The sequence below is a fragment of the Syngnathoides biaculeatus genome, chromosome 10 (assembly GCF_019802595.1).
Source record: "Syngnathoides biaculeatus isolate LvHL_M chromosome 10, ASM1980259v1, whole genome shotgun sequence".
Classification (NCBI taxonomy): Eukaryota; Metazoa; Chordata; class Actinopteri; order Syngnathiformes; family Syngnathidae; genus Syngnathoides; species Syngnathoides biaculeatus.
The window spans coordinates 31,504,986-31,577,074 of NC_084649.1; the positions used below are offsets into that span (position 1 = coordinate 31,504,986).

General features: G+C 43.0%; 1 protein-coding gene across 1 annotated transcript; it reads right to left on the bottom strand.

Moving 5' to 3' along the window:
• Nucleotides 1-759: 759 nt before the first annotated feature.
• ldlrad2 (low density lipoprotein receptor class A domain containing 2) lies at nucleotides 760-42,701 on the bottom strand. Its single transcript, XM_061833042.1, has 5 exons — nucleotides 42,567-42,701; nucleotides 30,961-31,446; nucleotides 16,603-16,752; nucleotides 6,478-6,612; nucleotides 760-1,470 (listed from the first exon to the last, which is right to left on the bottom strand). Exons 1-5 carry the CDS (start codon nucleotides 42,637-42,639, stop codon nucleotides 1,172-1,174), a joined length of 1,143 nt encoding a protein of 380 aa, XP_061689026.1. The 5' UTR covers nucleotides 42,640-42,701; the 3' UTR covers nucleotides 760-1,171.
• Nucleotides 42,702-72,089: the final 29,388 nt, after the last annotated feature.

Consider the following 72,089-nt stretch of genomic DNA (forward strand, 5'->3'; position numbering starts at 1 on the left):
TCTCTCTCACAGTGGACATCCACCTCTGAGGAAAATTTCAGACGCCTCCATGATTTTTAAGTAGGAGAACTTGCAATATAGCAGGATGTTCATTTTCTTCACTGTATCTATTATCACAAAGCATTTCCTATTCTCTGTGTATGTTTTGAACCAATTTTGTACAGTTCTGAAAATACGTGCCAAGTTCTCCAGTCGTTTGAGTAGTATATCATGGTCAACTGTATCATATGCAATAAAATTTTAACGTTTTGTATGAATGACTTTAAAAATGTCTAACCCAGTGTCACTGATGATGTGGTGGTACACACACTTGACTTGGTGTGGGCAGTGTGGAATCGATTCCCGGTCAGTGATGATGTTGATATCTGCAACTGAGAATTAAGGCTGGAGTCCGCCTTTCGCCTGCAGTTAGCTGGGATAGGATCCAGCACTCCTGCAAACTTTGTGAGGTTAAGCGGCTTGTAAAATGGATGGATGTCAACCTAGACTGCATCATCAATAAAGGTTTAATTAGGGGGTGTGTAGCTGACTTTGGCTGAAAAAACTGTGATTGGCTTGCTTTGGCTTTCATGGAAGACTGAAATTATGACAGCAGACTTGATTGACCCGAATCTATATTTCCATCATATACTGTAGTATCCAACATCAACACAACATTAGCAATTCATGTTTAATTGCTAATTGAAGATGTTAGGCAAACTATGAATTAACAACATTGTCATTGTTTAAAATTGTATGATATGCCGGCCCCCTGAGATTGACTAATATTTGGTTTATTTCTTATTCAGTCAACAAAGTATTAATCAGAGTACTGCGTTTTGACTAGTGCTGGAACCTACAAACTATTCTCGAAGGGAAAAAAAAGGGGCATAGGGGTTTCCAAACTGCAATCATATATTATGAGAAGCCCTAGAAGTGAAATACGCTATGAAGACTCAGATGTTTAATACAATCAAACACAATTCTACACCCTGCTTCTCATAAACACATCAATGTAAAGCACAAACACAAATATTCCAGTATTCAAATGCTTTCAGACATTTTATAGACACATTTCCCAAAAGGGTAGCTGTGCGCAATACAGTCAGTGTCCATGTTCAGTAATCTCTGATGACTGATCAAGACCCATTTTTAGGTTTGCCAAATGGGATCAAGCATACAGTCCTTTTGTCTAAAGTGCAGCAGTGGATAGAGTTTCATCTGCATTTGTGACTCCCACACCTGTTGGTGTCCCATTCGCCTGCGACTGTGGGCTGACCTTTGCCAGGCGGTGCTCCTTGCTTTGAGTGCAACTCTGAGCACAAAGTTGGCACGTGGCGCACGATGAGTTGCAGCACGGCAAAAAACGGAAAATGCTCATGCGCCATATGAACCAGCCTGGGGACCAGCAGCACCAGCAGAGCGCTGCACATCCTGCCATCAACCCCAGGATGATGAAGAGAACAAACAGGGGCAGAGAGCCTGGAGAGTCTGAGAAAGAGAAAAAAAAACGTTTTGATTTTTTAATGTTCTTGGATTTGGAACAAAACGTTTATGCACAGTATAACCTTTAAAATCTACTTATCGATCCATCCAATGTGTATACTGCTGATACTATTCAAGGATACGAGGAACTGGAGTCTTTCCCAGCTGATTTTGTGTGATAGGAAGTAAACGCCCTGGAGTGGTTCCCAGTCAATGAAAGGGCACAAGTACAAATACAACCATTCAGAATAGCATATGTGGTGCGACCAAGAATTGTTGTTAAGCAGCAGACTGGCATGGGTGTGTCCTTACTCGACGTCGAGCACACCTGCTCCAGAGAGCTGCGCGCCCACCTGCTTCTCGTTCACCTTAATTACCGTCTATATATATTGCCACGTGTTGTCTGGCCAATTGCCAGATTGTTGTACTTTATTGTCACTTTCCTGCATTCCCTTGTCTCACTGTTACTGACTTCTTGGATGATTGATCCTGCTTCATGTTTGACCTTGACACTTTGCTTACCAATTCTGTGATTGTTGCTTTCATGGACTGCCTTCCTGTGCTCCAACATGAACTGAATAAATTTTCTGCTCAAATTGAGAGCTTCCACTCTGGGTGGCTTATCGCAAACTTGCTCCCAGGTTCATTGACTGTTCCCTATCACCAAAGCAGTCAACCTGGTTATAATGCGATTGAGACACCGTAGGTCAACATTTCGATTGCGATCGACCAGTTGATCGCTGAGGTAGTTTGGTCAATTATGTGTCGGCGTGCCAAAAAAAAAAAAAGACATCAGCCTATTATCCATCTCGTTGCCTGATTGAGGTGTGGCAGCTACATCGTTTGCACTCACATAAAGACACGTTCTAGCAAGCTGGCCTCCTATTTATGGTCTCTCTTTAGTTTTCTCCATGGCAATTGCGGTGATGCTGGCGTGTCCCCCATTTGTACATCGCGAGAGACTGGCTCCTTCAAAGTAGAGGGGCAGGTGACGGGTGTCTCCGTTGGTCCTGCCTGCCTGCCCCACCGTTTCGCCACACTGTCCCCTACCCACATTAGAAGATATGACATCCAAGTTAGCAGGGGCAATGTATTTCAAAACCCTTTTGGGCCATCAAGTTAAGCGAGGAGTCCTCAATGCTCACAACGTTTAACACATGATATGGAAGGTATCGTTTCCTTAGGCTTTGGCAGTGTGTCCGCCCAGGACAAATTCCAGAGGAGGGTGGAGGAGACATATGCCTTCTGAGAGAGGCAAAGAGGCTTGTGTTGATGGTGGAGGAGAAGCATGAAGAGGCTTGAAATTCACTCAACTACAGCATTGTCACATGATGATTGCAAACACGATCATTGAAGAAGTACGCATAGGCGTCCTCTTCCAATTTGCTCCCTCCATCCCTCACTGATGAGATGAGGAAACTCTTCCTCCACGTAAAGACGAGCAGCACCATACAGATGCCATCCATCAATCCATCCATCCATTATCTCCCGCTTTTCCGGGTCGGGTCGTGGGGTAAGTAGCTTCATCAGCGATACTCAAACTTCCCTTTCCCCAGCCACTTCTTCCAGCTCTTCCGGAGGGATCCCAAGGCGTTCCCAAACCATCTGTTCTTTCATGTCACTTTCATGTCACTTTTCATGTCCTTTTCTCTAATGACTGGGCCCCTGTACGAACCATTATTTATCTATTTATTTATTTATTTATTTTGTCGTGATCGCCCAACCTACGTACCGCAGCAGAGCAACACGTCATGCGGGGGTGGCTGGCAGGTGATCCAGTACTTAGTACGGTTGACAATGGTGTACAGTCCCCGAGCCCATCGGGACGCAGAACACAATTGTAGGAATAATTGTGATCATAATTATCATACATCTGCTTCCAATAAAGAAATTCTTTGCTCTGCTCTAGATAACGTGGCAGCCTCCTAGCAGGAGATAGCAAGAACAAAAACGTCTAATCAACAGAACTGTAAGAACTGCTGCCTGTTAAAGAAATGATGACCATACATGTATTCAGCAATCTTCCACACATGCATACGCACGTGAACAAACATGTACACTTTGTTTCCAACTGTTTTGCTTGCCGTCTCCTTTTTGTAACGTCCATGTAAATAAGGGGCGTCTTAAAACTAAATAAAAACAGGTGCTGTAGTGATAATCAGAGAGTGCAGTGGTGAATTGTACGAGACAGGCGTGTAACGTGAGCCATGTTGTAGTGAGGAAAACTATAATTCAGAATATGAGACAGACAAAAGCATGCACAGATAACCATCCATCCATCCATCCATCCATCCATCCATCCATCCATCCATCCATCCATCCATCCATCCATCCATCCATTTTCTTAGCCGGTTATCCTCACAAGGGTCGGGGGGAGGGGTGCTAGAGCCTATCCCAGCTGTCAACGGGCAGCAGGCGGGGTACACCCTGAATTGGTTGCCACCCAATCGCAGGGCACATGGAGACAAACAGCCGCACTCACAATCACACCTAGGGGCAATTTAGAGTGTCCAATTATTGTTGCATGTTTTTGGGATGTGGGAGGAAAGTGTAGTGCCAGGACAAAACCCACGCAGGCATGGGGAGAACATGCAAACTCCAAACAGGCAGGTCCGGGATTGAATCCGGGACCTAAGAATAGTGAGGTCAACGCTTTCCAGCTGATCCACCATGCCGCCCATGCATAGATACTTTCCCATCAATAAATAATAATGTTATGTGCAATCCAATCCTACAAATTAAAGTGTATTCTGTTCTGACAACAGTCATATTCTCATAAATTTGACAAATAACCTTAAAAATATTAAAAATTGAAACACTGCACCACAGTTCTATGTCACAAGCAAAGCCAGTCTTTTCCTGGTATCAGGCCAAGATGTCGAAATTTGTTCTTTTTTTTTTTTTCAAATATCAAGAGTCAGTTCCCACATGGGTATATTATTTTAAAAAAAAAGACATAAAAGTGCTGAAAATGGCTCTCTCTTTTAATGTTAAGGACTAAACATTGTTTTTGTTTTTTTGGAAAGTAATACACCACTGACCAACCTATAGGTACACTATGATAACTGTTTGGGATAGGGACACTGATTTGTGCACCAGGCATCCGTTGAGTGTGCTGATAATTCTTCTAGCTATTATCATTCATTCACATCAAAAGGTTCCTGAAAAGAGATCACTGATATGAGTTTGATAATATTTTTCGACCAAGTACCACTGACTGACACTGGTTGGTCTGACAAAAAAAAAAAAAAAAAAGCAAAATCTGTGTTAGATTATTCCCAGAAAGTGTTTTCAATTAATGATTGAGTTGTTAAAGTGACTGATACACGTGCCTGACTTTGGTGTGGGCAGTGTGGGATTGATTCCCACTCAGTGATGGTGTTTATATATGTATGCTCTGTGACTGATTGGCGACCAGTTCTGGGTGTAGTCTAACTTTCAGCCAAAATTAGGTGGGATGGGCTCCAACACTCCTATGACCCTTTTGAGTATCAGTGGCTTGGAAAAAGGGATGTGGATGGATAATCATCTATCAAACATTTTCTGTCATATTTATTGCACCAAGTGTGGGTTGATCTGTAATTAAATCTTTGTTCTTAGCTAGTTCAAAGTGGACAAGATTTATTTATAGACCACAGTCAACCAAAACTCATGGTTTATAAACAAGTAAAAACAGAGCGCAAGCTATAATGACTGACAAAATTTTATACATAAAATGTATTTGTTTACAGCTTTCAGTATTTGTTACAGCAATTTTTACAATATTTAAAAAAAAATTCAAAGTCTGACTATTGCCCTTGTAATTTAAGCCCTATTTGTAAGGAACATGTACTGTGGTTTTTTAGATGAGCCGTAAAAAAAAAAAAAATGGTGTCAATCCCAGATGACTAAAGCGAGAGGTGGAGAAAAATCTGGAGTGGTGTGGAGTTAACATATTTTACGAATATAGAAGGAAGCTGAAGTACACAGAGGAAAAAAATCCAAGTCGGGGCTCATTGCACAGAGCTTTCCTCACAAACCCACTCTGTAACTCACCTATTTTTAAATAGCACAGTATTTTTTTAAATTAAGCGATAAGAGAAGTATAATGGCACTCTTCATCTAAAATAGATTATTTGTGTTTCAATTGATCCATTAATTAATGGATTAATAATTGAATAATGAAGATAAGTTCAGCAAAAGTGAACGAAAAACAAACTTGTTGCAATTTCGCTCAGAGAGTGTAAAGAGAGTGAGTGAAAGTGAGTGACAAACCACCTCCTCCACACACATCCTCCATCTGCCTTCTCCACCCTCCACCAGTATCCAAAAGTTGTCTCATTTCCAAAGTAAGTACACTTTATAAAAGCATTTTATACAATTTTATAAAATACAATACACTATTTGTTATTTTAAAATACACTTTTCTTATTTAAAGATGTGGAAAATAAAAAATGGGGTGGCATTTTAAAGGCCGGAACAGATTAATGCAATATACATGAATTTCAATAGGGAAATCGGCTTTGACACAAGAGCTACTTGAGAAAAGAGTTCAGTCACGGGAAGAATTAAACGCGTATATCAAGGCACCACTGTATATGCATGTGAGGTGCAGGTATTATATTTGTCCATTTAGGGTTGCCATTCCCACATTCTGTGTTCATCGGTAAGATTAAAAAATAGCATGATAAAGGAAGACAGAGCAAATTTTAGAGATGTTAAGTATATACTACCATAAAAAAACGTTATTGTGATCTACTTAAAACTACCGTACAAAATATTATTGGGATTCACATAAAACTATAAAAAGTAATCTAAACATAAAAACATGCAAGTGGTGATAGCTGTTGTGATGGTGGACACGACAGACTATGAATCCATAGTTTCATTCACGAATAATATACAGTAATAATCAGTTCAAGGTACACCCTGCCTCCTGCCCACAGTCAGCTGGGACAGCCTCCAGCATAGTGATCACCTTCATGAGTATAAGTGGAGTATAAAATGCATATATGCCGAAGTTATTCAACTTACCTGCCACCAACTCATAACTAGGAGTGCTGTCTGCAATGCCACAGTTGAAGTGTTTGGGATTTGACACTGTCGGATTTAAAAAAGATGGAGGTGCACTTGCTATTGGCGTTGGTGGCTCAGGAGGTAGAAGCTGACCTGGTGATGAAGGACAGACTTTGGTCAACAACCTAATCACAGAGGCAATGTTTTGTAGGTAAGAGTCATACACTAAACCCCTGTTTTGTGGTCCATAAGAACAAAAACAAAAAAGGTTTTACCACTTCCACACCCCTTTTCAAATCTATCAAAACACGATGTTATTAACACACTTTTTAAAACATTGCAAACATATTTGAATAGACAGATGAAGTAAGACAGTGAGGCAACAGTCCTGAAATTGTTTGGAGTGCTCTGAAATACTGTCAGTATCTAGCTCCGAAATACTGTAAAGTGTTGTCAAAAACTACAAATTTTAGTTTTCATCTTCAATATAATCCCTCGAGCATTTATAACTGTAACTTCAGCTCTGCAGTCAGTGAATGTTTTTTTCCACATGCTTTTGTATTCAGTACAAATTCTCTGTCAGATCTTCAAGCAAGAAGCAGTGTGTGATGATGATATCAAAGAATTCAGGGTTGCTAAGAAGAGTAGTCACCGGTGATGAATCATGGACCTTTGCATAAGAACGGGTGACATAATTCCAGAACCTTCAATGGGAGAATCTGATGTCACAAAGTCTGAATAAGTAAGATATTTGAAGTTCAAAGCCATGGAGATCAAATCTTCAGTGTGAGGGCAGTAAATCAGCCAGCCTGAATACAAAGAGATCCAGTGGTGTTTGTTTGTCCATGTCAGGGCCGCTGCTCCAACACCCTGAAATGTGTGTGTCTGTGTGTGTATGTATGTGAGCAAGGTAGAGTCCAACAGCTGCAGCTTATCAACCTAATTAACCGGACTGTTCTTAAGATGCTGTGGGACTCGAACTCAATGCCAGACTATCAACGAACCACGTCAAGTTTGGAGCCTAGCCAACTTGTGTTTGTTTCTTAAAACTCATGGGAATTTTTGCAGCCCTATCCTTTTTGTCTTTTTTGTCTCCAGTCTGCTGTCTGGATCTCTGCAACCACCTGCTGACCTTCTGCTATCAGGGTGCTTTGATTCATTTCCTGATCAATAAATACTTGTTTACAACCTTATTTCCCTGTCCTCTCTGCATCTGGGTCCTACTTTCAACCCAATCCATGACAGCATAGTCTGGACACACCACTGACCTACTGGAGAGTAACCCCATCCGCCAAACATTCACTAGACCGACCATCGTCCTTGAACAGCACGACCAAGCCCTCACCTTGCTGATACAAAAGGTACATAACTTTTCACAAGCTCTCACATCTCTCCGAGAACAAATCGCTTCAGAGAGTCCAGTGGCACCCACCGCAGCGTCCACCGTTCCCACAGCTCCAGTCACCCACGCAGCATGTGAAACATTTGTCCCAGCGGCAACTCTTTAGGACGGTAATCCTGGATCATGTCATACTTATTTGGTTCAATGTTCGCTCGTATTTGAACACCAACCGCAGTCGTACACCACAGATAAAGCGAAAATAACTTACCTCATTGGCAGTCACAAAGGTACCGCACTTTTGTGGGCCCGGGCAGAATGGGAGAAACAGTCTGCCCTCTGTGCATCATATTCCACATTTACCATTGAGATGAGAAAATATTTTAATCACCTAGAGTACAGAAGACAATCTGTAAACGGCTCACGTCCCTCAAACAAGGCTCTCGCAGTGATGATGATAATGATGACATGCTAAAGGAAGTGTTTTGGAGGACATTTAGTGAATCACTTAAGTATGAATTGGAATCCAGGGATTAGCCGAGCTCCCTAGATCCTTTTATTGATCTCTCGATAAAATTGGATTATCGTCTCCGTGACCGTAGAAGGGAACGTAACTCCCGGGCACAAGATTGGTCTTCCCACTTTCTTCTCAACGACACGTCGTTCACCCATTGAGATGCAGTTTTCATTGCCAGCCCTGCCTTCCGAGGCCAGTGAACCTGTACAACTTGACCAAACCAAACAGCTGTAGAAAGGATGCACAAGATGGCATCCAATACATGCCTCTACTGTGGTGAGGCAGGTCAGTACATTGCTTTATGTCCAAATGTCCAGGCTCTCCAATGAAGGAGGGGTTAGAGATTTTTGATATGAAATCCTCCCCATTGGTCCGTTTTCAAGTTTCTGCTACTTTTTGCTGGAATGACCTGTCTTTGCCAGTCCTAACTCGAGTAGATTCGGGAGCAGATGAGAACCTAAAAGACCTCTGTTTAGTTAATCAAATGGGAATTTATCAGTCGGCTCTGACCAATTCCAAAGGCGCTACGGCCCTTGATGGACACCTGATTTTAGCAGCAGACCGCTCCCATTTCCTTCAAATTGTCAGGTAATTTGAGTGTCTAAGTTTTCATGTGTTCCCTTCCCTTCAAGTTCCTATTGTTTTCAGTGGCTGAGGCTTCATAAACCCAGCCTTGACTGAACCATGCCCAAGATTACCTCATGAACCAATTACTGCCATTAAAACTGCCTGTGGTCAGCTGCAGTGCCCTCTAGCGGCCATACTCAAAGTGAACCCCTTGACTTGTCTGGTGTCCCTTCCATTTACCATGACCTTCCTTCAGTAAACAACAGGCCACTTCTCTACCCCCGCACAGACCTTATGATTTCACAATAGATCTCCAGCCCGGTGCCCCGTTACCTAGCAGCCACCTTGAAACATCTCTCACATCGAGCAGGAGGTCATGGAGACCTATATCAATGAGTCACTAGCCACGGATATCATTTGGCCTTCCTCATCCCCAGTTGGTAGCTTCTTTTTGTTGGAAAGAAAGATAGGACCCTCCACTGATGCATGGACTATTGTGGACTTATTAAGATCACTATCGAGAACAAATACCCATTGCCCTGAATTGACTCAGCCTTTTCCCTCTTCATGGTACAACAACCGTTACCAGGTTGGATCTGAGTCAAGCCTACCACCTGGCCTGCATTCGGGAGGGTGACGAGTGAAGGGCTTTTGGCTTTTAAAAGCCATAGTGGGCACTACAAAGATCTGGTCATGCCTTTTGGTTTGACCAATGCCCTTGCTGTTTTTCCGGCACTCATTAATGACATCCAAGGTGACATGATTGGGAAATTTTTTGCGTTTACCTTGATGAAATCCGATTTGACACTAATCACGTTTGACACATATGCCATGTGCTCCAGAGACTCCTCAAAAACAAAATCTTTGTCAGGGCTGAAAAATACAAATTCCACATCTCTAAAACCATCATTTTGGGGTTCGTGATTACAGAAGAAAACCCATAGTGGGCACTGCAAAGATCTGGTCATGCCTTTTGGTTTGATCAATGCCCCTGCTGTTTTTCCGGCACTCATTAATGACGTCCGAGGTGACATGATTGGGAAATTTTTTGTGTTTACCTTGATGAAATCCGGTTTGACACTAATCACGTTTGACACATATGCCATGTGCTTCAGAGACTCCTAAAAAACAAAATCTAGGGCTGAAAAATACAAATTCCACATCTCTAAGACCATTATTTTGGGGTTCGGGATTACAGAAGGACAGCTGCAAAGGGATCCAGCTCAGGTAACCTCCGTCACAGAGTCGCCTACCCCAACCTAAAAAAAAGAGCTGCAGCGGTTCCTTGACTTTGCCAATTTCTACTGACAGTTTATACGAAAGTATGATTGGGTGGTAGCACCTCTCACTACACTCATCTCAACCCTAAAACCTTTTCAACGACAATGATCTGGCATTTGGTGACTTTATAAGACTTTTTTTCCTCTGCTCCTATTTTTGTTCGCCCGGATCCTGAATGCCAATTCATCATTGAAGTCGATACATCAGTGGCATGGGTTGGTGCAGTGCTGTCTCAGTGTTCCCCGACTGATGGCAAGGTCCACACATGCACATTCCTTTCACGCAAGTTGTTCCGGCCAAAGAGAAATTAGAAATTAGAGTCTGAGACCGAGAATTTTTAGCAGTGAAGACGGCATTGGAGGAATGGTGGCATTACTTGGAGGGGGCCGTACACCCAGTCATTGTGTGGACTGACCACAAAAACATGGAATACATCAGTTCCGCTAAGTGAATAAATTCCTATCAAGCCACATGGGCTTTATTTTTTGATCGATTCACCTTTACCTCGAGCTGTCAGGGGCCCAGAACACCAAAGCAAATGCCTTGCCAGTTCACTTCAGAGGTAAACCCTCAGGGTCCAGAGCCCATCTTGTCTCACTGTTGCTTTCTGGGCACACTCTAGAAATCCAAAGTTTGGTAAAAGAGGGTCAGGACAAACAGGCAGATCCTGGTGGGGTTCCCTGGAACTCCCTCTTGGTCCCTGATTTCCGTCCGCCCCCAGGTGCTACAGTGGGCCCATTCATTACGACTCACCCATCACCCTGGAATCTGCAGAACACTAAAATTTCTCCGTAACGCTTCAGGTGGCTCACCATGGAGAAAGAAACCCAATTGTTCATCCACGTACACACACTGCGCTCGAAATAAGACTTCCTCCAAACCGAACTCAGTCTTTCTCCCTACACTTTCAAACCCCCAGGCGACCTCACCCTGCCCTTCATCTCTGGGCTTCCCTTGTCAAATGGGAACCCTGTCATTCTCACAGCAGTGGACAGGATTTCCAAAACAGCACACTTCTTGGCACTTCCCAAGCTCTCATCAGCCAAAGACACCGCTGATCTGCTGGTTCAGCACGTTTTGTGCTGAGATGGCATCCCATCAGATATAGTCTTTGACAGAGGCCCCCAATACACCTCGCAGGTTTGGAAATTGTTTTGCACCGCTATGCGTATTAGTGTCAGTTTGGCCTCTGGCTATCACCCTCAGACTAAAGGGCAATATGACCGCACCAACCAGCAGCTGGAAGCTTTACTCCATTGCATTTACCAGTCTTGCTCCGCTTCATAGAGCACATACCTAGCCTGGGTTGAGTATGGCAATAATTCCCTAACCAGTACCTCCCTAGCCATGTCCTCTTTTCAAAGCTCCTTGGGTTATCAACCACACCACTGTTCCTGTCACAAGAGCGGGACCTTTCAGTTCCATCTGTGCAGGTCCATATGCGCCAGTGCTCCAAGATCGGGAAGCTGGCATGTGCCACTGTTCTCTAGTCCTCTGCCAAGTCTCGAATTCAAGCAGACCATCACCGCATCCCTGCACCTCCTTACATTGTTTTTTAAAAGGTGTGGCTCACTACAAAACATCTGACTCTTAAGGATGACTCCAAAAAACTCTCCCCCCATTTCATTGACCCCTTTGAGAGAGTGCTCTGGTGTATCCTTAGGGTCCTCATGTCCCTCCGCATTCACCCCACCTTCCACGTTTCACAAGTGAAGCCGTTTTTGTCCAATCCTCTTTACCCCCACCCTCCACCCTTCCCCATTGGGGTCAGCTTGTGCTGTTTCCAAGTTCCTGGATGTGCATCACCTGGGATGCGGCCCCCAGTACCTTATCAACTGGGACGGCTGTGGTCCAGAGGAGCAGAGTTGGGCTCCAGCTTCTTTTGTCCTGTGCAAGTTGTTGATCCGCGACTTCAAAGCGTGCCCTCCCGGATCGATCTGTTCGTGGGCCTTGTGGTACCTGCAGGAGGGGGGATACTGTGAGGGCTGCTGCTCCAGCACCCTGATGTATGTGTGTGTGTGTGTCAAGATTGTAGCCTAGCCAACACAACTGTCTTTGTTCTTAAATCTCTTGGGAATTTTCACAGCCATCAAGGATTCATTGGTTTACTTCCTGATCAATAAACACTCATTAAAAACCTCACCTCCCTGTCTTTTCTGTATCTGGGTCCTATTTCCAACCTGATCCATGACAGTTCAATCTACAAGAAGGGTGATTTGAGTTCCTGGACCTGCAAGAATGTGTGGGTGGTTAATGAAGGCGCTGGGGATAACCCCTTCTTCAGACTCAATAATGTGTGGCATTGAGGTTAGGCTTAATAAACAGTTAACTTTCCCATGGGTCTGTTAATTGGTGACAAATTCACAACAACTTGGAACGAGAGCTTCTTCTATTCTGTCTTGTTGCGGTGGGAAAACACGCTGTGATGCATTATGTCAGAATAATAATGTCAGTGGTTGATCTGTAGAAGGTCATGACCAACGTCGGTTAGATATTTCTGCTAAGCACCCTCAGTATGTGCAACCACTGTTGTACCTTCTTGGTGACAGCCAAGGTGTTTCAAAGTCAAAGGAGGTTCTGCAGCGATCACAGTGCTAAGGAAGGTAAAGGTGTGGCCAAGCTCCATGTGGTTGCTATTGATGAAGAGGGTGGAAGGATCTGCCCTGTGCCTCCTTTAATCCAGGATGATCTTTTTTTCTATGACGTTTCCGGAGCCTTGTTGTTATCTAGGAAAACTGAAACATTTGGGGGTAGGGTTTGCGCCTCTTGCAAGTTAACCCTGTCTGTTTCACCTCCTGTGCCTGCATCAGCAAAGGGTTTGTGGGCAAAATCTGGCTACGATAAGAGTGATAGTCAGGTGGTAGTTCAACACATACAAAAAACATGCAGCTCCTCAGATAAAGGGAAGTTTGGGTTTCAAGTGTATTTGTCTGGTACCCAAAATTGCTGGTCTGCTGTACCACCTACCACAATTGCCTGGGGTTGCTGTTGGGGAGGTGTTTCACAATCTTCCATACGTAAACAGGTTTCTCTTTCGTAATTCCCCTTTTGAAGTCAGGTCTGACAGCTCACTACAGTTATCTGTCCGGAGGCCTCAAGGCAGGGTTGCAAGCTCTGAGGAGTAACTTGACCTGGCCATTCATTCATGGTTTTTGGTTCCCAAAACACCCAGATGTGCTCATTCACACTGACAATCCCAGTGCATATCTTAATGGAGGCTCGTACATACTTCTGTCTTCTGCCCACTTGCTGATGCTTCTGCTCAGAGGTGGTGTTCTTGTGCCCAGCGGTGTTCATGCCGGGATGAGGAACAAAGTAGAATGGCTGTGATTTAACAGAGTACATTGTCTGGTGAACAATGTGTGTGTGTGTTTGTTTGCAATTATTTACATTCTATCAGTCATCATGCAAGTACATTCAAAAACCACCCTCTCTGCTCTTAGTTTGTTGCTTTCTCAGTGAAGCCCCTAATAGCATGCTAGGTGTACTCCTCCCTGTGAATTCTGCCACATTTCTGATACAAAACAAAGGGCAATTTTGAACGTAGGAATTACCCTTCATGAGCAGAGCCATCATGTAAATTTTCTTGATTATGGACAAAGACCGAGCATTCTACTTCTCTAGTAATGGGGGGTTAGGGGGTGCTTGTGTGAATCCCTTTTTTGTCCACCAGAGCAACATCCATTCTTTAAATTCAAATTTTATAAATATAAATATGTATACAGTGAAGAAAATAAGTATTTGAACACCCTGCTATATTGCACGTTATCGCATTTAGAACTCGTGGAGGAGTCTGAAATTTTCATTGTAGGTGCATCTCCACTGTGAGAGAGAATCTAAAAAGATAAAATAAGAAATCACAATGCATAATTTTTTTCAACAATTTATTTTTGTGATGCAGCTGCAAATAAGTATTTGAACTCCTGAGAAAACCAATGTTAATATTTGGTACATTAGCTGTTAAAATAATCATCCATATATTCTCATTTTGTTCAAACCGTAGTTGGTTACACATCACCACCAAGCTTGTACCTTTGAACTCATTGTGTTGATGTAATCAATCTAACTTGATGTAATCAATCGAACAAATGTAAACAATCAAACAGTCTGACACATCTTAGTTTATGTGTCGCAAGCCTTCAATGGTTGTGACACACTCACACACACACTCATTATGTGATTCACTGAGTAAAAAGAAGCTGCAAGGAGACACAAGTTGGAGTTGGTTGGAAGCAGGGAAGTCCTGTCGCTCCCCTTGCAGCAAGTAGAACTTGAAGCCTTGTCTGTTCGCCTTCTTTTAAGAGAGAGTCAAGCTTTTAAACCTGACAGTAGCCTTTGTTTGCAATTACAGAAGTCAAACCTTTCTTGCGTTTCCTGTGTTTCGGGTCATTGTCATGTTGAAAGACTCAGCCACGACCCATCTCCAATGCCCTGACTGAGGGATAGAGGTTGTTCCCCAGAATCTCACAATACATGGCTGCGGTCATCCTCTCCTTAAGACAGTGCAGTCGTCCTGTCCCATGTGCAGAAAAACACTCCTAAAGCATGATGCTACCACCCCCATGCTTCACAGTAGGGATGGTGTTGGGATAGAACTCATCATTCATCTTCCTCCAAACACGGTTAGTGGAATTATGACCAAAAAGTTCCATTTTGGTCTCATCTGACCACAAAACTTTCTGCCATGACTCCTCTGTATGATCCAAACCGTCAACGGCAAATTTAAAGGTGAATTCCAGTGGTTTGCATTAACAATGTATCCAATTGGGCATGTAATATGTACTCTATCTTGACAATGTGATGTCAAATCCGCTCTCATTTAATAGTGTTTTGAGAAGATTTTTGTTGACAATTACAAATTTTCAAGGGCGCTGTGAAGACAGAGGAACACTTCCATACAGATTTGAACCTGTGGATGTTGAATATTTGGATGATTCTTCGGGCAGAATGACGCGGAGTCTGATGAGCTTGCTCCGCCGAGCTCCCCGTCGAGCCTCGGAGCTCGCTTGCGGGGGAGCGAGCTCAGCTCACAGCTCTGCCGCTCGGCAGTATTATTTACAGCCACATGTTCAAATCTGTTTGGAAGTATTCCTCCGTCTTCCCGATCAACCGATACTGCTATTTCATCATCAGACTAACAGGTCTTCGAGGGTCAGAATTCTAGCTGATAGACAGGTGTTCAAATACTCATTTGCAGCTGTATCACACAAATACATCGTTAAAAAAAGCATACATTGTGATTTCTGGATTTTTCCTTTTTAGATTATCTCTCTCACAGTGGACATGCACCTACGATAAAAATTTCAGACCCCTCCATGATTTTTAAGTGGGAGAACTTGCAATATAGCAGGGTGTTCAAATACTCATTTTCTTCACTGTATTTGTGTGTGTATGTATGTATATATATATATATATATATATATATATATATATATATTATATATATATATATATATATATATATATATATAATATTTTCTTAGCCACTTATCTTCACAAGGGTCGCAGGGAGTGCTGGAGGCAATCCCAGCTCTCAATGGGCAGGAGGCGGGGTACACCCCGAACTGGTTGCCACGGCCCAGATCACATTGCACCCAACCCCTATGGCCCCTCTCACAGGTGGTGAGCCCATGGGAAGGGGGACCCATGTTACCCTTTCGGGCTGTGCCCGGCTGAGCCCCGTGGATGCAGGCCCGGCCACCAGGAGCTCGCCTCCGAGCCTGACCTCCAGGCCTGGCTCCAGAGGGGGGCCCCAGTGACACGCATCTGGGTAAAAGAAACCAAGATCCAATTTTTGAAGTCATCATCGGGGTTTTGGAGTCGTGCTTTGTCTGGTCCCTCCCCGAGGACCTGTTTGCCATGGGTGACCCACCAGAGGCATGAAGCCCCAGACAACTTCGCTCCCAGGATCATCGGGACACACAAACTCCTCCACCATGAAAAGGTGACTGCTCGAGGAGGGGACCACACAGGGTCACGATTCTTTTGAAAAATTTTTGAACCACCCTTTGCTGGCTAAAAAGCCTCATCATTGAGGAGGCTAACCACAATGCAGGGTCCAACAAAATGAAAGGTGCCCTGTCCGGAGCCCTGGAGGAAATCCCTGTAGGTTCCACTGTGGCCATGCCATTTCCCTCACAATGTGGTTGATTCCTCCCGCTGGATCCCAAAAATGAAAAAAAGGCCCGTGGAGTAACAACTTCTTGGGCACCGCGGAGGAAGCTTTCGCTGGGGCACAACGCTGAGGTGGTATTGTTACCATGCATCCATTTTCTTAGCCAGTTATCCTCACAAGGAGAAAACCCATGCAGGCACAGGGAGAACATGCAAACTTCACACAGGGGGGGTCCGAGATTGAACCCGGGACCTCAGAACTATAGTGTCTTAAAGGGAGCTATCATGACCAAATAGAATGTTACCAACACATTACCTCACTAACCTTTGCACCTTGTTGGTAGATTTTCTTCCAGGTCACTTCCATCCCCGCAATTGTCAATGCCCTTATCATCACACACCAGACTGAGTGGGATACACTTCCCATTTCTGCATGTGAAGTAAGGCTCACTGCTGCACATTGATTGGTTGAATCCTGAGGAGAAAGTGTGTGACAGCTATATCAAAGTGGGGCTAGGCTAATTGAAACATATCGCAAAACAATTTGAGTGATTTTTAATTTTTTTGTTTTTGGGGCTGGTAATCACATTTACTGTGCATCTGGAGGGTATTCACATTACTTCACTGTTTCCTAATTTTGTTGCATTACAGCCATCCATTCATTTTCTGAGCCACTTATCCTCATGAGTGTCGCGGAAGTGCAGGACCCAATCCCAGCTGTCATCAGGCAGTAGACAGGGTACACCCTGAACTGTTTGTCACCCAATCGAAGGGGATGTAAGATTTTTATTTTATTTTATTTTATTGGGCCAGGGACAGGTTTTGGCAAATGCATTAAAAAAGAAAAAAGTCACATAAGGTATTTTCCGGACAACAGCATGCACTCGTTAATATGCCGCACCCACTCTTTGTGGAATTTTTTTTTCATACGTGAGCTGTGCCATGGCCATGTGCCACAGATAAATACCAAACGTGCCAGTACATTGAGAACATAATAGATGCATACAGACACACACACACCACACACACACACACACACACACACACACACAACACACACACACACACAACACACACACACACACACGCACACGCACACGCACACACACACCACACACACACACCACACACACACACACCACACACACACACACACACACACACACACACACACACCACACACACACACACACACATTCACGCACACCTGAAAATGTGAAGATACAGTCCTGTAAAAAGTATTTGGCCCCTTTTCAAATGTTTTTTTTCCATACTTTCATCACTTTAATGTTTGAGATCATCACACAGCTGAAAATTTCAGACCAAACAACCCAAGTAAACAAAATGTTTTCTTTAAATGCTAATTTTATTTTTAAGGGGAACCATTATTCAAAGCTATCTGATCTTGTGTGTCAACAAGTATAGAAAAGGTGTAGCTGCGACACCTAAAACATGGTTGGGCCACCCTCACAAGCAACTAAAATCAAGCCTTTTTAGCAATGAGTCTTTGGCCCACTCTTCTTTGCAGAATTGTTTTTTCTCCGCAGCATTTCGATCATTTTCAAGTCCAGATTTCGTTTTTATTTTTTTTAAGCCATTCAGAAGTTAAATTGCTGGTGTATTTTTGATAGCTGTCATGCTGCAGAACCAAATTACACTTCAACTTGGTCATGAACTGATGGCTGAACATTCTCCTTCAGTATTTTTAGGGAAGGAGCAGAAAATCATGGTTCCATCAGTCACAGTGAGTTGTCCGGGTCCTGAAGAATTAGCCCTAGACCTTTATACTGTCACCACAAGGTTTGACGGTTGGCATGATTTTCTTTTTCTGAAATGTTATTGAATTGACACCAGATATGAGACACGTGCTTTCCAAAAAGTTAAACTTTCGTCTTGTCAGTCCATATAATATTCTCCAAAAAATTTTGTGAATCAATCAGATGTTTTTTTTTCTCCAAAAGTAAGATGAGCATTTATGTTTTTTTTTTTTTTTGTTTTCTGGTCGGCAGTGGTTTTTCCTTTGGAACTCTGCCATGGATCCCATTTTTTGCCATGACCCAATGAGCACCAACCTTAGCTGAGGCATGGTAGGCCTGCAGTTCTTTATAAGTTGTCCTTATTTTCTTTGTGGGCTCGTGAATGAGTCATTGCTTTTTTTCTTGGGGTAACATTTGTAGGCCGGCCACTCGTGGGAGGTTTCACCACTGTTCAATGTTTGTTTTTTTTTCCATGTGAGGATAATGTGCTCTCCCTATAGTTCATTGGAATCCTAACGCATTAGATATGGCTTTTGTAACTCTTTCAAGGTGTTGATTTAGATGTCAATTACTTGATGTATCAAATGTTGTTGAATTCCTATGAATTGTACCATTTTAATACAGGTTTTTGAAATATTTTGACCGACTTTATTTTGTCAAACAGGTTCTCTTTCAATTATATCTTGATTGAATAGGTGTGGAGGTTATCAAGCTTGGGTGTGGTAAGCGAAAATGAACTTAGCCTTGGCAAAAATGTGTTTAGCCAATTCATTTATTATTTTTAACAAGAGGGGGCAAATAATTTGTTTCACAGGGTCAGGCAGGTTTGATGTGTTTTTTTCCATTTAATACAATACAGTTTAAAAACTGCTTTTGTTTACTTTGGTTATCTTTGTGATATTTACATTTGTTTGCTTAAAGTGGCCAAACTGCAAAAAAATAAAATAAAAACGACGTAAATCCTTTTTAATGGCATTGTACTTAAAGGGCCACTGATACCTAAAACATAAAATTTAGTATGTTGTTGACCAAAAAAAATCAGCTCAAATGGACTCATCACTTAGGCCTTAGCCGCTGTTAGCACTGAGTGTAGGTGGGCGGCTACATGCGGGGAGGAGAAAGGAGCTCTCACCCCCACCGGCCACTGGTGTCTGGGCACGCCTGAAGTAATTACTTCGCCCTGTATGGGTCTTCCTGTGCACGCTACATACACAAGACTTCTAAAGGAGTTGGGAAATCGAACAATTATAGGCCTGTCATTTTGAATATTTTATCGGGTCCCTCGTCCATCTGTCGAGGAGTCTGTTGTTAGTTGGAAGTGAAACTGGCTCGAAAAAGATGGTAAAATGTTGTTAAAATACCCCCCTGCCCCCCACAATCGTTTCACCCGCTTCTGAGATGTTCTCTTCTTCAAAAAGAGCTTCAATCTCAGAAGGTGCATCAGAAAAATCCAAAAATCTCTCTTGTTTATCTGCCATGGCAGGTGGCACAGCATGTTTTCTATGCCAACTTTCGCAGTGTGACATCTCTAAATGACGTTGCAGGCAATACGGCCGCCACTGGGATGTTGAGTGAGACTTTTGCAACTTTGTGCATTAATAAACGCTCTCCACTTTACATTTTTTCAAACTTGTATTCACATCAAAGTGAATAATATCATATGAAGCTAATATATATTTGGTAGGAGGCAGTCAAGGAAGCATATGAGCGGAAGTGGCTGAGGTATGCAGGACTTGCGGCCCAAGTGCAACAGCAAGGTTGGAGAGCAGAGGTACACCCGGTGTAAGTTGGCTGCAGAGGGTTTTTAGCCTCCTCAACATCCAGGCTACTCTGAGAGATGGGAGTCCGAGGAAAGGCCCATTGGCAGGCAATCAGAGATCTCTCCAAGGCAGTGAAAAAGGCCAGCCAGTGGCTGTGGATAAAGATGAAAGACCCCAACTGGGCTTTCAGGAGAATTGATGGCACGTAGGGGGTGAACCTTAAGCTCCAAATCTGTGTTTTTGGTTGGGCAAATGTTACCTCCACTCAGGGCCTGAAAATTCACCAGGGCAGGAAACAGTGACAGCGGGTAAGTCGCATTGACAGCTACTTTTTTGGGAGTCAGTCGGCAGAAGTTCAGCAGCAGGACACACACCACAGTCTGCAGGACATCAGCACCCCTGTCCCATTGGAGGAGGAGGAGGAACAAGGCATAGGTGCGCAACCTGGAATCCAAGCCACCACTAAAACCAACTGCAGAGAGGAAGATCCAGGGGCGTAGGGCATTGATCAAATGGCCAAAGGCCTGCAACAAGGCTTTGTGGAAGAAAGTCAACATGGATCTCTGCAGCCTTTTGGAAGGGCCACTGGGAGGAAGTGGACACCAGTGGCTGCAACTGAGCAGGCAAAGGCAGCAGTCAGACACAAGGACATCGTTGGCCGAGTGCAGAAGGGGAGGAGTGGCCTTGGGCTCGGGGCCAGTAGACCAGTATGGAGCAAGGCCACTACTGCTGAGCGGCGCAAGCTGGTGGTCCTGGAGGCACGTCGAGAAGAGGAAGCACAAAGGTGCGCCCAATCTGTGTTGCAGGCCAAGCAAGGGCAGTGGTTGGCCTGGGAAGGAGTGGAGACAAGGAAGATTACCTGGGAAGAGCTTTGGGAGATGGAGGCATTCAGGGCAAGCTTCACCATCAGAGCTGTATATGACGTCTTGCTTTCTCCCACGAACCTAAACCAGTGGTATGCCAGAGATCCCAACCGCCCTTTTATGCCCAAATCCTGCAACACTGAAGCACATCCTGGTTGGTTGCAAGACCAGCCTTACTCAAAGCCATTACACCTGGTGGCACAAATAAGTATTGAAGTGTCTCGCTGGTTTTCTGGAGGAACAGCGGATGAGGGTAAACGCCCTCCCACCCTTGTCAGTCAACTGTGCACAAGACTGGAAACTGCTGGCAGACCTGGACAAGAAGCTCTGCTTTCCAGTCGAGATTGCAACTACCACCCTATGACCAGATCTAGTGCTTTGGTCAGCCTCTCTCAAGCTCGTCTTCATCATTGAACACAGTGCCCTGGGAGGGGAGAGTCGAGGAGCCGTATGAGCGTAAGCGGGCTCAGGTATGCAGGACTTGTGCCCGAAGTGCAACAACAAGGGTGGAGAGCAGAGGTACAGCAAGTGGAAGTTGGCTGCTGAAAGTTTATAGCCACCTCAACTTCCAGGCTAGTCTGAGAGATGGGAGTCCGAGGGAAGGCCGATGGGCAGGCAATTAGAGATCTCTCCAAGGCGGTGAAAAAGGCCAGCCAGTGGCTGTGGATAAAGAGGAAAGACCCCAACTGGGCCTTCAGGAAAACTGATGTCACCGAGGGGGTAAACCTAGGACGCTGGGATTCACTGCTGAACCCTCTCGAGAGTGTCGTGGATCTATCAGCAAATCACTTGATGACAGAAGATAGCCCACTTGATAACCCGTAGGGTGCCATCACTTATTTGAAGATTCCACAGAGCCTCATTGGAGCTGAAATATGCATAAATAGAGGGATATTAACATCTAGTCTTACATAATACATCTTAAAATTGATATTTTAGTGTCAGTTACGGTTTAATTATTTTATATTTTCCAATGAATTTGTACTCTGTTTAACCTAGCCCTGATGAGTCTTGGCTACTCAGTGGACTCCAGGACCGAATCCTTATTAAGTTGATCCTAGATCAACGTTGAGAAATTAAATGCCTTTTGCGATTGGCTGGCAACCAGTTCAGGGTGTACCCTGCCTTCAGCCTGTTGACAGCTGAGATAGGCTCCAGCACTCCCCACGACTCTTGTGAGCATAAGCGGCTAAGAAAATGGATGGATGGATAAGATCATAGATCCTATCAGAATTGGAGATTAATTTTTATCATTATGTATCACAAAATACTATTCCCAATTGTTTCTTAAAAATGAAAATTGACAAAAGTTGATTTTTTTCAAGGCCAAAGAACTGTCTTTCTTTATAGCTTTAAGGGGAGTCATTCCATTATTTACACATCCTACATCTTCCATGGATGGTTGAAAAATAGATATTGCAATTGCCAAAATGACAAGAAGAAATTGATAATTGTAGCAGTAGTTTATCTGTAAAATAAGAATCAAGGAGACTGGGCTTCTTTTTGGTTGTTGAAGACATTTACAAATTAGTCCAAAAGGCTTCTTCAGGTCTAGATCTTAGTCACACTAAGCAACCAAAACACAAATACATGGCACAAATTAGGAGGGTGGGGTGCCTGTATTCTTGATTTCCATCTCAAAGGGAACGGAGATTCCTTCGAAGACAGCATTGTAGAAATGTTAGATAAAGAGGACTGACAAAGTATAAATGTCTTCCTTAAACAGAGGAGGTTTGCACCATGACACAGCACACTCTTTGCTAATAGGGATGTCAACAACTCTATAAGAGGCCTGCCACATGACGTCACAATCAGGTGATTTCCGGCCTCGCGCCATGTTGGAAGACAAACAAGTGTACCGGCAGCCGTAGCTCCACGCACAAGTGATCAAACTTGCACAAACCAACCAGCCTCCAGGGTTAGGTTATGGTTAAATTCTGCTCTGAAGTTGTCCCAGTTACTCGCCAATCGCCAGCCATCTTCATCTCCTCCAGCGATGGAATGTTCACTCCATGTTGACGTCGTGTTACTAAATCCTTCAACTGCTTTCATCGTTGCTTTTTTTTTTTTGCATCCTATGGTGAAACGGCGTATTAATCCACGGTATTGTCAATTGGTCTAGCCACTCCTGACACCATGTTTGTATGTGTGTCAACAAAAAACGACGTGAGACAGCTTTGAATGGCACGTGAGACAGCTTTGAATGGCACGGCTCTCCACATAACATTCCCACGCTTCCGCATATGCTACCATTGAGAGGAGGTAGACACTACCATTCCTTACAGTTGGCTGCTCCAACAGAGCAGGGCCTGAGGTAAACAGGTCTGGAGACAAGTTAGGATTCCAGCTGTTATAAAAAGGCAGGGAGAACAATCTGAAAACATTTCTTCTCAACGTCAGAGGGATTGGCTGGCAGCATTGTCCAGAGCAGATGTAAACACTACTAATCTTTCCCAGTATCGTCCTTGCTCAGATAATTTTGTCACTGGTAAGTGTTTTTTGTCAGTTGAGTTATAAATTGAAGAGTTTGTTTTCAAAACGAGACATAGGCATTTTTTTTCAGATTTACGAAACTCGCGCCAAAATTATCCAGCTCCGAATGGATAATTTTGGCGCGAGTTTCGTAAATCTGGAAAAAAAATGCCTATGTCTCGTTTTGAAAACAAACTCTTCAATTTTAGTAAACAGGTGACGTAGATCTGCAATCCCAGACAATGGTGGGTCATGTATGGCTGCATGGTGTGTTGGCACTTGGAACATGTGAACATTGAAACTGATACTTAACAGGAAATCATGCTTCCACTTCAAATCATATTAAATGAATACTATATATTACTTTCAACTGCCAGAAAAGAGGGACACATGGCACGTGAATGCCCCCTCCCTGACAGCCGGAAGGGAGGGAGCAACCGAGGACCATCAAGAGATCCCCCATTCAATCCACAATATGATCAATGACTATTAGAGGGAGAGGAAGATGAGGGTGATGAGCCAGAAGAACCACCAGACCCGGAGGAAGCATCATCAATCCAAGTTTTCGATAACTCCATCTTAAATCTGGAAGACCGCTTAAGACCCAAACCATTTCGGTGGCTCAAAGTTGGGCCATTTAAAAAACCAACAAAATTTTTATGTGACACAGTAGCAGACCATTCAGTCCTGATAGATCCAGTTAAGGGAGTAAAAGCTTCCAGAAGACAAATCATAGTGATAGGAGCTGGAGGCCTAGCACAACGCGAACTATGGTCTCACCCGGTGTTGGTAGAGGATGAAGATGGCCAACAAATTGAAACCAAGTTTGTTATGAGCAACACCTGCCCTGTGAATCTAATGGGCAGAGATCTATTGACAGCACTGAGAATAAACCTGATTGCCACGGAAAATGGGATCAAACCAATCAAATCTATGGAACAGATGGACGCCTGTGTCAGCCAAGGAAACGGACCACCGGATGAATTTTATTCACTGGACCTTGACAACGTTGGTCCAACCTCAGTTGTCCGTGACCTAGAAAGAACTGCAACACAGATGCTCACGTCAAAACTGGGAATTCCACAAGTGAAATGGCCACTCCATGTTACTCTCAAGTATTTCAAGGAAAAAAAAACAAGTGCAGATTGGGTCAAGAGGTTCAACCAACTTGGACCCACCAAGATCACCATAAATCACATAGTAGCCACGGATGAAGGACAAGCATGGGCAGTAGTCTCAATTCCTCCAAAAGCTGAAAGCCTGAATCCCAGAAAGTTGTACCATGTCTCCCTATCTCGGAGTCCAGGAATGAGCTGGAAAAGCATGGCGGGACTGGCCCTCACGTTCCAATACCCAGGCCTTCAGAATTGGAAGGATCATGGAGGAGGGTATTTCACTTGCACGACCTATCCCATGGGAGAAGTGAGACTAAGAAAGCTCTACTGGCAAACCACGGCCACTCCAACCAAACATCTCAATGCACGACAGGAGGCAGTGATGGCTAATTATGCCGCAACGGACTTCCCAGGAGTGCCATCCCAATTGTGGGCCTCATCCAAAACTGATGTTGGCTTGATGACAACTGCCATACCAGCAAAGATAGAACCAAAAACGACCTACAGACCACGGGTGAGACAATATCCATTGAAACCAGATGCTAAAGAAGGAATCAGACCAGTCATTCAGAATATGTTGACAGCAGGGATCTTGATTGAAGACGACACAGCAGAGTGCAACACACCAATATTCCCTGTGAAAAAGGCTGACTCACAATCATGGAGACTGGTCCAAGATCTAAGACAAGTGAATGCGGCTCTCAAGTCAAGGGCTCCTTGTGTGCCAGATCCACACAGCCTGTTAAACGAACTAAAGCCAAATCAAGAGTTCTTCACAGTTATTGACCTCAGCAATGCATTCTTCTCAATCCCACTGCATCCATCTGCTAGAGGCTGGTTTGGCTTCAATTTCGATGGGGTGAAGTACACTTACACCAGGTTGCCACAAGGATTTTGTGACAGCCCCACAATCTTCTCCACCGAAATCACCAGATGTGTCAATTTGCATCCACACGCACCAACTACTCAAGTCCTTATCTATGTGGATGACATCCTCATTGCTAGCCCCACAGCGGAAGAGAACCAGCAGCAATCACTGGCATTGTTCAAACATTTAGCAACTACTGGAAACAAAGCATCGCTCCCAAAACTCCAATTCTGTCTCAAGGAAGTCACATTCCTGGGACACAGACTTTCTAAACATGGCAAGAGACTCACGGATGACAGACGAAGAACAGTTCAAGAGGCTCCAAAACCAACCACAAAGAGACAAATGATGATGTTCCTCGGTTTGACCAATTACTGTCGAAGTTGGATTCCAAACTATGCATCAATGACTCAACCACTTCAAGACCTCATCTATGCTCACGAGATGGAACTCAAAGCTCCAATAACGTGGACACCACAAGCAGAAGAAGCTTTCAGTGAACTCAAACAGCACATCACCAGTTCCGGGGTGTTAGCCCTCCCGAACTATGACAAACCATTTATTCAAACCGCAGACTGCAGAGAAGGATTCATGACCTCCGTGCTGCTACAAGATCATGGTGGGAAAGCACGCCCTGTGGGATTCTATTCCAAGAGACTAGACCCCGTCGCTTCTGCACTGCCACCATGTGTTCAAGCAGTTTGTGCAGCAGCAATGGCAGTACAAGCTTCAGCGGAAATAGTCCTGTTTCATCCACTCACTTTGAAAGTCAGCCACGCGGTGGACATCCTGCTCACTCAGTCCAAGATGTCATTTCTGTCACCAGCTAGACACCTCAGCATTACTGCTACATTACTCTCACAACCACATCTGACCATACAGCGATGCAACACTCTCAACCCTGCAACCCTGTTGCCAACTCCAGAAGATGGAGACCCGCACAGCTGCACAGACAAAACTGAAGTCTGCTGCCAGCCACGCCCAGATCTCAGAGACACTCCATTGGGAGTAGGTCACGTCGTCTATGTTGATGGGTCCTCATCCAGGACACCTGATGGAAAGAACAATACAGGCTATGCAGTGGTAACAGAAGAGGCAATACTCAAAGGGGGAAAGCTCCCTGGCAACTGGTCAGCGCAGGCAGCAGAAATCGTGGCACTCACAGAAGCATGCAAACTCTTTCAAGGTCAAGAGGTCACGATATATACGGACAGCCAATATGCCTATTCAACGCTCCACGTCTTTGCTGCACAATGGGCCAGGAGAGGCATGCAAACATCAAGTGGAAACCAGTCCAGCATGCTGATCTGCTCAAAGCCTTACTCCAAGCAGTTCTACTCCCAAGGAGAATTGCTGTCTGTAAGTGCAAAGCCCACACGAAAGCCACAGATCCAGTCTCCCAAGGGAATGCTAAAGGTGACCAAGCAGCAAGACAAGCAGCGATGGGAACCAGCCACACCCATGTTCAAGAAGAAGCAGACAGCACAGATGAAGATAAGTGAACGAACGACACATCCTTCGCAGAAGCAAGACATCATCCCTCTCCAAGTTCTGAAGGACATGCAGGACAATGCCCCGCCGAATGAAAAGCAACAGTGGACTGCAGCAGGAGCAAAAATGGACGGCCTGGGCATTTACAGAGTTTTGGACAAACCCTGCCTCCCTCTGAGTCTTTTTCAAGCAGTGGCTAAATTGAGTCATGGGCCAAGCCATGTCTCAACAGGGGGGATGGTGGGGATAGTAGAAAATAACTTCTACTGTACCAAAGGCCTCATTACCTATTTTAAAAATTTTTGCAGATCGTGCCTCACATGCTGCAAACACAATGCTCAGGGAAATGTCAGACCTACAAGAGGGAAGTGCCCACAAGGGTCTTACCCATTTGAAATCATCCACATGGATTTCATAGAACTGAACAGATCCGGTCCACACAAATACTGCTTAGTAATAGTGGACTCATTCTCAAAATGGGTAGAAATCTTCCCAGCAAAAAAGCCAGATGCACTGACAGTAGCAAAAGCTATATGTAAAAACATCATCCCAGATCACGGTATTCCAAAAGTTATTTGGAGTGACAATGGGTCACATTTTGTTAACCAAATTATTGGAGAAATGGCCCAACATCTAGGGATCAGCCTAAAACATCACTGTGCTTATCATCCACAGAGTGCAGGACTAGTGGAGAGAACTAATGGCACTATCAAACTTAGACTCAAAAAGACCATGGAAGAAACAGGGAAACCATGGCCAGAGTGTTTGCCCTTAGTCAAAACATACATGAGAATAGTTCCAAAAGTAACAGGCATCACACCTTTTGAAGCAGTAAAAGGAAGACCTTTTCATCTTCCATTATGGGAAGCGTCAGGAGTACAGGAGGAAAAAGGGGAACTTGACCCCATGACAGACTGGCTGCTTAGACTTTTCCAAAATGACAATGTGAAAAGAGCAAATGATCTGCCAGGTCCTTCTCCCCCTTCCACACAGGAATCGCTGACTCCAGGAGACCAGGTGCTGATAAAGGTCATCAAGAGGAAGTGCTGGTCCAGCCCGAGGTGGGAAGGCCCATTCACAGTGCTCCTGACCACACCCACAGCTGTCAAAATCGCGGAGAGAGAGACGTGGATTCACCAGTCCCACACCAAAAAGGTCCATCCTGTCACTTAAAGCAGCTACTATGGTGACGACCCGGTGTAAATACTGACTGATTTCCTACAGTCTACGGGTGCGGTACTGAGAACCAAACCCCACCGGTGAGGACATGTGCTAGTAACCTCTGTCCTCCGCTTTCTTTCCCTCTTTATTTAGGTTTACTGTGTTCTCTGCCATTTTTTTATTTTGATTCCCTTCTCAGCCAGGCCATGAGGCTGTCGCTCCAAGCGGAGGGCAGGGGAGGAATTTTTCCCTATTAAGAGGGTTTTCGCCTCCCCCTGACTGGGTACCTATGTTGTGCATTATTATGATGTTGTGCTCTAAAACCTGTTATAAGACTGAGCTCAATTGATGTTCCAAAAATCCACAACAGGGGGGAAATGTAAGATAAGCTTACACATTTCACAGAGGCCTGTGAAATGTATCTCCTCATGTGTCATAAATCTTTTTTAATTACTCTGTTGCTGTGCAGGGATGTGTGTGTGTGCTGTTTGTCTATGGGAAGTTTAAGAGCTCAAGGTGACTGCAAATTTATGATAGTTGCATTCTTGTGGGTTTTTGTAACAGGAAGAACTGTGTCCACTCAGAGGACACCCGGCCTTGAGAAGATTAACTGTCTCTGTATAACAACTTTACTTGTCTTGTGAAACCTCTTTCCCCCTCCCTATGTGTGAAACTCAATAAAATGTGTGGTTTTGGGGGGGCTCGGAGAGAGTCTTACGTGCGGGTGTGGAGGATATGTTCTGCTCCTCCAAGCTCTCCCTAAACTGCAGTTTAGTAAAAAATAACTCTGCCTCTGTCTCAATCATTCTATCCTGGTGCTGTGAGCTCTAGGTCCACATTGAGCGAGAAGTCCGTGCTTTGGACCTAACAGTCCTTTTATTCATAAAATGATGTGAAGAGCATTCTTAAATGCGTGTCTTTGTGGAATTATATAATACCCAAGCATGCTTTATAAGGTTGAGCTTACATTGCATTATTCTTTGAACATTTTATTTATTCAAAGATAGTATCAACAGCTCAAAATTGAAAACAAAGAAATCTGTTACATTTGGAAGGCATTTATTGCAATTTATATATATATGTACACACACACACACACACACACACACACACACACACACACACACACACACACACATAGGTTTTGTTAGAAATACAGTGAGTAACTGTTACCAGTAGAACTAAACACAATTTTCAGGGTACAGAACACCCTGACATGTTAGATGGGGAATGAGACAATACAATTTTGAAGTACAATTGGTTTGTTTCTTTTTGCACTTACATAACATTGGCTACAGCGCATTTCTATATAAAAAACATGATTTTTTTTTTTGTACTGACTACTTTCAAGGAAGTGTTGGGAGCTTCCAGTATGCTTTCTCTTGCATGACAGTCTTTGAGTCCGGTATCCTGATGTTGGCTTCAACCCAAAACAGCAGGGCTGCACCATGTGAACAAGCTTCTCCCAGGCCGGCCTTGCACTTGCAATGTGCAGCAACAATTTTCCAACTTTGTTTAGCAATCACTCAAGGCTAAAGGGGCTTTTCTCACAATTCTTGAGAATGGAGAACCTGTAAAGGTAATATTAGAGTTTTTAACATACATGCATTTATACTTGTATTATCATGCATATTTAAATAATATTACTGAATTTAGATTTTTTAGGAAAAAATTTCAAATACTATGATTTTGAAAACATATGTAGTACAAAGAGATGGAATATAACAAAAAGAAATTAATTATACTCTTTCCTCCATGGCATTACTTAACTGTCAAATTATAAGTTGGAAATGATCATTAAATTACTCTTGGCCTCACAAACATTATATACATTTAAATGTACATGAATTAAATAATTGGATTTGCTAAAAAGCTGTAGCGGGAACGTCTACACTGAACTGAGAAAAGTCACAGTGTAATGAAATATAGATCATATGAAATGTAAACACTGACCTTTCCACTGACGAGTTAGTATCCATTTCTGACATCAGCTCCCACATGGTGAACATAGCCACACACAAACTGATTGTATGCATCTATGCTCTTGTAAGCTTTCAGGTCATCCATGGTATAAACACTTGGAGTGAAGATAAAACAGTTCCCAATGTCAGGGTAAATTACAGCAGGATAGTATGTCATATCTTTTTGTCCATTCCTGTTTGGGTAACTTGTGAGGGTCAAATCGATCCACCAGAGCAAGTTTTTCTTTGTAACGATTCCTTTTGACAGCTGGCATGGTGTCAACATGTTTACACTTGGCAGAAGGGTCTGTCATGCCTTGCTCGAACATGGAGATCAAATTCCAAGTGAAGAAACAGTGTAGAAACTAGATGAAAACTGACAACACCTAAAGCACTCGAACTTCCCACGGGTTTGTTTGTCTTCCAATATGACAAAAAGTTAATGCGCATGCTCGGTAGTGACGTCAGTCGCAGCCCTCTATAGAGCGTCTGCACCTACGACATCAAATCACGTCACCGGCCGGAAGACCTAGTGCACCTACCTCATCAAATCACGTCACTGGTCGGAAGTGTCGGTCAAGCGAAGCACGGGTGCAAAGGACGAGAGCTTCGTGGGTTCCAAATGACAACTACGTGTGTATACACCTACTAAAAAAATAATAGTTTGGGCCGGACCACGTAATCGGTCTCTCATAACGTAACAAAAGATCTGCGTACGTATGACAAGCGTGCTAAATGTGTCGATGTACGCGTCGGATGGCGTCAGGCTCCCCAGCGAAGACTGCCGCGTCAGCTCGTGGATGGCAGCGGCTATGAACAGCGCTCCCGACAATGGCACACTCAGCCGCGTGCAACGACAACGCTGTAAAGCACCCCGACTCGGTGGTGTTGTTCATCGTGGACAGGGGCGGCTATGAACAACGCCATGAAACGGCCCAACTCGGCACCATGATAAGCCACCTCGGCGCCGAAAATGAGCCACCCTGGCCGGCTTTGACGAGCCACCCTGGCCGTTGGCCTTGTCAGCCGGGGTGGCCCATTGCGGTGCCGGGCTGCGATGGCTCGTTAATTCTGGTACTGAAGAAGAGGATTTCAGTGGATTCAGTGGACAGAAGGAGGCTGAATAAAAACAACTTTCCTGTTGTGTTTGAGCCGTTTTACTGCATGTTTCAGTCAAACAAGGTATGTGATTAAAAATTTACGAAGTCTTTATGTATGTGTGCGTATGTGTTTACCAAGTCTGAATGATGTGAAGTCCCCCACAAAGTCCACTCTGGGCTGAGTTCCCCGGGTGACAAGTCGTAGGGTTAGGTAGTTTCCTGTCGAAAGCACTGGCCGAGGTGGACTCTTCCCACAAAGTGGAGGCCCAAGAGTTGGAGCGTTTCTGTCCCATCCATCATAAAACTGAACAAAAGAGCCTGCATGGCAGGGATCCCCTGGGTTTTTCCCAGAGGTTGGCTCTAGTTTGGACTTTAGAGGAGCAGAGCCATGTGGTGACTTGGGTAACAGAGGGGCTGGGCTCAGAGGGACTACTCGCAACAAACTGTAAACAAGAAAAAAGCGAAAGTGGAACTGGACCTTATCCTTTGGTGAGCTGGCCTGCATCGTGATGTGGCAATCGGTTCCCATTGTTACAAAGTAGTATTTTTTAGATTCCTGGTGGGAGTTAATGATCATGCCATCACCTCGAACAGTCTGACCGCAGAAGTCCACCACATTCACTGATAAGACAAGCACACAACAAATAAAATAGATTAACAGCAATTGCAATGACAGTTAAAACAGCATGGAATGGGCTGCTCGAACAAAGAAAGCAAAGTTTTCAAGGTTGCTGGCAAAAGGGCTGGGTGCAAGGATATAGTTCAGTAAGCAACAAACTGATCTTTTGGAGTTATAATGTTGTGTTGCTTTGGAAATAATCAAAGGTTCTGCCCTCATCCTTGGGTATGGCCTAAACTAAACTGGCATTCATGCTTGGATTTGTTTGAAGATTAGTAGTGAGGCTCAATCTTTACCACCATGACACACCTATTGAGACTAAATAAACAGAAGAGATCCAGTAATTCCATAATAGATTAACATGAAACATGTATAATTTTAGGCCAATTCCTGTTTCGCACGGTGCAGTGAAAAATTATGGAATGTAATGTATGCTTGACCTTCGCACTATTAAATGAAGGATTAGAGTTCAACGTTTCATAGATCATCAATAAGACTCTGCCAACACTCGATAAAAACTTGAGGGATACAGGGTTTTAATTTGGTGGTGACTAACACTAACTGAACTGACAAAGAGTTTCTTCAGTTGAAACCTTGAAATGTAAAAAATCCACCCAAATTGGAACATCCAACTAAAAATTGTGAACTTTCTTTGTTTCATAGCATTTTTTTCTTTTGTGTGTTCTGCCACATTGGACATGAATGCTATAAGCACACACCGCTGTCCACAGTCACTCCTTCACTTCTTTCATCCTGTATAACAGATTCGAGTGCCAGCATGGTCCACACAAAGCATATTGATGCGAGGCAAAGCAATAAAATCGTAATCGTAAAAGAACTTGGACATACGCGTCCTAATTGTTTTTCAGGCACAGACATTGTTGACATTGTTAATTGTTTTTCAGGCACAGACATTGTTGACATTGTTGACATATTTGATTTAGACTCAATTCTGATCATCTTCACCTTCCCTCTCTTGACCTGCCCGTCCGGGCAGTCAACTTTCACGCTCACCATTGTCAGGTACAAAGTCAGGTGCCGGTCTCAACTGCGAGTAATGATATCACTTATGACCCTTGGTCTCCAATTGGACGGCGTGTGAGGTTCTAGCCAGAACCCTAAACGGTCCTTTCCAGCGAGGGTCAGTCCACTTCCTGGACAGCACTCGGAGGTAAACTTATGGAGTAATGTCGGGATCCCGTGGTGTTGACTAAGTGTTGTGAACCAAGGTGGAGCTAGGACCTGGCATTAGGCGACTTGTTAACAGTTCGAACGGTGCGAACCCAGTAATTTTGTGAACAGTTTGGCGGACCACCAACAGAGCCATCCACATAACATGGGATGTAGGCTCTGCTATAGCCACACAGCCCCAAAAATAACAGCATGTCCTGCACTGTTTCCGGACGTGGGTGCCGCAATATGGAACTGGTGGGCATGGCCAAACCGGCTGGTGTGATTACGCGTCCCAAGAAAACCACAGACCTACGACAACACTGCAACTTTTTCCTCAACACCTTAAAGCCCAGCTCAGCGAACTTGACCAGCACTGCTCGTGTGGCTTCAATGCACTGTTGAGATGTCTCAGCTGCAATGAGGAGATCATCCACATACTGCAGGAGCACTGAGCCTTGGGGCAACTCACATGAGGACAGCAAGTCCTTCAGGACCTGATTGAAAATTCCCTTGTGGAAGTCTTTTGTACTGCAATTTCACTCCCTCATAGGTAAATGCGAACACGTGTCATATTGATTCTGCCAGTGGTAAGCAGAAATATGCATTTGCCAAGTCAATCACTGTGTACCACTGTTTTTGTGGGTCCAAGGATGATAGGATGCGGTGGGGATCACAAAAGAATGCAAAAAAATTTTTGTGAAAAACATTGAACAGTCACTGGAGTGGTTAATTGCAGGGCAGTTTCTTTACTCTTGAATCCAACAAGTGAGATGGTTTTCCTGGTAAGAGAGGTATCAGGTGGCAGGGCTGTTATAGTAGAATGCCGAGCTCCTGTGTCGACAATAAATGATAAAGTTAATCCTCCTACCGTCAGGATCATCAAAGGCTCCTGCAGGCCTAAACATGTGAATTCAGGGCACCATCATTGCGGAAAATGTCCACCAGAGCGCGGGAGATACTGCTGGTTTGGCACTGAGGGATATCCCTGTTGCTGCTGCTGGTGCTGTGTAAGAGATGTCCTCCCTCTTGGGATTGGTTGTAAACTCGTCAATTGTAGCCACGTGCAGGTTGTTGGCCTCTGCCTCTCCATCTGGACACCTGAGGTCGCTGTCTGCAAGCGCAGGCCCAATGACCAGGCCGTCCACAATTGAAGCACATTTCACTGCCACCAGGGGGCGCACCTCGACCTATGAATGAACCTGCTTGATACATCATGCACTCGGAACTGACAGAGGGAAATGAGATCACAGCATGAGTGGCTTCTTCCTGATTTTTCAGATATTGCAATTGGAACATAGCAAGTTGTGTTTCTGTACTTTTGTGTTTGTCTACCTGAGATTCTTTCTCTTTAGCATATCTCCTCAAATGATGTTTAAGATGTGACAACCACGGGTCAACCTCAGCACCAGGAAGGTCTGGATTGGCCTCCATGGCCTGCGCCACAGACTTGGGAACGGCCTTCAAAATAGCTGCTCAGAACACTTGTGAATGCAAGGCGGAGGCCGTAGGAGCGTGTCCTGTTTTCAGAGAATAATCAGTGAGGGCGCGGTCAACAAAAGCCGCGGCCTCCTCATCTGCTTTGGGAGCAAACACCATATCTGAGATAACACACTCGGGAAGTGGAAACAAAGCGTCCAGTGCTGTAGACAAGGTCAAATAATTTTCTCGTGTAAGAGCCTAATGATCGGGGAGAGAAGAAAAACCTGAATTTTGCATCAGAGTATTCAACTGTGAAAGTGGACATGATTGTGTAAGAAGGACATGGATATCACCTGCTGTTAACATTTGTCCTGTAACCGCTCTATGCACTGCTTGAAGCCAATTTACACCACCAGATCGCATAGGTGGAAGTTTTTACATCAGCACACTCACATCAGTGGGAGAGAAAGGTTTGTAAAACATAGCAGAGTTACCAGTAGCCAACAACTTTGGCCAACATGGGAGCCTGTAAGATTTGGGAACAAGTCACAGGCCGATGAGGAGAAGCTGGACCTTCAGAAGATTTCTCGGGGTCTTCAGGACCTCCGATTTGATCCAGAACAGAGTCGTGGGCACCTGAAAGATTCTGGACATGACACTTTAATTCTGTTACTTGGTTCTGTAACTGATCAATGTACAACCTGTTTTCCACTTCCCCACTTGAAGGGCCTCTTCCAGCGTAGACAGAAAATTCCTGTTCTCTCTTCAGTCAGGCTGCTTCTTGTTCTGCGCGGAGGGCAAGTTTCTGCTCCTCCACTTCAGCGTTCGCTCTGTCTTCATGTTCAGTGGTGATTCCCTCAAGTTGATCTCTAATATTTTGTGGAATCTCTTGGTGTCTATTTAATTCCGCCTTGTATATTCCTAGCCGATTCAAACGTGTAAATGGGTCAGCTCTCAAATCCACAACTTTGTCCAATTTTCCTTCGAATTCTTTAATGGCGGTGGTCACTCCAGCAGCCAGAGTTACTGCAACCGGATTCATGTTTGATGTTTGTTGTGAGTGAGTGAGAGACGTTTGATCATCTACATCTACTTCAAGTCGACCGGCAGTTACATTCAACACTGGAGCCTGAAATTTCCTGGCTTCATGGTAAGGTGGTACACATGGGTCATTTGGAGACAACGCCAAAAGATGTTCCTCCTCCAAGTAAGGAGGCAGCGTGGAGGCCACTTTGGGTGTTGAAGGTACCAGACCAACACTCTCTTCCTTGACAGCCAAACGGGACAACTTTAACACACATCCCATCGCCATCATCCTTGCTCTCGCTTTCATTTCCACAACTTTCTCAGCATTCTCTCTCACCTTTCTACCTTTTGGAGACAACCTGTTAGTTTTTTCCACTTCCAATTTGAGAGCTGCCGCTCTTTTAGCACAAGCTTTTTCCGTTTCCCTCATTAATGTCACCAAACACGCAGTTGAAGACATTGGAGGAAACCATCCATTCTCACAACATTTCCTCATCCATTCTTTCAACTTAGCACCACTTGTTCAGAATGGTTTGGTATTTGCCGCAAATCGAACCACTCACTTTCCCTGACAAACTCTCCCTGCATTTTGATTTAAATTGTCTTTTGTCAAAAGTGGTCGAACCTCTTTGATTTTTTTTTCAAAAGTACTCTTAAAATCTTATTTTATTTGAGGAATTCTAGTTTCTAGGATTCTTGAAAGAATGAAACAACCTCCCCTAAATTAAAATTACAATTGCGCAATTCACTGTTCATCCGGGTATTTCTTCTCAACTTTTTATAGTGCACACTTTGTCCTTTAATTTCGAATGAGGAATTCTAGTCTCTAGGATTCTCCGAAAAGAACGAGACAACCTCTCGATTCAGAAAGTTTTGTACTGGCTTCAAACCAGTGGTCTATCTGCAAGTCACGGGATTTACAACCTTTTTGTGTCGGCACAACCTCCGATCACAGGGTACTTCGAAACCCTTTTTAGAGTGGTACGCCCACACACTCTATGGCTTTTCAACCATTTAGGTGGGACGCGACGGTGTCCTACCAGGGCCTCTAACCCAGGCCTATACCACCCACAATTTCCCCACTGTTCAACCAGCCAGAAACTAATTTCACACTGACACAAATTCAAACGTGACACGGACCTCAACACCAGTTAACAAACAGAAGATCACTTTTGGAGGATAAATGTCCTCTCACCTTGTCAATTGACCACTCCGTAGAAATTGCATCATCCGCGTCGCTGACCAATCACAGGCCAGAGATCTGCATAAACCACGCCCCTTTTTTGGACCCGCAGTTTCCTCAGACAACGCTGCATGGTCCAGTATAGCTTCTGTTGGCGTTTTTTTGCGTATTTGGGTTCTTTAACAATAGATATGGTTAAGAGGTGTAGTCACGGACTTTATAATAGTGACGACAGGTATCCTGAAAGGCTAGTTGGTGGAGTTCAATTCGTACCCTTTCCAAAACCGAAGACCCAGTCCGAAAAATGTCTTCGATGGATCAAACTTTGTGGAAAACCGCATCATCAACTGAATCAATCTAAAATCAACCGTAACAGAAGACCGAGTATGAAAAATGTCTTCGATGGATCAAACTTTGTGGAAGACCGCATGATCAACTGAATCCATCAACCGGAACAGATATGTTTGCATGAAGGTAAGCCCTATATTTGAATACATGTCTCATATAAATGAATTAGCAGTTCTTCGCTTGCATAACATAGCTAAGTGTGAATGATTGACACACTTGATCTGTGTTGAGCGATATTTTGCGATGATCTGACTGCACAAATGTTTCCCTTTGTTCGCGGCTACGCGGCTACGGTAAACCGGACTGTGTTTGCACGAAGGTATGCCCTATATTTGATTTTCAATACATGTCTCATATAAATGATTTAGCAGTTCTTCGCTTGCATAACATAGCTAAGTGTGAATGATTGACACACTTGATCTGTGTTGAGCGATATTTTGCGATGATCTGACTGCACAAACGTGTCCCTTTGTTCGCAGCCAAGGTAAACCGGACTGTGTTTGCACGAAGGTATGCCCTATATTTGATTTTCAATACAAGTCTCATATAAATGAATTAGCAGTTCTTCGCTTGCATAACATAGCTAAGTGTGAATGATTGACACACTTGATCTGTGTTGAGCGATATTTTGCGATGATCTGACTGCACAAACGTGTCCCATTGTTTGGGGCTAATTAGCTAAGCTAAACCGGACTAGCAGTCCTAAAAGCCTTCGACGTGCACCGAGACACCAAGACTGAAGGAAGGATGTTTGAAGACACTAAAGTAGTGATTGTCGTACACGGTCGGGACTTACGTAGGTTTGGCACTAATTCAAGAATAATTATTGAGGGGAGCGCGTGATGTTACACAAAGAAAACGAGAGAAACAACTCGTAAATCAAGCCTCGCCTTCTTCTTTTCCTTCATACGGCGGTTCAGAAACGGCTATACAGATACACATACAGATTCTGCACACAAGTGTGATATGTAACACGAAAATAGGAAACTGTCAATGACGAATTCGTCTTTGAGTTATAATATATTATATTATGTGGCTTCTCGGTCTTCCTCTGATTCTGGAAAGATCTCGTGCTAATATCAATGGTTTCTTCGTTGATATGCATGTAAATACCATTGAAATACGCCTCGCTGAAATACTTGAAGCCCTGCTGTCTGCTTTTCAACGATATTTCACTGTTAGCTAAGAATGCGAGTGAGAAATCAGCCGGTAAATCGGACAGTTTCGCTCGATTCTTTTCTTGCTGCACCGCCCTTTTTGCTAATTCTTTGTCTGACGTAGGCACACGTGGCATGATGTCACTTCAGGAGGCGTGGTTAAGTGCCCTGTATGGAGGGGTCAATTGTTGGCCGGCCGATGTTCTGTCTGTCAACCAACACCTCAGTCCGAAATCACGTCGGGGTCACCAATTGTTGGAGGACGCTTTTTTTCCTCGCCGCTTGTTCGTTTAATTTCGGGTAGTGAGAATATTGGTTATCCAAATACAGGCTGGAGATGATGAACAGTTTCTTCGAAGCTTTTACTTACAGAATATTGTGGGCACAAATGAGTGACAGACAATGACTGTAGCAGATCAGAAGTGCAAAGATACAGAGGACTTACAGCATTCCCCTCCTATTCCGCATCACAAACGTATAAAGGAAAATAAAGAGCATCATCACAAATAAAGAACATCACAAAGAGAACCGCATCATAAAATAAGAGCATCCCAAACTATCTTCATCATGACTAAGCTGGTAATAACTGGTCTCTCCAGTAATGTTAACTGATGATTTGGCATGTGTGAGCAATGTGAGCAAAAGATACGCATCAATAAAGAGATACACATCAATCATAAAAGAGATACACATCGATAATACACTTCAGAGGAAAACGGAGTTTCCCGGAGAAAATCCATGCAGGCTTGGGAAGAGCATGCAAACTTCCACACAGGCAGGCTGGGATTGAACCTGGGTCCTCAAAACTGTGAGGCCAACATTTTATTGCTGCGACAGTGTCATGTTTACCACTGTTCCATCACATTTTCTTTTAAGAATATTAAATAAACGTTTGGAAACTGAGGATACTAATTGTTGAAGCTTTGTCGGTAAAATTCTTCAGTTAAGTTTCTCAGCTACAATATTAAATATCTTGTCTTTGTAGTGTATTCAATTAAATGTGTCAAACATGATTTGCAAAGCATTGCATTCTGTCTTTATTTAACACAACATCCCAACTTCATTGGAATTTGGGTTTTATTAAAAATAGAGTCAGAAAACAAAACCCTGGTGACTTAAATATGTCCATGGACCTTACTGATGTTCCTTCCAGTGAATGTTTGTTTCAGGGCGGTCTACCAAATTGCCAAACATGCAAGAGAGCCTTGCACTTGCATGAAATCAAAATACACCAGCATTTACGGTCAAGCGCACATTACAGTCTAAGTCTAAGTCATCAGATATATATTCATTTTCGTAGTCATTCTCATTGAAATCATTCCTATTGAAGATCTCTGGACAATCGTTTATGTTACGTGTATGTGTGTATTTTTATTCTTTATTCTCTTTATTTTCCTATTTTGCTTTTATGTTGTTGTAATGCGGCTCTTTGTGACACTCTTTCCTTTTATACGTTTAAGTCCTTATGATGTGACGCAGTTTCTTCTCTTGGGTCCGTGTGCCGCGAACTCTTTGTGTCCTTTGTGACACGGAAGTCTGAAATGTTTCAAGGATTACCTATATAAAGACGAGAAAGACGGATCACGAGGCTTCTTGTTACGACCTCACCGCTGCTCTGGGAAACCACACTGCTTGGAACGCTAACTACACAGACACCTGCCACCTTTCGTTTTTGGACCGGCTGGAATTTTGCTAACTTGGAATACCTGCTGGGACGAACATTTTCTTGTTTGAGAATACTCATTGTGGCTCAACTAGTCTGTTCTTGAACACCCCTTTTGTGTTAGCTATTTTATCGTGTTTGTGTTGTGTTGATATGTGTGAGATTAAATTGTCAGAAACACAATACAATTGCCTTGTCGCATTTTGCGTTTTTGAACAAAGGGGACGTTAGTCAAAAATCACACGTAACATTTACGTGACATGATCTATTCCGATCTGGTGTAAACGTGCCACATATTTAATCGAAACAGCCATTTTATGTGCAGATCAATGTACTGGCGGCTATGGGCCGCTAGGTAAAGTTATTTTTGCAGTAACCAAATCCTGACTATGACAGTTCGCATATTGGTGTGTCCTTGGACAAGACACTAAACCCTAATTTTACTCGCTTTGTACCTGGCAGCGTGTTGCATGGCAGCAGTGTCCCATTGATGTATGTGTGTGTGCGTGTGTGTGTGTGTGTGTGTGTGTGAACGGGTGAATGTGAAGCTTTGTAAATCATTTTGGTTACTACGATGGTGGTGTAGATGGTGCTATGTAAGTGCAGTCCATTTATCATTTACTATAAATGTCACATGAGTCATCAAGATGAAGGTTAGTCTATACATCACTAACATTTTTTTACACATCTATCAAAGCAACAGGTTGATTAAAAACAAGTCAGATGTCATATATTGCCCCGCAGGACACTTGTGCGCCCTCTCTCGCTCTTTCTCTCTCTTCCATCCCCTCTCTTTTCCAGCACCTGATTTCAATCAGCCATTATCACAACCACTATTTGAGGCTGCCTATTTCCAGAGATGGACGCCAAGTATTGCAGACTCTCCTAGCAGTCCTACGGCCCTTATACTTAGTCTCACTTCTCTTTTTTCCCCTCATTTCCGCTTGTCTATTTGTTCCTAGTGCTTCTGTGTTCCTGATCCATGCCATTCCTGCCACCCAGCTAGCCCAACACTCAGCAGTCCACTGCCTGCCACCTATCCACACAGCAGCCTGCCAACACATCCAGGACAACCTCTCCATTACCTTCCATCAATAAACTGTTCATCATATAATAGCTGCTTTCGACTGCTCTTGAGTCCAGCTCCTCTCAGTTCATAACATTACACTCAGTTCAAAAATATCTTTGTCAGAGACTAGCTTTGGTAAGAAGCAGCCATGTTTCCACATGCGTAAAGGATGTCATCACATTTACAGTATGTCAAGACAATATGCACCCATCCCCAATATTATTCCCAAGTAAGTTTCTTTCGGTTCATCCCTTTCGGGGTCGCCACAGCGTGTCATCTCAGATAAACGCACATATATGTTTGACACAATTTTTTACGCCGGTTGCCCTTCCTGACGCAACCCTTCTCAGGGAGTGGAGGGCCCAGTGAGATACGAACCCACAATCCCTGGTTTACCAAACCAGTGCTCTAACCACTGAGTTACGTATCTCTATCCCCAATATTATTGCTATTCACAGTTAAACTTTTAAACTTTTAGTGCTTAGAAACTCTGGAGCCATCTCTCATATGAAGATTTGATGCTTTTATATTCCTTAATTAGCTTTATTTAATGTGAACTGATTGTTTAAAAAATGACAAAATAGCAGGACAAGAACACACCTAAGCTATCCATCAGCCTTGTAAATCAGCAGTGTTGTTTTGCCATGGGCTGGACCAGGCTGGGTAGGTGATCAGATCCGGGTTTGGCAGCCCTGTCTGAGCTACTGGTCACCCTATGCCTCTGGACAATAGGGCAAATAATGACAAAATTTACAATCACCCATGGAGTTTATTAGCTCTGTTACCATGGGAGAGAGTTAGCTCCTCCTACAGTGACCTCCAGGAATGTCTGAAAGCCCTTGCTGGTGGGAAACATTGATCTCCTCCAACCAGCAGAAGTAAGACAGAAATTACAATTTCAAATGAAAGCCAGTTTCAAAAAAACGTTAGTGCACACACACACACGCATGCACACACACTGTGATTCAGTCTGGTCATTTCCAAAAGAATATTTGTAAAGAGATTAAATGCCAACCAATGTGGTGGGACATAATGAATCCATTGTATAAAGTAGTATCATGATATTGACATGTGGAAGTTACAGTTTCGGCCTCTCCTGCCTATTGTTTGTTTCCAGAAATTGATTCTCAAGTTGAAAGGGGGGAAAAAAGACAGGAACAGTATTTACATTGCTATATTATAGTAATAAAATATATTATATGGCAGAGGAAATGGTCATCTTGTAGGATTAATTTGAATACACAAAAACTATGAATGTAGCTTTTTAAGCAGTTTGATGGATATTGTTTTTCCATGTTGGTCTTGTAAACTGCTTAAGTATATAAAACTGATCAATCTTTAATAAATGTGTACATGAATAATAAGAAAATGGTTTCTTATTCTTTATTTATGGATAACACCAGTATATAACATTCATTTTTTCATATTGCAATTTTTATAGTTAAGAATAAGGAACTGGAATTTTTTTTTTTTTCCTTGGATCATCATTGATGAACAGAGGTGCAACAATTTAATGGTAAATCAACAGTTAATCATCTAATTATTTTGATAATCAGTTAACTGTTTAGAAACAATAGAATGCTTGGAATTTTATGATCACAACAGGAAATATTCTCTAATTTCTGTAATAAATTGAAAGCAGACCATGTGTTGAATTAAGATATTTGCAAATATCTGCTTTTAATTTGGAAAACAATGCTCAACATATTTGCCCATTTCCTGCTGTTACAGACCCAAACATGAGCTAAATCATAATCAATTACGGTTAGGTTTAGGTTTGTGTCTTTTGTGCACTGCCAATTTGAAATCATACCCCGTTTATGAAGAAAGTGATGGAAATTGCTACTTCAATATCGCTGGTCTCGGTTAGACAAAACAATTGTTTTAAATTTGTCTTCAAGTAAAGTGACATATATTTTAATATAAATCAAAGATTATTTTAGTTCTTAGAACTGTTAGTTGAGGCTTAACTAACAATTAAGCATTGTATTGCTTCACTGTTAAGCAATAAAATGCAATCAGTCTGTTCCATACTAAAGTTCCTCACACGTATCCCTTGCACTTCTCGGGCGAGCATGTCTAACCTGTGTCGATGGCTGACCCGCGTAGACTCAACAAGCAGAGTGATAGTAACAGTGTGACCAGAATCTCCATCATCCAGGCTGGCTACATGAATTAGTACAAATTCACAGAGATACAAGCACCATTCTCACTCCAACGTGAAATCATCCCAAAGTTTGGATTTAAGTGTGTAGGAGGATTTTGAATGATGACACAGTCCTCTACGACATGCAAACTAGAAGCTTTTCATCCAACTGTTCACCCCCCACCTATGTGTCCCTGCTGTATCCTAGACAACAGACAACCAATCAGCTGTCAAGGCCGCAGAATGTAAAAGAAAAAACACCAACTAAAAACAAACGATTCTGCTTGTGATTAGTTTTAAAAGAAATTGACTGATCTTACAAAAACAAATATCTTCGTCCCCCCTCCCTCCGTAAGTTACTCAAGGTTTCATGTCATTGAAATCCATTTCCCACCACAGTTTTATGCATAACATTGGTTAAAATTAATTTGACCTCGTTTAAGTTTGACATTGATGGGGTTGTTGAGTGCATGCAATAACCGACGAAGGAAGGAAAACAAAGTTGATCAAGTTGGGTGCTATTGTGTTGTACAGTCACATGTATGCTACTCATAATTCAAATATTTGCTATTTCATGGTTCTTCATCATTTAGGAAAAACAATTTTGCTGTTTTCGGGTACACTTAGTGGAGGATGACTTCGTAGACATGAGCTTTCACAAATGCTGAAATTATATTGTCACACATGCCAAAAATACATTTCTGTATTTTAAGGGAGTGCGTTCCAGCCATTAGCCACCATGCTATACAAACACAGTAAATAAAGGATACATGGGTTTAACAACAATACTTAACTCAATTGGTAAGTTATAATGTACCTGTGGATGATGATGATGATGATGATTTGGGGTGGGGCGCGGTGGTGCTGAGTTTATTTGTGCTGTGATTAGGGAAGGGGGGGTTGCGGGGGGAGGGAAATTGGACATCGCCGCTACTGCAGTGTAGCAGTCGACCATCAGCAAGAGTCAGATGGCAAATAAGAGGCTATCTTGCTAGAACACGCCTTTATTTGCACATGCGCAGTGACACATCAGCAGAAGCCAGGACTGGTCAAAGCGACTGTCAGTCAGTTGGATTTTTGTTGTGCCTTAATCAATTGAATTGTCATCTGAAAACTCCACTTTGCATTTCCTTGGTTGTCTTTAAATGACATTAAAATTCGAGGATTTGAAACATTTGTGTTTGATAGATCTGCCCCCCCCCCAAAAAAAAAAATCAGGAAGAGGGCGAATACTTTTTCATGGCACTGTACAATAGGTCCTCTTTAACCTTCTGTATGAGAAGCTGGGGGACCGTGCATGCAGTCTACACTGTATATGGCTCAGCATTTTCCTCTATTTTCTTTCCGGGTCTGTTTTGAGAGTAACTTACTTTACTGTACTTTAGTCTATTATAGCACTGCAGGAATGACAGGAATGCTATTTTGGGTATGTTGTAGCTCATGTATGTATAACATATCTGACAATAAAGTTAACTGACATTAATTATGCTCCCCAAATGGCCTTGTGCACTTCTCACTAGCTCAATTGTTTGCAGTTTGTTCGCAATTTGACCAAGGATGGCACACACTTGGAAAAACTAATGCTTCTCTTTGTACTATGAATCAGCCTAGAACTTCCCCATGGAAACAAATTCACTTCCATGGGTCTTCATTGGAGGGATATTTGACTGTAACACTTGCTGCTTCGGGGGATAGGATGTTCCTCTATTATATTTAGTTCTGCCCCAGGATCAATTTTAAATTTAACTGATGCCACTCGAGCCCATCTGGGCCGTGATCAAAAGAAAAAGATCCCGGAAACAAGTGGCCGAAATTACTTTCCTCCGCAGGGTGTCCGGGCTCTCCCTTATAGATAGAGTGAGAAGTTTGGTCATCCAGGGGGGGTTCAGTGTTGAGCTGCTGCTCCTCCGCATTGACAGGAGCCAGATGAGGTGGTTGGTGCATCTGATCCAGATCCTTCCCAGAACCCTCCCTGGTGAAGTGTTCTGGGCATGTCCCACCAGAAAAAGACCCCGGGGACGACCCAGGATATGCTGGAGAGACTATGTCTCTCGACTGGCCTGGGAACGCCACGAGAGCCCTCTGGAAAAGCTGGAAGAAGTGGCTGGGGAAAGGGAACCTGCGACCTGACCTGCAGAAGCGGTAGAAAATGGATGGATGGATGGATGGATGGATGATGCTACTCCCATTGTAATCTGTACAGTCCACTTCTCATTATCTCTGTTTATGTGACTGCACCTACTGTAATACTGTAAGTAGTAAGTATGGGGTCTGTCTCTTTCCCTTCTCTGACTGCATTTGTATGACAGTCACAGATTTGTTGCATCTAGCTTTCAAGGGTGGTCTCTTTTTTGGTGTTTGTGCTGTATTTTCATGAATTTGCCATATATTGCCATTTTGGTGCTCCTCAGACTCCATTTTTTTTTATTTTGCCATTGTGGTTTTCCTCTGTGTGAAGATTTACTGTGTCAGCAAGCAACCTCCTGGACCATTGTATACACCTTTCCTTGCTGGTCCACTTCTACACTCACCTCATCGGTCTGGCAAAGGGACTGTATAGTTTGAGTCAATGTCAAGCCAGGCCCCACCTGCATTTAGCACTATAGTTCTTTCAACTGTGTTGGTCAAATGCAAGACCCCCATTTTCTTGAAGATATATGTCCATCATGTGCTTCTCACATCATATAATGATTGGTAATGTCCTCAAAGAGGCATGAGTAAAACCTTTCTGTCAATTGAGTAGTCCGTGTCATGGGTGTGTCTATCCTCAACCCGGCGCACCTGCTCTGACGAGCAGATGTGCTCACCTTTGTCTTGTATTGGTAATTACGATCCATATATATTGCCATGCATGCGGTCTGGTCTTTGACAGATCCTTGTACTTCATGTCACATTCCCGCAACACCATGTCCTTGCCTTTGCTCTGTGTACCAAACCCTGCCTCATTGATGAACCTGCCTCTTTGCCTACTGATTCTGACACTGCTGCTTGTTTGGACTGCCTGCCTTGACCCTGGACTGAACAAAGACACTTCCCAAACCATACCTGGTCTCGTGAGTCATGCATCTTGGGTTCAGCCTCGTGTCCTGGCCATGACAGAAAAATCTGGCCATCAAATGGAACCAGCCAACTCAGATCGGGTGCGCGACACCTTCCGGCTCAAGGACAGCGTCTCGCCAAATATGACGAAAATTTCCAGGTGGTTGCTCATCAGTTGGAGCAGCAGAACAACCAGTTGTGGGAAGTATTTGCCTGGCTTAGTTCCCTGTCCGCATCCTTCCCCAGCGGATCCAACGCCGGCCCAGCGCCACTAGCTGTCGCGGGATCTTCCCGGATCCATGAGCCAGTTCCCTCGCCGGTACCCGGCACACATTTGGGTGACTGCTCTCTGTTCTCTCATCTGGAGCATTTCTTAGGGGACTCTGGTAATGTCAAGCCATTCATCATACAGTGCTAGCTATTTCCCACCTGGGTGACCACTGAGTGGAGCCACAACGCGGCCACGTGTCCTTTTTCTTTGTTCCAGTATGCATCCCCTGAACACGAACCAGTGAACACCTTGATCATGCTGCGGTGAGGCAAGCGCCGGGTTTCGGACTACTCCATTGACTTCCGCATTCTTGCAGCCAAAAGCCAGTGGAACATCAGGGCACTCCTAGATGCATACTTTCAAGGGCTGTCCCCTGTGGCAAAGGACCAGCTGATTCTGCTGGACTTGCTGACAGACCTGACGCACTCATCGCTCTCACTTTAAAGACAGACAAGAGACTCATGGATGGGGAGCAGGACAATGCCTGGCAGAGGAACACAAATGTACGTATCAGGAACGCCGACACTCCTCAAGGTCCCTCTACTGAGGCGAAGAAGCCAAGGCAGCTGGCCGCCTCCCCCTGTCAACTGAGGAATGCCTCTGCTGCCAGAGGGAGGGACTCTGCTTCTACTGCGAGCAATCGGGGCGCACAGTGACCCACTGCCCGGTCAAACCAGCTGGTACCTCACCCCGAACCCCAACTAGGGTGCGTTTCAACCTCATTCAGGACAGTCCAGACCAATCACTCTGTGTTCAGGAGGACACCCAATCAGGGCCACTGCATTCAGAGACTCGAGTTCGGATGCCAATCTTTTAAATTCACAACTGGTCAAAGGCATGTGTCTAAGGACCTTCGAAGTACAGCGCCCCCGTAATGCATACGTGAATATTGGCAGTTTCCTCTGCACAATAACAATCGCACTCAGACGCTCACCCTGACATTTCCGGATTCACATTCGGAACTCATCAGCTTCCATGTTTTTGACACTAAGGGCCATAACATAATCTTGGGGGGGGGGGGGGGGAGTACATGGCTGATATTATATAACCCCCATATCGACTGGTAGACCGGACAAATACTTATGTGCCTGTCGTCCGAAGGAGGTGGACAGGGAAGAGGCCGCTCAAACCCCGCGAGATGAACCAGAACTGTCCTCAGTCCCCTCCTGTTACCATGATGTGAAGGAAGCATTTTCCAACTCTAAGGCCAAGAGGATGGAGACATTGGTTAGAGGGGAGCGCAGGTCCCATTCTTGGTATTAACAGACCACAAAAATTTGGAATATGTTAGGTCAGCCAAAAGGCTTAACACCAGACAAGCTAGGTGGGCACTCTTCTTTCGCTTTGTGATTACCTATCGGCCGGGAACAAAGAACAGGAAACCTGATGCACTGTCGTTTGTGCATGATGGGGAAAGAAAGCAGTCCGACCCCGTGCCTATCCTACCCAAACTTTGTTTTGTGTCTCTCTTCCCCTGAGAAATTGAAACGCAAGTCAAAAACACACTAAAGGACTCTTGCAGCCCTGAAGGGTGCCCCGATGACAAGGTATATGTCCTTCCCCTGCTAAGAGGAGCAGTAACTGAGTGGGCCCATAGTGTGTCACCAGGACATGGCCAAAACAGAGTCTGTAATAGAGCAACCTTTCTGGTGGCTGAATATAAAAAAAAGATGTCAGGGAGTACGTCAACGTGTATCCTATTTGTACAGCAAATTAACCCACCAGGTAATGCCCCCCAGAGGAGTTATGTCCTCTTTTCATTCCTTGATGACCGTGGTCACATATCTCTGGACTTCGTGACCGGGTTCCTGGCTTCGCAGGGTCACACCACTCTTCTCTCAGTGGTGGACCACTTCTCCAAAATGGTTAATTTCATTCCACGACCTAAAGTCCCCTCAGCAAAACAAATGGCCGAGCTTATGATCAATAATGATAATTATATTATAATTATATAATAACGTCTAATAATAATATTCAGGTTGAACGGCCTTCCCACTGACATGGTTTCCAACAGGGGGCCCCAGTTCATTTCCAGGTTCTGGAAAACGTTTTGCTGTATTTTCGGGGCGACCATTTGTCTTTCCTCGGGCCATCACCTGGAAACCAATGGCTAGACCAAGCGCGTAAATTGGAAGTTTTGGACTTGGAAGTGGGGGTCCGGGGTCTCGCTTCTCACAAACTGTGATCGTGGAACCAAGAGTTGATCTGGGTGAAATATGTGCATAACTCTTCCCTCAGCATCCACTGGCATGTCCCTCTTTCAAATAGTGCTCGGTTATCCACCCTCTCTCTTACCGTCTGTAGATTCCAACGCATCAGTGCCATTTGCGTTGACCATTGTGAGGCGCTGCAAGGGAACCTGAGATGAAATTAAAAGTCCCGAAATCGATGCAGATCCACCCGCCTTTTCATGTTAGCCTACTCATGCCTGGTCAAGTGTCCTTGTTGGTCCCGCCTGCCAGGCCCCCTCCTTTCCCCCGTATGGTGGACAGGGGTCCTGTCTAGTTGGCGTGCCATTGGGGGAAGGGCATGTAGTACCTGGTGGACTGGGAAGGCTATGGTCCCAAGGAGCGGTCATAGGTTCCTTCTCGGTTCGTGGTCAACCCCTCGTTCATTAAGGACTTCCATGCGTCGCATCCTGAGGCCCCTGGGGCATCCGAGGCCGCCCATTAAGGGGGAATACTGTCATGGGTGTGTCTGTCCGATGAGCAGATGCTCTGGGTACCGAACTGTTCCTCGTTGATGACCGTGCCTCTTCACCTAAGGATTCTGACATTGCTGCTTGTTTGGACTGCCTGCCTGTGTTTCGACCTTGGACTGAGTAAAGACACTTACCGTAATAAAGACACTGTACCTGGTCTCGTGAGTCGTGCATTTTGGGTTCAGCCTCGTGTTCTGTCCATGACAGGTCCGTACTGCTCATGGCCTGCTGATTTTCGTCTGATGTGACACCTAGCAACTGGCATGAAAAATGATCTGCATTATGGGGGTTTAATGACATTCTTCAGAGCACAGCACATACACAAAATAGCACATACAGAGGGTAAAATAAGTATTTGAGCACCTTGGGATTTTACAAGTTCTCCCACTTGGAAATCATGGAGACGTCCGAAATTTTCATTTGCATGTCAACATTTAGAGTCTTAATATAAAAAATAAAATCCAAAAATCACTCTGCATGATTTTTTTTTAAAATATATTTGCATTTTACTGCTGCAATTAAGTATTTGAATTCCTGCGAAAATCAATGTTAATATTTGGTACAGAAACCTTTGCAATTTTCACTGAGGTCAAACGTTTCCTGCAGCTTTTAACCAGAATTGCATACACTAGCAGGGGTTTTTGTTCATTCCTCCACACAGAACTTCTTTAGATCAACCAGAATTCTGGGTTGTTGCTGAGAAATACGAAGTTTGAGCTCCGTCCAAAGATTTTTTGTTGGGTTTAGGTTCGGAGACAGGGTAGGCCACTGAAGAACCTTGATATGTTTGTTATGGAGCCACTCCTTGGTTATGCTTGCTGTATACTTCAGGTCATTGTCATGCTGAAAGGCAAAGCCAAAACCCATCTTCAATTTGCTAACTGAGGGAAGGAGTTTTTTTTCTTCCCCAAAATCTTGCAATACATGGCCCCAGTCATCCTCTCCTTAATACAGTGTAGTCATCCTGTCCCATACACAGAAACACCCCCAAAGCATGATGCTTCCACCACTATGCTTCAAAAGTCAGGATGGTGTTTTGAGGATGGTATCATCATTCATCTTTCTCCTCCAAACAAAGCAACTGTAATTAAGACCAAAAAGTTCTATTTTGGTCTCATCTGACCACATAACCTTAACCAGTGACTCTTGGATTATCCAAACGGTCAAGGGCAAAGTTAAGATGGGGCTGGACATCTTATTTAAGGAGGGGAACCTTCCATGCCATATATGATTCGGGGTTATTTCTTTCTTCTTGCTTGGAGCCCCAGTTTGCGGGAGATTGACAGTCATGTTTAGCTACTTCCATTTTCTAATAATTGCTCCAACAGTTGATCTTTTTTCAACAAGTACAGTGAAAAAAATAAGTATTTGATTATTTCAAGTTCTCCCACTTGGAAATCATGAAGTGGTCTGAAATTTTCATCGAAGGTGCATGTCCACTGTGAGAGATATAATCTAAAGATCCAGAAATCACATTGAATGATTTTTTTTAATTAATTATTTGTGTGATACAGCTGCAAATAAGTATTTGAACACCTGTCCATCAGTTAGAATCCTGACCCTTAAAGACCTGTTAGCTTTAAGAGTCCACTTCCACGACATGTATTATCCTGAGTCAGATGCACCTGTGTGAGGTCGTTAGCTGCATAAAGACAAACATTTCCTGTCGTTGTTCACCAGGTTTGCACACACTCCTCCAGTCAAATCTTCTCTAGAATAGACAGGTTTCAGTGCTGTCGCTGAGAAACACGGAGTTTCAGCTCTTTCCAAAGATTTTCTATTGGGTTTAGGTCTGGAGGAGGCCACGCAGGAACCTTGATATTCTTCTTACGGAGGCACTCCTTGGTTTTCCTGGCTGTGTGCTTAAGATCATTGGCATGTTTATGCAGCTAACGACCTCACACGGGTGCATCTGATGCAGGATAATACATGGAGTGGAGGTGAACTTTAAAGACGGACTAACAGGTCTTTGAGGGACAGAATTCTAGATGATAGACAGGTGTTCAAATACTTATTTGCAGCTGTATCACACAAATATATCATTAGACACTGTCATTTCTGGACTTTTCTTTTTAGATTATCTCTCACAGTGGACATGCACCTACAATGAAAATTTCAGATCTCTGAGTTGTAGTCACTGATGGTGTAGTGGTGCACACCCCTCCCTTTGGTGCAGTCAGCGTGGGATCGATTCCCACTCAGTTATGGTGTTGAAATCTGCCCTGCGGCGGATTGGTGACCAGTTCAGGGTATAGTCTGCATTTTGCCTGAAGCTACCTGGGATAGGCTCCAGCTTTCCTGTAACCCTTGTTAATATAAGTGGGTTGGATAATGACATGACATGACGCAACTTGAGTCTGTTCTGGGCGTTGAACCCAGTTCCAATGCAATTATTCATGTGTGAGATTTGGTTCTGAGGGGGTTATCTGGCTCTTCTGTGTGAAATTTTCGTTGTTGTTCTTTCCCCCTTCATGTGTCCACGTGTCTAGCCTAAATTTATGTTTTTGTATAAGGCACCTCATTTTGTCCATAGAGTTTTACGGGTGTATGCTCGGCGCCAACCATATCTAATTCTCTTGTCCTTTAAATAGGAATGTTTCATTCTGATGCACTATGGTTGTTTTCTCAGTGCCTGTGTTTGGGGATTTGGTCTGTAACATGACAGAAATTTGTGTAATTCTGGGGTGGGGGGGGGGGGGGTGAATGTAACAGCATTAAATGTGTATTTATTTTATTTTAATAATAACACGAAATTTGTAAATAGTTGCCCGACATATTAACCCTGAGTGGAACGTTGTATTGAAGCCTTGCACACCCACGTACACTTAGAGGGAATACACCCTACAGTAATAAGTACCGCGACCGTCTTCGCCCCTCCTTTTTTTGTTGATGCAGATTGTGGTCCAAGCTAGATGCTACAAATAATACACGTAATGATGAAACAACTGATTATCCACAAAAAAAGAAAAATACAGTTCCAAATATTTAAAAGTATTCATGAGAAAGACGGTGGCCAAAATTGGTATCCATAAGAGAGTGCCCAGGCTAAAACCCCTGCTGTCAACAAAGAATATAAAGGTTCGTCTCACATTTGCCAAAAAAACATCTCGATCTTGACACTCGTGATTTTTGGAGAAACATTCTGTGGACTAATGAGTCGAAAATGTAACTTTTTGGAAGGTGTGTGCCCCGTTACATCTGCCATAAAAATGGCACAGCATTTGATAAAAAGAACATAATGCCAACAGTGAAACATGGTGGTGGCAGTGTGATGGTCTGGGGTTGCTTTGCGACCTCAGGACCAGGACAACATGCTGCGATTGATGGAACAATAAATACTGCTGAATACAACCAGAAAATCCAGAAGGTGAACATCCAGGCATCAGTTTGTGCCGTCAAACTCAAGCGCTCTTGGATCATGCAGCAGGTCAATGATCTGAAAAACACCAGCGAGTTCACCTCTGAATGGCTCAAATAAAACAAACTTAAGGTTTTGAAGTGACCAAGTCAAAATCCAAATTAGATTCCAATTAAGATGTTGTTGTGTGACCTAAAATGGGGAGTTTATGCTCGTAAACCCTCCAATACGGCAGCGTTGAAATAAGTCTCCAAAGAAGAGTGGGACAAAATTCCTCTAGAATGATGTGAAAGACTCATCACCAATTATCACAAACACTTAATTTCTGTTATAGCTGCCAAGGGTGGCACAAACCATTTTTAGTTTCATGGCTAATTTTTCACAGAGGGTCAGAAAGGTTTATATTTTTCTTTTGCACCTTAATAATTTGAATTGTCATTATAAAATTGAAGAGTTTGTTTTCAAAACGAGACATAGGCATTTTTTTCAGATTTACGAAACTCGCGCCAAAATTATCCATTCGGAGCTGGATAATTTTGGCGTGAGTTTCGTAAATCTGAAAAAAATGCCTTTGTCTCATTTTGAAAACAAACTCTTCAATTGCATTTTATACAGTGAAGAAAAAAGTATTTGAACACCCTGCTAAATTGTATGTTCTCCCACTTAGAAATCATGGAGGGGTCTGAAATCTTCATCGTAGGTCCATGTCCACTGTGAGAGAGATAATCTAAAAAGAAAAACCCAGGAATCACAATGTATGATTTTTTTTAATGATTTATTTGTTTGATACAGCTGCAAATAAGTATTTGAACACCTGACTATAAGCTAGAATTCTGACCCTCAAAGACCTGTTAGTCCACCTTTAAAAGTCCACTGGTCCAAGTCCATGTATTATCCTGAATCAGATGCACCTGTGTGAGGTCATTAGCTGCATAAAGACACCTGTCCACCCCATACAATCAGCAAGACTCAAACTTGTAACTTAGTCAAGACTAAAGAGCTGTCAAAAGACACCAGAGATGAAATTTTACAACTCCACATGGCTGGAAAGGGCTACAGAGAAATTACCAAGCAGCTTGGTGAAAAAAGGTCCACTGTTGGAGCAATCATTAGAAAATGGAAGAAGCTAAACATGACAGTCAATCTCAATCAGAGTGCAGCCCCATGCAAGATAGCACCTCGTGGGGTCTCAATCCTCCTTTTCCTTTCGGCATTTTTGGCTTGTCCCGTTAGGGGTTGCCACAGAGTGTCATCTTTTTCTATCTCAGCCGATCTCCTGCGTCTTCCTCTCTAACACCCACTGTCCTCATGTCCTCCCTCACAACATCCATCAACCTTTTCTTTGGTCTTCCTCTCGCTCTTTTGCCTGGAATCTCCATCCTCAGCACCCTTCTACCAATATACTCACTCTCTCGTCTCCGAACATGTCCAAATCATATATGTCTGCTCTCTCTAACCTTGTCTCCAAAACATCCCACTTTAGCTGTCCCTCTAATGAGCTCGTTTCTAATCCTATCCAACCTGTTCACTCCAAGTGAAAACCTCAGCATCTTCATTTCTGCTACCTCCAGTTCTGCTTCCTGTTGTTTCTTCAGTGCCACCGTCTCTAATCCATACATCATGGCCGGCCTCATCACTGTTTTATAAACTTTACCCCTCATGCTAGCAGAGACTCCTCTGTCGCATGTAACACCAGACGCCTTCCGCTTGGACCCGTTTCTTCACTTCTTTACCCCAGTCTCCATTGCTCTCTATTGTTGACCCCAAGTATTTGAAGTCATCCACCCTTGCTATCTCTTCTCCCTGGATCTTCACTCCTCCTCCTCTGCCCCTCACATTCATGCAGAGATATTCAGCTTTACTTTGGCTCATCTTCATTCCTCTCCTCCATGCCTCCATCTTTCTAATTGTTCCTCTGCCTGCTCCCTGCTTTCACTGCAGATCACATTATCATCTGCGAACATCATAGTCTACTGGGGTCTCAATGATCCTTAGAAAGGTGAAGAATGGGCCCAGGATTACATGACAGGACTTGGTCAATGACCTGAAAAGACATGGGACCACCGTTTCGAAGGTGACTGTTGGTAATACACTAGGACGTCATGGTTTGAAATCGTGCATGGCATGGAAGGTTCCCTTGCTTAAACCAGCACATGTCAAGGCCCGTCTTAAGTTTGCCAATGACCATTTTGATGATACAGAGGAGTCGTGGGAGAAAGTTTTGTGGTCAGATGAGACCAAAATTGAACTTTCTGGTCATAATTCCACTAACCATGTTTGGAGGAAGACAAATGATGAGTTCCTTCCCAAGAACACCATCCCTACTGTGAAGCATCATGCTTTGGGGGTGTTTTTCTGCACATGGGACAGGACGACTGCACTGTATTAAGCAGATGATGACCGCGGCCATGTATTGTGAGATTTTGGGGAACAACGTCTTTCCCTCAGTCAGAGCATTGAAGATGCGTCGTGGGTGGGTCTTTTAACATGACAAAGACCCGAAGCACACAGCCAGGAAAACCAAGGAGTGGCTCCGTTAGAAGCATATCAAGGTTCTGGCGTGGCCTAGCCAGTCTCCAGAGCTAATCCCAATAGAAAATCTTTGGAGGGAGCTGAAACTCGGTGTTTCTCGGTGACAGCCCAGACACCTGTCTGATATAGAGAAGCTCTGTGTGGAAGAGTGGGCCAAAATCCCTCCAGCAATGTGTGCAAACCTGGTAAACAACTACAGGAAATGTTTGACCTCTGCAATTGCAAACAAAGGCTACTGTACCAAAAATTAATATTGTTTTTCTCAGGTGTTCAAATACTTACTTGCAGCTGTATCACGGAAATAAATCGATAAAAAAATCATACATTGGGATTTCTGGATTATTCTTTTTAGATGATTTCTCTCACAGTGGACATGCACCTACGATGAAAATTTCAAACCCCTCTGTTTTTCCCAAGTGGGAGAACTTGCAATATAGCAGGGTGTTCAAGTACTTATTCTCTTCCACCGATCCTCTGAAAAAGTAATTGCCACTTGAACCTCATAATGGGTTGTGCCATCCTTGGCAGCAATAACTGAAATCAAGTTTGCGATAATTGGCGATTAGTCTTTCACTTGGCTTTTGAGGAATTTTGCCCCACTCTTCTTTGCAGAATTGTTTTAACTCCGCCACATTGCAGTGTTTTCTAGCATGAACTGTCCATATAACGTCACACAACAGCATCTCAATTGGATTTTAAATCCAGACTTTGTCTTGGCCACTCACTCCAAAACTTTAAGGTTTTTTTTTGTTTGTTTGTTTTTTACAGAAACCTGTAAGTAAGTTCCTTTCGGCTTGTCCCTTTCGGGGTCGCCACAGCGTGTCATCTCAGATGAAACGCACATATATGTTTGGCACAATTTTTACGCCGGATGCCCTTCCTGACGCAACCCTTCTCAGGGAGCCTGTCTGATGTAGAAATCTGTGTGGAGGAGTGGGCCAAAATCGCTCCTGCAGTGTGTGCAAATTGGTGAACAACTACAGGAAACGCTTGACCTCTGTAATTGCAAACAAAGGCTACTGTACCGAATATTAACATTGTTTTTCTCAGAGGTTCAAACACTTATTTGCAGCTCTATCAAACAAATAAATCATTAAAAAGTCATAGATTGTTTTCTGGATTTTTCTTTTTAGATTATCTCTCTCACAGTGGACATGCACCTACGATGAAAATTTCAGTCCCCTCCATGATTTCTAACTGGGAGGACTTGCAATATAGCAGGGTGTTCAAATACTTATTTTAATAAAATATAATATTAAAATTGGTTTTCTCAGCTGTTGAATTACTGTGTTCAAATTATTATTTGCAGCTGTATCACACAAATAAATCGTTAAAAACCATACATTGTGATTTCTGGATTCTTCTTTTTCGATTATCTCTCTCACAGTGGACATGCACCTACAATGAAAATTTCAGACCCCTCCATGATTTCTAAGCGGGAGAACTTGCAATAAACTCAAATATTTATTTTCTTCACTGTATGCCAAATTAGACACATAGGATGTAGGTTTCCTTCAACAATGCAGAATGAACTGTCCTGTACAGCAAAAGGCGTAGTAATTTGGGAATTTTGGATTACATGGAAGACAAACATAATATAATGTTAAAATCTTGAGTGATTTTTCTGAAAAAAGTGCTACTGCGCTTAATGTTGGTTTTCTATTCAGCAGTTGTATACCATTTTTGAATGAATTAAATTTTATTTGAGTGAGCCCCTTGAGCATTGGGGTTTGCTTTCAACCCTTTGTTGTTAAAGAGTAGATCTTAGCATGACATAATATAATACAGTGGCATACATCCGTTCAAAAAAAACCCCAAAAATATTTTATCCTTATTTAAAACTGAATTCTCATCATATTTGGCTGTGAAGTGTGCGGTCCTATGGCCCCACCTGGAAGCGCTGACAAAAAAATGTGGCCCCTTCCATCCCTATACCAGATAGAACTTCAATTCAACAGTATTACTGTATTGTTTTTTCCCAAAATTGAAAGGCAAAAAAATCAAACTTGCACCCTCTCACTTTGTCCATTTTTTTTCTGTTAGCTCTACCTAACCCTGTATTGAAAGGTTCTTGGGAGTCCAGAGACCTGCAGCTTCAAATATCTACTCCCTCACAGGTGTTGAGCTCAAATTCACGGTGGGCAAAAATAAAAAATTAGGACAAAATCCTGTGAATTTCTGCATTTTTAAAATTTGCCTTAATATAACTCAATATTTTTGGAAAATCCATCTGAGGTTGCCCCGCAGGGGCAGCTTCTTCAGCAGGGAAGCCCAGGCTTCCTTCTTCCCAGCCATTTCGAACAGCTCTTCCGAGGGTTTCCGGAGATGTTCCCAGGCCAGCCAAGAGACGTAATCTCTGGAGTTTGTCATGGGTTCCAGGTGGGATGTGTACATAACACAACAGAATGTAGGGTTGGCCATCTTTTTTAAATTGAGTGATAATGGTTCCTTATTTTGGTTCCGGTTCCAAACGATTCTTGTTTCCGATTCGCTTGGGGAGGGGTGGCTCATAATCATCCCTCAGGGCAATTTAGAGATCCCAATTAATGCATGTTTGGGGATGTAGGAGGAAACCCGAGAAAATCCACGCAGGCATGCAGAACATGCAAACCTCACACAGGTGGGGCCGTGATTTGAACCCTGGTCCTCAATACTGTGATCCCAAAGCTCTAACCAGTTGGTCCACTGTGGCGCCACACCTCAATATAACAAAGCAAATTTTCGACTGGGATTCATGAACTGATAAGACTTGTAGTTTTTCCTCTTTTTGTAATAAAACCCTACAAAGACAATATTGCATCCTCACTTCTTCTGTCAGATAAAGATTTGCCAAAACAGTTGGTGTCAGAAGTGGGATCCTAGTGTTGATCATCGATCCAGATAACCCCGGGAGTGATTTACAGTATCATCCAGGACCAACGCACAAGTCCTGCCTCCAACCAAAGAATTTAGGAGAGGGGTGTTGGCGGGGCCTGTTCTCATCTAAACAAATAATTGAGGTAAAGAACACAGTACCAAAGTCACTGATGGTGTAGTGGTACACACGCCTGCCTTTGGTCGATATCTGCCCTGCGACTGACTGGCAACCAGTTCAGGATGTCAGCCGCCTTTTGCCCGAAGTTAGCTGGGATGAGCTCCAACTTTCCCGCAACCCTTGTGAGGATCAGCGACTTGGATAATGACATGACATGACATGACCTAGCACTGAAAATTGTGAAGTGGGAAGAGCAAAATCAAGGAATTATCAGTGTACAACAGTTAATCACGTTTATTTCCATGAATATAAAATAAGGTCTGCAAAAAACACATAATTTAGTGACCTGGACGAAAAGTTAAGTTTTCTGTGTTTTTTTTTCATTTAAATTTGTGATAAAGGGCTTTGTGCACCTTCCTAGTATCAAGACTTCGGGAATAGTTTCGGTATGATAAATTGACACAAGATGGAAGAAGTGGCTTTGTTCAGATATTTGGTTGCGTGTTGAGGAAGCCAACCTTTCATTTCTCATTTACACTAATATCCCATGTGGCAAGGTGGCATGAAAAAGCAGTGTAGCAGTGGAGAAATACAGGCATCTTACACTGCAACGGATCTTTTCTAAAGCAAAAAAGATGACAAACTTCCATCGTCATCCTTGTTTTTAAAAAAAAAATGGGATGACATTACGTGATTGCCCGCAGGCACAACACAATGGCAACCATAGCGGTGACAACGTGCTTGAGTAAAATTCCCCAGAAGCTTTGATCACCAAGTTTTACTCGGACTTGGAGATAAGTGAGCTTGAACCAGATTGTTCAAAGGACTATTGTCCATCCGAATCATCTGAGATAGCAGACCGTCATCCTCAGAAGTCACGGAAAAGCTAAGAACTTGCTAACCTCTGAGCTAATGACCATTATCTTTGTTATTTGTGTTGTGTTATTTTTTTATCATCCAATGTATATAAATAAGATCAACAGTTTGTCCTACATTTTTATTACATGTTTAAAAATCATGCATCTGTTATGTGAACCGTGTTGTCTTGCTATCTGATATAACAAATAGATGAGATGTATTTCAAGGATTCACTCTTTACTCACCAGTTGTCGAACATGTACTGTGTAACCCCTTTGGGCGACTTCCGTATCTTATATATCCTCTATATCCATCTACTGAGCTTCTTCTTCTTCTTTTCCTTTCGGCTTGTCCCGTTAGGGGTCGCCACAGCATGTCATCTTTTTCCATCTTCGCCTATCTTCTGCATCTTCTTCTCTAACCCCAACTGCCCTCATGTCTTCCCTCACCACATCCATAAACCTTTTCTTTGGTCTTCCGCTTGCTCTTTTGCCTGGCAGCTCCATCCTCAGCACCCTTCCACCAATATACTCAGTCTCTCGCCTCTGAACATGTCCAAACCATCGAAGTCTGCTCTCTCGAATCCTGTCTCCTAAACATCCAACTTTGGCTGTCCCTTTAATGAGCTCATTTCTAATCCTATCCAACCTGCTCACTCCGAGCGAGAACCTCAACATCTTCATTTCTGCGACCTCGAGTTTTGCTTCGTGTTGTTTCTTCAGTGCCACCGTCTCTAATCCGTACATCATGGCCGGCCTCACCACCGTTTTGTAAACTTTGCCCTTCATCCTAGCAGAGACTCTTCTGTGACATAACACATCAGATACCTTCCGCCAGCTGTTCCAACCTGGTTGGACCCGTTTCTTCACTTCCTTACCACACTCACCGTTGCTCTGGATTGTTGACCCTAAATATTTGAAGTCCTCCACCCTCGCTATCTCTTCTCCCTGTAGCCGCACTCTTCCCCCTCCACCTTTCTCATTCACGCACATATATTGTGTTTTACTTCGGCTAATCTTCATTCCTCTCCTTTCCAGTGCATGTCTCCATCTTTCTAATTGTTCCTCTGCATGCTCCCTGCTTTCACTGCATATCACAATATCATCTGCGAACATCATGGTCCAAGGGGATTCCAGTCTAACCTCATCTGTCAGCCTATCCATTACCACTGCAAACAGGAAGAGGCTCAGAGCTGATCCCTGATGCAGTCCCACCTCCACCTTAAATTCTTCTGTCACACCTACGGCACTATTCTATTTTAACATACTTCTCTGCCACACCAGACTTACGCATGCAGTACCACAGTTCCTCTCTTGGTACTCTGTCATAGGCTTTCTCTAGATCCACAAAGACACAATGTAGCTCCTTCTAACCTTCCTTGTACTTTTTCACTAGAATCCTCAAGGCAAATAATGCAACTGTGGTACTCTTTCTAGGCATGAAACCATCCTGTTGCTCGCAGATACCTACTTCTGTCCTGAGTCTAGCCTCCACTACTCTTTCCCATAACTTCATTGTGTGGCTTACCAGCTTTATTCTTTGATAGTTCCCACAGCTTGGAACATCACCTATGTTCTTAAAAATGGGAACTAGCACACTTTTCCTCCATTCTTCAGGCATCTCCTTGCCAGCTAGTATTCTGTTGAATAAGTTGGTCAAAAACTCCACAGCCATCCCGCCAAATTGCTTCCATACCTCTATGTCTGCCATTCCATTTTTCAAAATTTGCCATGCCTTTCTAACTTTCCCCTTACTTATCATTGCCATTTCCTGGTCCTTCACACTTGTCTCTTCAACTCTTCCTTCTCTCTCATTTTCTTCATTCATCAACTTCTCAAAGTATTCTATCCATCTATTTAGCACACTACTGGCATCAGTCAACACATTTCCATCTCTATCCTTAATCACCCTTACCTGCTGTACATCCTTCCCATCTCTATCCCTCTGTCTGCCCAACCTGTAGAGATCCTTTTCTCCTTCTTTCGTGTCCAACCTGGTGTACATGTCTTCATATGGCTCTTGTTTAGCCTTTGCTACCTCTGGCCTGTGTCACATCTCGATGTACTCCTTTCACCTCTCCTCAGTCCTCTCAGTGTCCCACTTCTTCTTCGCTAATCTCTTTCCTTGTATGACTCCCTGTATTTTGGGGTTAAACCACCAAGTCTCCTTCTCCCCTTTCCTACCAAAAGACACACCAAGTACTCTCCTGCCTGTCTCTCTGATTACCTTGGCTGTCGTAGTCCAGTCTTCCGGGAGCTTCTGCTATCCACCGAGAGCCTGTCTCACCTCTTTCCAAAAGGCCGCACAACATTCATCCTTTTTCAGCTTCCACCACATGGTTCTCTGCTCTACCTTTGTCTTCTTAATCTTCTCACCCGCTACCAGAGTCATCCTACTCACCACCATCCTATGCTGTTGAGCTACACTCTCCCCTACCACTTTTTTACAATCAGTAATCTCCTTCAGATTACATCGTCTGCACAACATATAATCCACCTGCGTGCTTCTACCTCCGCTCTTGTATCCAGCTACTGAGCATGCCGGGTAATGTATTTGTTATTCTATCTAAGCTGTAACATCACATCTTCCCCCATAAAGAAAATTAACATAAAATTAACATCCGGTTCCTGTTTTAACTTTACTCTTAACATTGTAACTGCTTGTAAACAATTACCAAAAATCGGCACAAACATTTATTTGAGAAAGAAAAGGTACAGGTACCAATTCTCAAGGCATCCAGACAACAGCTGATCAACATGTAATGGTCCACTGTCCATCTGGAACGTGGAGCAACTTCCTCCTGCACGTGTCCAGTTTGCTTCCATGTGCCTGTGGAACTCTCTCTGAGACGCACAACATCTCCAGGCTTCAGCATGGACAGATGTTTTGCTGTTCGATCATACCACTGTCTCTGTTTCGCCTTTTGGTCCTCATTTGCCCTCCTGATTCTGGATGTACCTTGGGTGTGAGCAGGTCTTCATTTACTGGCAGGTTAGAACGGATGCGCATACCCATCAACATTTGTGCTGGTGACAACCCATTTTGCAAAGGTGCACTCCGGTAAATCAGACTCTTCTGGAAGCCATCATCGGTCTGTGACTTTTTTAACAGGTTCTTTACAGTCTTCACAGGGCTTTCTGCCAAACCATTAGATTTGGGATATACTGGACTTGACGTGGTGTGTTTAAATCACCATTCATTGGCAAAAGCAGCAAACTCACAGCTCTAAAATTGAGGCCCATTGTGTGAAAACACTTCACATGGGACTCCGTGTCTGGCAAAAACAGTCATTAGGTAGCTGATAACTGCTTTGCTCGATGTCGACGGCAGTACTCCAACTTCAGGAGAGTTTGAGAAGTAGTCAGTGAGCACTATGTAACGCTGTCCGAATAGATCTGTTCCCACTTTGTAGTAGGTTTCGGTGGGGCACTGGATGAGTCATCATGGGCTCTATTTGTTGTTTTGGTCTGGAGGTGCGGCATAGTTCACATGTTGCCATTCTCTGGCTAATGTCTTGGTTTATTCTAGGCCAAAACATTATCTCTCTCGCCCTCCATTGGCATTTAACCTCTCTGAGGTGGCCTTTATGTATTTTTTTTCAACATCTGTTTACGTAGAGAAGAAGGAATAACAAGTTTAACAACTTCCTTTCATTATGATGTCATCCACCACTGTGAGGTCGTTTCTAGAATTCCAATAGTCTTGTATTTTTACAGGACAGTCTCTTTAATTACCAGTCCATCCTTTCAGTATTGTACTCTTTAATTCTTTCATTGTTTCATCTGCGATGGTCTCTCTTTGTATTTGCCCTTTTCTGTCTTCGGTTACGGGCAGTGACGTGACAACCATGTCCACGTATGCCCGTATTCGTGCGCTTTCCTCATTGTCTGTGCTTTCTTTCTTATCCACTGCTCTGTACAGAGTGTCGGATGTGAACAATGTGAAGTATTTACCTTGAGTATATATCATGTGGAATGTGGTATTTTTGCAGTCTGATTAGCATGTGCTGGATCCTTACAGGACAGTCATTTAATAGTTTGTTCATAATGGACACCAAAGGTTTGTGATTAGTTTCAACTTCAAACCACTGACCATAAACGTACTGATGGAAACGCTCACATACATACAGACTTGTCCACAACTATTTTTACATTTGTTTATACCAGGACTCAACACTTGTCAAGGTTCGGGATGCATAGGCAACAGGTACCCACTGCTCTTCATGTTGTTGTAGCAGAATTTCTCCTAAGACATATTGCGATGCATCTGCCGAAATCATGGTGCTCTTCTGTGGATCGTAGAACTTCAACACCGGTTCCTCTGTCAGTGTCTCTTTCAGTTTTAGGAAACACTGTTCTTACTCATGAGACCAGATCCATTTGTTCTTTCGATCATGCAGACTCCTGAGAGGTGCTGACTGTGTTGAGAGTTGTGGGGCAAACTTTGCTAGGTAGGTGACCATTCCCAGAAACTGTCTGTCCTCGTCTTTGCTATTTGGTCTCTCCATGTTCTGGATAGCTGAGGTTTTTGTGGTAGACCTCAGGTGCTGAGACAATACCAAATGGCAGACGAAGAAATCCATACCTTCCCTTGGGAGTATTGAATGTGCAGTCGGGAACTTTCCTCATCAAGCTTCATCTGCCAAAAGCCTGATGAAGGATCTAATTTACTCAACCATTTAGCTCCAGCAAATTGTTCCATGATTTCTTCTCTGGTTGGCAACTTAAAATGTTCTCTTTTAATTGCTTTATTTAGATCACTTTGATCTAGTCATGTTCTCAGGGCACCTGTTCTCTTCTGCAGAACAGCGAGTGAGCTGACCCATTCCGTTGGCTCATCGATTTTCTTGATGACTTCTAATTTTTCCATGCGCGTCGGTTCCTTTTTTAGTTTTTCTCACAGTGCAAATGGAATTTTTCTGCAATGATGCACAACAGTAGGCACACTTTTCTTCACGTGTATTTTACTGTATGTAGACCAGGTAGACATCCAAGTCCTTCGAAACAGTCTTTATATTCCTCCATGAGTGAATCCTGAACAGTTGCATTGTATGATGATGTCACTGCTTTAGGCAAGCAGTGAGACCCAGGATTGGTTGTAGACTCATATCCATGATCAATAGTAGTGGTCTTATCTTTCGATTGTTGTGTTTGAAAGTTGCAATACAACTTCCTCTTACAAGAACTCATTCTCCAGTATAACCACTCACTTTTGTCTTCACAGGAGGAATTTTGCTCTTAACCTTCAATGCTTTGTAATCTCCTACAGATATCAGATTTACATGAGCACCTGTATCAAGCTTGAATGGTATTATCGTCTGGTTCAGTTCACTTGGCACAATCCATTCCTCTTTTTCAGTTGTGCAACCCTGTACCACATTCACAATGAACTCATCATCCTCATTTTCCTCAACTGTGTAAACTTTGTGTATTGAAGCCACTCTGCAGTATTTAGCATAGTGATTGCTTTTCCCCCAATTGAAGAGTTTGTTTTCAAAACGAGACATAGGCATTTTTTTCAGATTTACGAAACTCGCGCCAAAATTATCCAGCTCCGAATGGTGGCTCAGTTGGTAAAGCGTTGGCCTCACAGTTTTGAGGTCCTTGATTCAATCCCTGATCAAGTCCTGTCATGTAGTTCTGGGCTCATTCCTCACCTTTCTATGGATCATTGAGACCCTATGAGGTGATCTCTTGAATGGGGCTCCACCCCGATTGAGATTGACTGTCATGTTTACCTTCTTCCATTTTCTAATGATTGCTCCGACAGTGGACCTTTTTTCACCAATCTGCTTGGCAATTTCTCTGTAGCCCTTTCCAGCCGTGTGGAGTTGTACAATTTTGTCTCTGGTGTCTTTGGACAGCTCCTTGGTCTTGGCCATGTTACAAGTTTGAATCTTACTGATTGTATGGGGTGGACAGGTGTCTTTATGCAGCTAATGACCTCACACAGGTGCATCTGATTAAGGATAATACATGGACTTGGACCAGGGGGACTTTTAAATGTGGACTAACAGGTCTTTGAGGGTCAGAATTCTAGCTGATAGTCAGGTGTTCAAATACTTATTTTCAGATGTATCACACAAATAAATCGTGAAAAAAAAAATCATACATTGTAATCCCTGGATTTTTCTTTTTAGATTATCTCTCTCAGGGTCTCACAGTCTCACAGTCTCTATCCATAATCACCCTTAACTGTTGCACATCCTTCCTATCTCTATCCCTCTGTCTGGCCAACCTGTAGAGATCCTTTTCTCATTCTTTCGTGTCCAACCTGGTGTACATGCCTCTTGTTTAGCCTTCGCCACTAAATCGGTGTCGAAATAAATTCTTCTAAGTGAACTAACTGCCTTTAGTTTTGCAAAGCCAATCCGGTCTGCGCTCACTTATTAGCCTTTATTGAGTAACCACACAGAGTTAAAGGATAATAAAGTGATCTCTTGACTTTTACAGTAGCTTCATCTTTCATGAATCTATTGCACTTGACATTGATAGTAAGTTTAACAATCCTTGTTAGGATCGTACGGATTTGTTTTTATATTAAGCCAGACTTTATCAATGAGTTACTTTATGAGATGGAATTACGACTAGGTGTTATTAATGTTGTCGACGAGCACTCTTCAAGGAGGTTGAATGGTACAAATGAGACAACTCATTATAAGCATGGCAACGATAGATGAAATTGAAATTAAGGTATTTAATAAAATGATAATAATTGTTCAGATAATATTCATAAATCGACTGTTACTCCCACCAGACGCGGTGTACAATTGCAATGTTGAGGCAAAATCCATGTTAATTGAACATAAATCAATAAAAGGAGATAATGATTAATGTGGTGATACTGAGGATACAAAATTGAGTAGATGATAAAAGTAATAAAAAGCAATAAAAATGAATTAAGGTTAAAAGTATTAAAAAACAGGTTATCAGGAAAGTATAACTTTTTGAGTGAGCCTTTTCAGGTGATCAAGTCTTATGAAGCTCAAAGCCTAATTTAGTGACAAGGAATTTTAGGGTTAAGGATTAATTGAACAGCCAACTAGTCCTTATATCGATGGCTTTACCCTGCAATTACCTTATTGTAGCGGTCTTTTTACTTGTGCCTAATCAAAGAGGAAGAAATAAAAAATTAGCATCCTAAATTGCTCGAAGATTTACTCCCATCAGCATGTTCCCTTGATATTTAAAAACGAAGGACTTAATGTCTTCCTGCCTTTGTGAAATGGGCAGAGTCTCATACCTCCGTGTACAAGGCTTTTATAGCTTTTTTGGGAGAACATTCTAGAATGTTTTTGGCTTCTCCACCCCCAGTGGGATGTACTTTTTGTTACTGTGTAAAGTACCTTTCACCATCCCTGACGTTTCCTGACATGCCCCTTCTTGGCTCACTCAAAGTAGGGCAAAGGTGCCCGTAAATGCAACCATTACTTTCCATTACATTAATCTCTAAGCAATAAGCGATAAATGTATGAACATTCTTGTGAATACAATTCCCTCATGCATTCAACAGGCTTGTTCTTGTTGGTAGCACATTGTGTGTCGCTTTGTCTGAGAGAGACAATCATACACATTATATTCTTTACACAAAGCAGCTTCAAAGCATCATCTACTTCAATATAGGAGATATAAAAGGAATGTCAAAACACATGTTAAAACTTTATTAAAGAAAAAGGTGTGATCAACACTTGCAAACATCCCGTTTGGCAATTGAGGGGTGCTGCAAGCATCCTGTTTGGCAATTGAAGGGTGCTGCAAGCATCCTGTTTGCTCAGTAAGCGTGCTGCTACAAACCGCATGGTGTGATCAGCCTTGGTAAACAGTCCCACTGAAATCTTTATTATAAAAACATCAACGATATGAATACAAACATATGAAAACAATCAGGTTCTAAGGTTACTGACTTTGGTATGTGTGTGTATTGTGGTAAGAATTGTGAGCGAATACGGTTTATTGAGACTTTTGCTGTGATGGCAATCTGGTTAAAGTATAATTTGGCATGGCGACATCTAGTGTCTGGACGAAGAGTTGGTTCTAGGGCTCAGCAAAACATATGAACCCTGAGGAATTGAGACTCCTGTATCACCGACAGGAGGATATTGAAACTGGACCCATAACTCAAGACTGAGACAAAACATTCCTGTCCTACCAAGACGGGGGAGGGGGGGGGGGAGATATAGTTTGATACTGAGTGCACCTGCAAACCCCTCAATTAGTTTGTTTCCACCACTTCTAGAATCACCACCGTCATCTAAAGCAAAGCAATCAGCATCACCGACAATTTAAAAATAAAATCTTGGAAAAAATAAAAATATAAGTGCGTATTGAACTACCACAAACATAAAGAAAACTTCTGATTAGTACAGAATAAATAGAAGAAGCAACAGATGCTTTCCCTCTGGTGGCTGTTGCCAACCCCAGAGCAGGACAGCCTGGACAGAATGATAAAATCCTAGTCATCAGAGCACGGACTTTAGAAGATGTTAAAAAGGTAGTGGAGGGTACAATTGTTTTCCCATAGTAGATGTAGAGAGATTTGTTCAAGAGATGAGAAGCATACAAATGTCATCCAATAAGTGTGGCAAACTTATGAAGGGTAAATCCATCCTCCCGAGTGTTCAAGCAATGTCCAGAAATGCAACGAGCCGGCATTTTGGCTAACACAAAGGAACAATGAGCGACATTCCCGGAGGTAATACTAATAGAAACAAACGAGTCCACTTGAAGGCAGCCGTGCCATGTACGTCACTTCCTGGTTCTTCTCGAAAACAAATCCTTCGGGAGGATTTTCATGGCGGGAGTTAACAAAAGCTATATATGTCAAAATCATGTTTTGTGGTGAAAAACGCATGGGTCCATGTCGGCTGCCATTTTTTCATTAATAATACACTAAATATCATACATTTCATGACAGTGGCCCTTTAAGTCAGAGGGATGACCCGCGGGAACCGTGTAAGTTGATGATGATGGACAATGACGATGATGTTCAGAATGATGACAGTGTTGGAGTTTTAGATCTCATTCAAGATCGAGGAGATTATGGATGTGTTAACTCCGCACAGGACACATAAATGAGAAAAGAGTTTTTAACTTGTGTTTTCCTTCAAGTGTAAAGCTATTTGTTAAAATAAAAATAATCTAGCAATAGAAATTTATTGTTGAAGATATTGTAGGTGACAAGAGAATTTGTGAAAATAGCGATAAACATGAGTGAAATATAAGAATATTTGTACATAACTTATCGCCTTGTGTTTTTTTATATATAATGTAATGCAATTCCGCAAAGACTCAATTTACTACATAAAATTCATGCTGTATGAATCAACATTGTTTATCATGCTGAAGTGACCAGATTAATTTTGTTCGTAATTGCAGCCTTGAGAAGTGAACAGATGGGCGCCTGCTGATGTACTCACTGAAGAGATGGGCACCTGGTTATGTACTCACTGAAGATATGGGGTGCCTGCTGATGTAAGCACGGCTGAAGACTCCTCCAAATATGCGGGAATGCATTTTGTTACCACCACCTCTATGGAAGCTTGTGTAATAGGGACACTCCCCCAAAGTAATAAAAAGTGGTGATATCTTGCATGGAACTCCACTCCGATTGAGATTAACCGTAATGTATAGCTTCTTCCATTTTCCAATGATTGCTCCAACCGTGGACCTTTTTTCACCAAGGTGCTTGGTAATTTCTCCTTAGCGCTTTTCAGCCGTGTGGAGTTGTACAATTTTGTCTCTGGTGTCTTTGGACAGCTCTTTGGTCTTGGCCATGTTACAGGTTTGAGTCTTACTGATTGTATGTGGTGGACAGGTGTCTTTATGCAGCTAACGACCTCACACAGGTGCATCTGATTCAGGATAATACATGGAGTGGAGGTGGACTTTTAAAGGCGGACTAACAGGTCTTTGAGGGTCAGAAATCTCGCTGATAGACAGGTGTTCAAATACTTATTTGCAGCTGTATTACACAAATAAATCGTTAAAAAAATCTTACATTGTGACTTCAAGATTTTTCTTTTTAGGTTATATCTCTCACAGTGGACATGCACCTACGATGAAAATTTCAGACCTCTCCATGATTTCTAAGTGGGAGAACTTGCAATATAGCAGGGTGTTCAAATACTTATTTTCTTCACTGTAATTTCCATGTTAACTAAAACAGTTTGTATAAAATAACATTTAATAAAACTCCAGTATAAACTGTGTGTGATTGTGTAAAAGAGTGTTTGAGAGAGAACATTGTAAGTGACGACTTGTTTGGAAGCAAAGGCAAGATTCCTCTGCCCTTCTGGGTAGAAGCTTGAGGAATACCAAACAAGAGTATTAAACAGTCACCCCGTCTAATACGCAACGCCAACCGTAGTACACTCTAAGTGTAGTGTGTTGGCTCCAAATTCGCAAAAGGGGGAAAAATATTAGTAAACAAAAGGAAAGGGACAATTTAACTTGTAAGGATTGGAAATTCGTCAAAGCACAAAGCCCAGGTAAATAGATGACATTACATAAACAAATTACAAAATTCAATTTCGCTGGCCATCTTAATTCGCAAAAAATAATTCAGTTGAAAGATAAAATGTCCTGAAATGGGTATGACAATACCCAGTGGTGGTTACAAGAGAGTAAGGAGTCAGAAAATCAAAAGACAAGATAAAGCAAATGGTCAGAAAGATCTGTTGCTTCTCAGACAGGAAGATAATGAATAGAGAAAACCAACCAGACCCCTCTACCCACCACCACACAGAATGACTTGATCAGACGGAACTGACTTGAAATGGTCGAAAAGACTGGGAGGACTACTATCTCCCGCACAGTCTACTGCACAAATGACCAACTTATCACCAATTTAAGGCAACTTGTAACCAATGATCCAAGTCATCATCCCCGACACACAAAATGGTGCTGACTTGACTATTTTAGTGTATAGGGCTTGGACTATGAGTAATTTTAAAAAAAGCTGTGGAAGATAACACTTCACACAAAGCTGACATGAATCAATATGTAGAAGATATGGAAAATTTTAAAATTTAGAGAGCAACCCAGCGTTACATAGACAGAGCAAATTACACCGAACTAAGAAGAGAAAAACAAAAGATGATGAGCCTTTTGAGGACAATAGCCTACAGGAAGATGGAGAAGTAAATGAGCCATTTCAACAGCTGTTTACATGCTCTCCATGCAGGTTCAAAAGATGAAAATCACAGCTGGGTTAACAAACTTTACATTGGCCTTACTACTGGCACATTGGAGGAATAAGTTAATCATGTCCTTCATGCGTAGAAAATTCTGAATGATAAAAAGAAACAAACAAGCTACGACTATTTGTGCGAAAGACTGTTACAACAAGCAGAACATTTTCCAACAGAACAGGATAAAATGAATAAAGACTTTAATCATGTAACAATGTGGTACAAAAAGACTCCAGGCACAGATTTTCAATACGAACAACAAACTTAACAAATACACTCCTGAAAAATAACAGTTGGTTATCTGTCCACGGATAATCTGGGAACAGCAACTCCTGGGGTCAGACTCCCACAGGCCTTGAACGGCCTCTACTGGGGCTTAACATTACCACATAAGTCACTATTTAAACCATATGACACACACAATAGGAGTAGTTGGGAGGTTTCGTTAAAAGAGGTCAAAAAGTAACTGATTGGAAACTAGACGAGGAAAATTTGAAAAGTACAGGTTAGTGCAGGCCATCACCTTCACCAGAAGTGACGCGGTATTGACTCTTGGCTCTTAACAGAGGAAGAGGAAACATTTTTAAAAGAAATCCCAGAATGCATATGATCAATAGGACTACCAGATGTGGGACTCATTAGGGGAGCACAACCTGTACAAATTAGACCAAAATCAGAATATAGGCTATTTATGAAACAATATCTCTTAAAATCAGATGCATAAGAAGGCATAAGGCCAGTTATTGAGTCATTCGCAAAGCAAAGCAGACCAAAGCAAATTTATTTGTATAGTGCACTTCATACACAATATATACATACATACACAACTCAATGTGCTTTACATGATTAAAGACATTTGAAAACAAAGAGATAAAACATTTAAAACGGGATAAAAACGATAAAAATGACAAAATATTAAAAACAAAAAAGACAGTTAAAACCGCATACAGTGCAAGTAATATGATCAAAAAGTGGACATATTCGAAATAGCATGAGAAAAATGAGAAAAAAAAGAGTTTTCAACCTGGATTTAAAAACATTCACACTTGGGGCTGACCTCACCTCTGTTGGCACCTTATTCCATTTGTGTGCAGCGTAATAGCTAAATGCTGCTTCACCACGTTTGCTTTGGACTCTGTGCTCCACTATTTGACCTGAGTCAGTCAATCTCAGAGCTCTATTGGGTTTGTATTCCGTAAGCATTTCTTTCATATATTCCGGACCTAAATCATTTAGTGATTTATAGACCAGTAGCAGAACTTTAAAATCTATTCTAAAGCTGACTGGAAGCCAGTGCAAGGACTTTACGTTTGGAGTTATGTGCTCTGACCGCTTTGTTTTGGTCAGAACGTGAGCTGCAGCATTCTGAATGAGCTGCAGCTGTTTAATACTGTTTTTTTTGTGAGTCCAGTCAGAAGACCATTACAGTAGTCAAGTCTACTTGAGATAAAAGCATGGATGAGCTTTTCCTGGTCTGCTTGACACATGTAAGACTTCACTCTAGATATGTTATTCAGATGGTAGAAGGCAGTTTTTGTGATTGATTTGATATGATTGTTGAAAGTCAGATTAGAATCAATCAGAACACCAAGGTTTCGGCCTTGGTCTTTGGTTTTTAAAGCTATAGAGTCCAGGTGTTTACTAACAGTAATTCTCTTTTCTTTTTTGCCAAAAACAATTCTCTCGGTTTTGTTGTGATTTAGTTGAAGAAAATTTTGGCTCATCCAGTTATTTATCTGATTTAGACAGTGGCACATTTCCTCAATTGAACTGTAGTCATCTGGAGACACTGCTAAATATACCTGTGTGTCATTTGCATAGCTATGGTACTCAAAATTAAAGTTTTGAAGAATTTGACCCAAGGGTAGCATATATAGGCTGAACAGGAGAGATTAGTTACTACAGGAGTAATAATTGAATGTCCAGACTCTCCCTGCAACACGCCTATTTTTCCAGTAAAAAAAAAGGCTCCCCCATCTGGAGGTTGGAGAACGGTTCAAGACCTACAAGCTTTAAATGCCGCTGTAACACAGTGGGCACCTTGTGTCCCAGACAAACATAACACATTGCAAAATTCATTAAGACCAGATGCATAAGTATTTACAGTAATGGATTGGTTAGCAATTGCATTTGAAGGCAAAAATACACTTACCAGGTAACCTGAAGTGTACTATGAAAGTCCAACAATTTATTCACATTTTATGACAGCCAATATGTCCATATTTGAACTATCGATTGGCAATCAAATTCTACTTCAGATGATGTTTTGCTTGAATCACCCCACAAGGAAACTTGCAAAAGTGATACAATGTGTGTTTCTTTCAGCTTGTCCCTTTCAGGGTCGCCACAGCGTGTCATCTCAGATGAACGCACATATGTTTTGGCACAATTTTTACACCGGATGCCCTTCCTGACGCAACCCTTCTCAGTGAGTGGAGGCCCCAGTGGGATATGAACCCACTACCCCTGGTTTACCAAACCAGTGCTCTAACCACTGAGCTACGGGGCCTTGCAAAAGTGATACAATAGCATTGTTAAAA

Excerpts from the sequence above, each read along its gene's own strand:
- ldlrad2 (XM_061833042.1), bottom strand. The coding sequence starts at position 42,639 with ATGATGGAGATTCTGGTCACACTGTTACTATCACTCTGCTTGTTGAGT. Across the intron at positions 31,447-42,566 it reads CGGGTCAGCCATCGACACAG|TGAATGTGGTGGACTTCTGC; the intron begins GTTAGACATGCT and ends TTGTCTTATCAG. Across the intron at positions 6,613-16,602 it reads TCTACCAACAAGGTGCAAAG|GTCAGCTTCTACCTCCTGAG; the intron begins GTTAGTGAGGTA and ends CTTCATCACCAG.